The 70,676-nt window shown below is 53.9% G+C and overlaps 3 long non-coding RNA genes across 4 annotated transcripts; 1 reads left to right on the top strand and 2 right to left on the bottom strand.

The window, feature by feature from the left end:
• The first annotated feature begins 5,217 nt into the window (after window positions 1–5,217).
• LOC147917684 (uncharacterized) lies at window positions 5,218–10,715 on the top strand. The gene is made up of 3 exons (XR_015551752.1): window positions 5,218–5,434; window positions 6,003–6,170; window positions 7,966–10,715. It is a non-coding gene; the product is annotated as an uncharacterized LOC147917684 (long non-coding RNA).
• Window positions 10,716–24,731: 14,016 nt separating this feature from the next.
• On the bottom strand, window positions 24,732–40,931 carry LOC147917683 (uncharacterized). Of its 2 annotated transcripts, XR_015551629.1 has the most exons (4): window positions 40,344–40,931; window positions 38,507–38,562; window positions 28,097–28,259; window positions 24,732–25,443 (listed from the first exon to the last, which is right to left on the bottom strand). It is a non-coding gene; the product is annotated as an uncharacterized LOC147917683 (long non-coding RNA). The 2 variants fall into 2 exon arrangements; XR_015551630.1 differs by lacking the exon at window positions 28,097–28,259.
• A 2,980-nt stretch (window positions 40,932–43,911) lies between these two features.
• LOC147917682 (uncharacterized) lies at window positions 43,912–66,604 on the bottom strand. The gene is made up of 3 exons (XR_015551628.1): window positions 62,973–66,604; window positions 53,503–53,563; window positions 43,912–46,163 (listed from the first exon to the last, which is right to left on the bottom strand). It is a non-coding gene; the product is annotated as an uncharacterized LOC147917682 (long non-coding RNA).
• Window positions 66,605–70,676: the final 4,072 nt, after the last annotated feature.

Here is a 70,676-nt window from a genome sequence, read left to right as displayed (position 1 = left end):
GGGGGTGCCAGAGCAAGATCTTCTGTCCTTCTCTCTCCCCAGCTCGTGCCTGGCTGGAATCCCACCTGTGGGTGCCCCTGGAGGCCTCCTCCTGGGTGTGGCAGCTGGCGGTCAGCCCCTCCCCCCACCCCAGTGACCCCCCCCCAACCCCACCCTGCTGAGGAAGTGGGGTTAATTGCCAGGCCCTCCCCTCTGACCCCTCTGTCGGTTTTAGACTTGTCTGGTCTTTCAGCCCCCAGGGTGTACAAAGGGGACTGAGTGTGGAGGGGGAAGTGTTAGAAGTTGGAAAAAAACAACCAAGTCTCTTTAGTGGATTAATTTACTGATCCTCAGGGGGCTAAAAGATCAGGAGATCAAGCCCCCGCCCCACCCCCCACCGCTGCCTGGTGGCCTTAGAGGCTTCCCTGGCGACGGATCTGGACGTCTTCCCCGCCCTGGCCACCTAGAAGCCTGGGCGCCCGCACTCCCACCTCCGAGGGGGCGCTGCTACCCTGCCCCGCAGTACGGGTCTGCGGCTCCAGCCTCCTCCTAAGCCCTGGCTGGCAGCTCCCAGAAAACAGCCTCGACAACAAAGGGGCTCCCTCAGTGCAGGACCGGCCGGCCGCAGGAATGCCGGAAACCCAAATCCAGATGGCAGTGTGCCTGATGCTACAGGTGCCACCAAAGTTAATAACTCGGATGAGTCAAAAACAGTAAACGTGAGCTGGAACCAGGCCCCAAACTACCCTTATTCCTATAATACCATGTGCTTAAAACAAGCTTGCAAACAAGTCACAAAGTTTACCAGAGGAAAGGTTTATTCCCTGCCAAGCCTGCTTGATATTGCGAGTAAAAGAAATGAAATCACTTCTATAAACAGTCCCTCCTGCCAGACTGATTAAATGCCTCTGGGTGTGTGTGTGTGTTTGCGTGTGTATGTGTGTGTCCGTCAGCCTCATCTGTTCTAACATTTAGGCCCCCAGAGGGCAGGCTGCTAAATCAGATTGAATGATAATCCCAGAGATTTCTGGGGGAGGATGGGAGGAGACCCAAGCCACAGACTCACAATATGAGTTTGAATTCACAATAACCAAACTGGTTTCATGCTGATTCTGCCCTGCTCCTTGCCTCCTCCATCCTCAGCCACCACCACCTCCAGCCAGAGAGGGGAGGGTGTCTGTCCCTTTAATTGCCAGGTTCCCCACCTCCTGGGGGTGAGTGCACAGACCCTCCCCTATCTTCTCCTGGCCCCGCCCCGTCCCCACTCCAATGCTGATTAATTGCAGGGTTAAACACCCAAAACAGGCTGGACCACATTATTTCTGATGCTGGCTCTTTTCACTGGTCACTGCCATGAAATCAGCAGCTTTTAGCTTGTCACTCTCCTGACACTCTTTACTTAGACCAGGAAATGGCAAATGTGATGGAAGTAAGAACTTTATTATCCATTTCGTTCTTTCCAAAAGAGGGGGTTGGAGGATGGAGAGGAGGGCCTGGCATCCTGAAGCCACCTCTGTGAGTGATGCTCAGACCATGGGGTGGATCGTGGATCACAACCCAGGGCCTCCGGGCCGCACCTCCATACACGTCACCTACCCAGATTCCTCATGGGCTGCTGGGGATGTGGACCTTGCCCTGCGTGCCTCAGAGACCTGGTGAATGTCCATACTTGGAAAAGTGCGCAAACCTCAGGGAGGCCTGGAGGGCTTCGGGGCCTGCCACCTTCTCTCCTGACCAGGACTGCATCTGTCCCAGCTGCCTCCCAGACTAGTCTCATGTGTAAATTAGGAAAGGGCACCCCCTCCAGGCAGATGGGTCCCTTGCAGGGCACGCAGCTTAGGGGTTGGGTGCAGGCTAGATTTTAACTGCCCTTCCCCTCTCCGTCTTCCTGACAAGCCCTGAAACAGGCAGGTTGTTATCTTACATACGTGGGGAAACTATTGCTACAAGGGGCCTCCCAGGGCTCAGAGCCCCTTGTGCCACATCTCCTACTAGACATCCCGGTAGGCTCCAACCCACCCCACAAAGACCTAGGAGGGCGTCAGGACCCAACTAGGAAAGGGCACAGGTGACCCCCAAACAGCCCGAGTACCCCTATGTCCAGCAGTCTGGGGAGCTCCAGACCCTGGACAAGGGGGTGGCAAGAGCCAGGGAGGGCAGGTACTTTTTATTGATACTAAACACAGCTTTCTGTTTGTGTGAAGCTTTACCGTTTTCCAAGCACGTTCACATCTTTGAGCTCCTCAAACCAGCACGCAGGGTAGCCAGGACAGGACTACAGTGTCCGTTTCACAGATGCGCCCGAAGCTCGGAGAACGAGCCTCATACCCCTCCTGCCTGACGAAGCTGAGCGAGGACCCAGCGCTAGTGTCAGAAGGCCCTGGAGCCTCTTGGGCTGGGACACAGTCTCTGATGGCATCAGGGACCTGGTGCCACCCTCTGGTGAGAGAAGCACCCAGATTCCCCCGCCTACTGTGCAGATCCTGGCCGTTTATTCCCAGAGGCAGTACGTGTAACAGAAGTTGCAGACATATCCCTGAGCAGGAAACCTCCCTGGGTCTCAGTTTCTTCACCTGTGGAATAGGCTTAATGATAGCATTGACTATTAATTATTAGTATTTATTATTAATTAGTAATAGAATCCAAAGGGTCATTGTGTAGAGTCACTGAGGTGTTGTGTGCCATGCGTTTTGCACAGTATCTGACCACAGGAGACACCCGTGACACTCGTTACAGCATAACAACTCGTACTATGGACCTGGACCCGGGGATGTGGCTTGGAGGAGACATATGGGCTCCCTCCCTCCAGAAGCCTTGTGTCCACTGAGTGAGAGACAGCCATGTGGTGTGACAGTGCAGTGAGGCCAGGCGCACATAAGGGGAAGCCCAGTGGAGGGCCAGCTGACTCAGCCAATGGGGACTTGAAGGCCTTCTGGAAGAAGTGACGTCTAAGACCAGGTGCATGTTCCAGAGCAGTCCATGCATGTTCCAGAGCAGTCCAGGCAAAGAAGGAAGGAGCGTGTTCTGGCCAGAAGAAACAGCAGGTGTGGGGGCAGGTCTGCTCAGGGCTCTGCAGCAGCTGGGTGGTGTTGGAGCAGGGGGCGGGTGGAGGGAGGTGAAGGCCACTCCTAAGAGGCCTGGGTGAGCCCTGCTGGGGAGCGTGGATGTCTGGGGGCAGTGGGGATGTGGGCACAGCTGAGCTCAGAGCATAGTGGCGTAGAAGGAAAGAGAAGAAATGCTGTGGAGAGAGGTGATGGTCAGAAGGGAAGAGGGGAGTGGGGAGGGGCCAGGTTAGCAGGGACACCCAGCTCCAGGGTGCAGAAAGTCTGGGGTGGCAGCTCCCCAGCACAGGGAGGTAAGGTGTTAAGAGTGGTGGCCTCTTTTCTAATTCAAATGGAGGTGCCATGTGGGCTAGCGCTGGTGCTGCAGGGGCCCCCTGAGCACCCCCTCTGGGCCCCCGCCCCCATCCTGGGGAGGAGACGCCTCAGCCTCCCGGCAGGAGTCCTTTGGACTCAGAGCCCTCTCGGGCTGGTGACCCAGTATGGGACAAGAAGGGGATGCCCTGGTGGCCCTCCCTGAATCCTCTCCTCCAAGAGCCAAGAGCCCTGACTGCGTGTACTCTGCTGTGTGAACTCACAGAAGTCTCTGCCCATATCTGGGCCTCAGTTTCCTTGTTTGTCAAATGGACCAGTTTCCTTCCTCCTCTTGGGCCCTGGCGTTTGCACCCATTTAGTCTGGGGTGCTCAGCAGGCCAGCAACAGGAGCTCCGAGGTGCCTGGATCCCTTAATACCCCCACACCAAGGGGGCCTGTGACTTATGAATGCAGCAGACACGGGGTGAAGGGCAGAACCTGGTTGCTGGACCAAGCACCCCCAAACCTGCTGCTCTGCCCCAAACTGGCCCAGCCAGGTCAAGCCCTCTGTAGGGCTGGCAAGAGGCCAGATCTTGGTGCCTTCCCTCAGCGGGGGTGGCCTCTTGTCCTCCCACATCTGACAGGCCGCCTTCTGCTCCAAGGGGCAGCCAGGGGTTGGGGACGTCTCTGGCTGGCTGCCTCGCTCCCTCCTTCCCTGCCTCATTCCCACAGCTGTGGCTGCACTCCCACCTCTGCCCTGGGCTTTTGTCAATGCTGAATTCATGTGACATCTCAGAGGGAGGGCTCCCGGGTGGGTGGACAGATGGAAGGAGGAGATGCTCCAGGCCCCCTACCAGCCTTCTCCCAGGATGCTCCTCTGCCCTCATTTGCAGGGCCTGGGCAAGCAAGACAGAGTTCCTGTGCTGAGCTGATGACAGCTTCTCGGGCAGGAGCAACGTGTGTGCTGGGGCCACAGGACGGGGCTGGCAGAGCACAGTCTGATATAACAAAGAGGGCACTGTGGGGCCTCATGCAACCTCTGGGGGAGTCAGTGACCAACGAGTCCTGAGCAGGAGGGGCAGAAGCATGTGATCCTAGCCGATCTGGGGAACAGTCAGAGTCTGCGCAGCTCTGGCTCGATCTCTGCTCTTCCACTCCTCAGCTGTGTGACCTTGGACAAGTCACCGGCCTTCTCAGTGTTTCAGTTCTCTGGCACAAAATGAAAGGAAATAGTGACACTTTTTCTAAAGGGTTGCTATGACGAAATAGATACAAAGTACCTAGCACAGGATCAACATCTAGGTGCTCAGTAAATGGTGCAATGATTATTTTTATTCCTGTGGACAAATGGCCACATAGTACTTTAGTGCACTGGGCTTTGTGACCTTGACGAATTGCATCCCCTCTCTGGGCCATCTGTATAATGAGCGGCTTGCAGTAGAGGGTGCCCAAGGCCTCCCTCTGGTGTGAGCTTGATGATTTGGGGGCACTCTGGGGGTGATGGGGTGGGGGAGCTGTGCTCACTGCATCATCTTTGAATCCTGGGGCCCTGGAGAGATTTGGAGATGGGACGAGAGAGAGGAAGATGGAAAGAAGGAGGAAGGGAAAGAGGGGGAGGAGGGGATGAGGAAGATGGGGGTAAGGAAGGGGGAGAAGAAAGGAAGGGGATGAGAAGCAGGAGGAATCAAAGAAAGGGAGAGGAGTGGAAGGGAAGGTGGGGCGGGGGAAGGGGTGGGTGGAGTGGAAGGGAAGGTGGGGGCGGGGGAAGGGGTGGGTGGAGTGGAAGGGAAGGTGGGGGCGGGGGAAGGGGTGGGTGGAGAGGAAGGAAAGAGAGAGGGAGGAATGAGGAGGAAGTCCCTGTTAGGCTGCTTGGGTCTCTGCAGAGGAGACCAAGAATGGGTTAGCTCCCAGGGGACCTGAAGAGCTTCTGGCCTGTTGGAGCAGGGGGAAGGGTTGGCTCTCCCTAGAGGGCTGATGCCCAGAGCCTGGCCCCTGGGGCTGGGGACGCCCTTCTGGATTCCAGGGGTGGACCACTAGACCTTGAGTTGCTGCCTCCCCTGACCCAGAAGAAAACAGGTGGGACGAGAACCACTGGCCAGCGGGTGAGCCATGAGTTCCTCTGTGAGTGTCCCAGGGCCCTGTGGATGACCCAAGGGCAGTCCCTCTGTCCCTCTTTGGACGCAAGGGGTGGGCAGAGAGGCAAGAGATCCAACCAGGGCAAAGAGCTTTTCTGGCCCTTTCCTAGAAGGACCAGAACCTCCCACTGAGCAAAGGGGCCCCTGCCAGGGGATCACAGAGGGTGGGTGGTCTTGGCAGACAGGGGGTCGAAGCAGCCAGCCCCGGGGCAGCCTCTGTGGCCTTGGCCACGCGGTCTGCCCCCTGGTTGATGTCCTTGCTCTCTTTTCTGAAGAATGGTTGAAATTACCGTCTTAGGGGTCAGAGACTCATGGCCTTGAACTGCACTTATGACCTGTGAGACCTGAGAAAGTCACTTCCTTCCCTCAGCCTTGGTCCTCTATAGGAGGGGGGATACTGGGAGTGCTCACCACCATCATGTGGGTACAGGGCCTAGCACATCACAGCTCAAAGGGCTAGGGAGGAGGGAGAGGAGGAGGTAAGGATCTCCCTTCTTCCTCCACCCTTCTTCACTCTGCCTCTCCTTCTGCACAGGGTAGCTGTACGTGTGCCCATGGTGGGTACAAGGACACACAGACGTGCCCTCCAGCCACTTCCCCAGCCTTACCCCACTTTCCAGCTGCCTCTTGATGTGGCCCACACTCAGCCCACCCTGTCAGCTGCCTGCATGTCAGCAAACCCTCCAAATAGGCTTTGCAGCAGGTGAGTGGAGTGCACGGCCTCTTCCCAGAGTCTCCCTCAGCATTTAGTGTGGGAACTGCTTTCCGTGTGTGTCCAGGGATGGGCACTAGAGGAGAGAGCTGGTGTGTGACGGGCTGTGTGAATTGCTGGGTCCCCAGGGGGTGAGGAAGCCGATGTGGGCTAGATGAACAGGTCTTGGGCCCAGAAGTAGAAGGTCTAGGTCCCCTCTGCCTAGGAGGGGCGGGAGGCTGCCATCCCGGGAGCCTGGGAAACCCTCTCCCTGCGGGGCCACAGGCAGGGCTGGGAAGTCAGGGCCTGCAGGGCCTTTGTACCCACACAATTGAAGCCGCTCTTCTGGATAAAGGGGCAAACAAAGGGGCCTTCGGAAGTGGCTACGCTGCTCAGCACCCGGGGAGGCCCCAGGAAGCCGGCTCTCACTGGCTGCCCACCCAGGCATCCTCCCAACACCCCCACAGCGCCCTTCCACGGGGGGCCAGCTGGGCCCCAGCCACCCACAGCCTGGGCAGGTGTGCTTGGAGTCAATGAAAGCTGAGGCAACACCCCTCCACTGGCCAGGGGCCCTGGAAAGTACCAGAAGAACCCCCACGAGGGGCGGATGGGGGAGCTAAAATGCTGCTTTCTTACTCTCCAGGACCGCAAAAGGAACTGGTAACTGATGAGACTGGGCTTGAGAAAGGCCCTCAGGCCTCTGGTGAGGGATGGACCCCCTGAGGGGTCACTGGTTTGCAAACTGGGCACAACTGCAGGAGGCTTACCAACAGCGCCTCTTCTTTTTTTTTTTTTTTTTTTTGTGAGGAAGATCAGCCCTGAGCTAACATCCATGCTGAATCCTCCTCTCTTTTGCTGAGGAAGACTGGCTCTGAGCTAACATCTATTGCCAATCCTCCTCCTTTTTTTCTTTTTTTCCCCAAAGCCCCAGTAGATAGTTGTGTGTCATAGTTGCACATCCTTCTAGTTGCTGTATGCGGGACGCGGCCTCAGCACGGCTGGGGAAGTGGTGCGTTGGTGCGAGCCCAGGATCCGAACCCGGGCCGCCAGCAGCAGAGTGCGCGCACTCAACTGCTAAGCCACGGGGCCGGCCCCAGCTCTTCTTCTGAACCATCCCCCACTGGCCAATCCCATCGACAAGACCTGTGTCCTTAGCCAACTGCGTTGTCAGACAGGGATCTCGCCCTCGCAGGCTGGTGGTGTGGGAAGCACTCCGGAAGGACTGGACTCTGGAGCCAGCGTGCCTGGGCTCTGCGGCTCTGGCTGTGTGATCTCAGCACGCTTCCTCACCCACTGAGCCACAGTTTCTTCATCTCTAGATAGCACCTGGATAGAAATAGCGCCTGTGGGATGGGGTGTGCATTACCTGAGATGATGAGGATCAGGCCCCTGACACATAGGATAGGCTCTATAAATGGAACTCTATTTCTCAGGCCCTGCTTGAATGTGGAATGTTCATTAATTCTAAATTAGTTGTGTCCAACAGTAATGCTCAGACCAAGGCTTCCAGCAATCTTAGTAACACAGGGTGTGTGTTGGGGTGAAAGAAATGGGGCAACCAGGGCTCCTTCTGCAAGATCTACCCTGCCTTTTTAAAAGTCACTTTTTTATTTTGGAATAGCTTTAGACTGATGTTGCAGATAGCACAGAGTTCCCGTACACCCTCCATCCAGATCCCCCAACATTAACGTCTTATATAACCGTGGTTCATTGGTCAAAGTTAACTTAGCATTCCTACAATACCATGAACTAGACTCCAGGCTCATTTGGATTTCACCAGTTTTTCCACTAATATCCTTCGTTCCAGAGTCCAGTCCAGGGTACCGCGCCACCTTCAGCCACCTGTTTTTTCATGGATGAAAGAACAAAGGTGTCATTCTTCATCAGCTTCACTTACTCCCCAAAGGCAACGCTCTCAGCAAAGCTGGCTCCACCATGGGCACAGGACCCACAGAAGCCATCCTGTCGATGCTCCAGAGTCTTCCCCGCAGGAAGTGGATTTCCTGAGCTCATTAGTGCAGATAGGGGCTGCCTCAAGTAGAGCTCTGGATTAATGAGGGATTTTGGTGGCTTCTTGCTAGCTTAGAAGTCTGCAGGGGGAATTTCAGAGCTGTGTTGGACCACACGGATGGCAACTGGGACTCCCAAACACCTGAGAGGCCCTGTGTCTCTGCCACTTGGTGCATGCACACACCCTCAGCCCCAGGTCAGGCCTTCCTGTAGCTCAGAGGGTGGCTCTGAATCCAGAACTCTTCCCCCCACTGCCCAGGGGTCCCAGCCCATCCCCTGAGCCCACACCTGCAACCCCTCCCTCAGAGCCTGGTTGTAGCCCCTGACTGTGGGCATCTCTGGTTCCAGCCCACCCTGGGAGAAGGGACTCAGCTGGCCCCCCAGGAGCAGCAGAAGGAAGGCGCTGTTGGCTTGAGTGAGGGTGGACAATGCCTCCTTTTTCCGGCAGCTGGCAGAGCCTGCCAGGCCCTGAGCTTCTGAATGCCCATTGGAGACAGACACTGGACTCTGTCTCCCAGGCAGCCCCATGCCAGGCCCAGCACCACCCAGAGAGAAGGAGCCTTTCTTCTCTGCTGGCCAAAGCCAAGGCTTCCAAAAGAGCATCACTGGGAGGGAGGCCGACCTTTGTGCAGGAAACTGAGGCTTCCCACCGCTCCCACCCCCCTCCACTTGGGAACCTCAGAGCTGGAAGGGGAAGTATGTCACCCTCTTTGTGAGTCGGGCCTGCTCCTTCCTGACTCTGGAGGTGCAGGATTCCCAGCCCTGCTTGGCTCCCCGCCTCTGGCCCCACTCCACTCCCTACCTATTCATCCACGGCTCTGAAGACCTTTCACAAGGCTCATCCTGTTGGTCTGGAAAGGGGCTTGCGTTGAAGTCTGCATAGGGCTGTGTTTGGAGGGTGGGAGAGATTCCGGTCGGAGGTACTGTGCCTACTTTGAAGGTAGTGGAACTGAGACCCCGAGAGGTGACTGATGAGGAGGCTCGCCAGCCAGGGGAGGGCACAGAGCCGGCCTCCAGATGCCAGTTCAGGACTGCAGTCCTATGTGGCTCCCCAGCCATCTGCTCTAAGGACTCACGCCCTGAGCTCCATATAAGGTGTATGGAAGTGACCCCAAGAGGGCTTGGTCACTGCTGGGTTGTCCCAGTTTGGGGTCCGTGGATGAGCAAGTGCAGGGCTAGCTGGGACTTTTGGAAGGACTGGGAGTCACTAAGAAGACTGTTTCAGAGACATTCTGGTGTGGCTTTGGGAAAGCCAGGCTGTGGGGTGCCCTCCCCCATCAGGTCAGCTCTGGGGGAACCCTAAACCAGAAAATTAGGGGCAGCAACACCTCTTCCTGTGAGCCCATCCACTGCAGTGACCCCCAAGCCAGAGAGAGGGGGCAGGGGTGGAGATGGTCACTATGTGCCCACCATGCACATCAGAGACACACGCAGAAACATGCACACAGAGACACTCAGACCCCACCACCACCAGATCCCTGGAGACACAAAGACAAACACCCACAAACAAGCACCGGGCAGATAACAGTTGTTGGTTCTCATCACAGGCCCTGTGGTGGGTGCCTGACACAGATCATCTCGTTAATCCTCACACAACACACCGCAGATACACAGACTCACAAATATACACAAGGGATGTAAACAAAGAGACACACAGACACACAAAGACCCCACACACTCAGACACAGAAAAGGGACAAACACCCCACAGACACACAAAGATAGACACTCCAATGGTGCCCCAAGGGATCTGGGGGCAGGCAAGTGCTTATCTGTAGAGAACTTCAAAACAATAATAACCCTCCTTCAGTCTGCTTTTTTATTATCACCTGTACTGCCAGTTCTTTAATTATGTCAATGACAAGATATTCCTCCCCTTCTCCCCGTCTCTTGTTAATTCTAACTTGTTGAGTTTTTTCAGAATTTTTTTATTGTGGCAAAATATATATAACGTAAAATTTACCATTTTATCCATTTTTTCTATTTTTTTGTTGTGATATTTTAACCATTTTTAAGTGCACAGTTCCATGGCATTAAGGACATTCACAATGTCATCTAACCATCACCACTATCTATTTCCAGAACTTTTTCATCTTCCCGAACAGAAACTATGTTCCTATTAAACAATAACTTCCATTCCCCCTCCCCCAGCTCCCCCCAACCTCTTTCTACTTTCTGTTCCGTGAATTTGCCTATTCTAGGTTTCTCGTATAAGTGGAATCATACGATGTGTGTCCTTTTGTGTCTTAACCTGCTGGCTTTTAATAATAAATATGTAGACTTCAAATCGGCACAATCTGATTACTTATCCTTTAATTAACCCTATGTTCCACATGGACCTTAAGTCCAGCAACTCCTAGCTCCACAGTTGGCCTCTGCACCGGTTCCAGGGTCAGCTCCACTGAGTGGCTTCAGGTGCCATTTGTGTCTCCAAGCCCCAACTAGGTGACAGTGAAGCTGTCCAAACAGAACTTGAATTGCTTAGTGAATCAGCGAGTGAGCTATGAGGCCATAACAGTTTTGTTAGGAAAGTGCAAATTTTAGATTATACTGGAAACATTTTACTGAATTTGAACAATTTGTTTAAAATTGAAGTTTCTTCTTTTTAAATTGTTAGTCTTTTACTCTTATTTAATTCTAATGTAATTTTATTCATTACTGAGACAGACCAGTATGTAGATATATATTATTCCCCTTTTAAAAAATAATGTAATCTAAAAGTATGAATCCATTTTTTCCTTTTTTGTATTATAATGATTATTGTATGTTTAATTTTATTTATTTTTGAGATAGCATGAATTTACACAGAAAATTCAATAAAAGAAAATTTTGGCAGCCTGCCATTTATTTATTGTTATGTATTTCACGATTGTTACTACCAATAATTTTGTCTTATAGAAGAGGGATAGTGTTAAATATCTACTCAGGGTATATGCTAGCTACGCCCTGAAACACACAAGTACATCACACACACACACACACACACACACACACACACACACTGCTAAATTTCCAAAGCCACTGATCATGGGGTGGGTAGGTCTCCCCAGCAGACAGCAGTCCCGGTGATGGAAAAGTGGGTCACCGCCCAATGGGCTCTGCCCAGGTTGGGCACCGTTGGGCTAGGTGAGGTCTGGAGTGGTTAGGTAGGAGAGCGCCTCCTACTCAGACCCCAGGGGATGTCTGGAGCCAGGGGAAACCCGGCCCCTCGCCCCAAGGTCACTTCCCCGCTGCACTTCCAAAGTCTACCACGAGGTGCCGCTGTGGCAAAGTGAGCCCTGCCAACGGGCCCCTTCCGAACACACTGGGCGACATTTGCGGAGCGCCCTCGCTGTGCCAGGCACCGTGCCCGGCCCTGGGGATTACAGATGAGTAAGGTACAGCCTCTTGTCCCCGAGCACCGGACAGCCTGGCGGGGGGAGACTCGCAAGGAGGCAGACAGGGACAGTGGCCGGTGGCGGCGCTGTGTGCTCACAGGGGCAGGAGCGACCCTGTCAGCGCAGCTGCAGAGCCGGGCAAGCTGAGCCCTGAGGAAGGGCAGCAGGATCCAGAGCAGGGGAGGGTGCTCCGAGCGGAGAAGGTGTGCACGGGCCAGGAGGTGAGCGAGGACGTTGGGGAGCGGTCAGAAAGGGGACTGGTCAAGGAGGGCCTTTAGTCCTGGCCTAAAGACTTTCCCTTGCAGAGCACGAGCGAGCTGCGCAAAGGTCTGGGTGGGTGTGTGCTTAGAAAAGTACTCCGCTGTCATCTGTGTTCAAAAAAATGAAAGAGGCTCCCAAAATAAAGACTATGTACACGCACAGTCTTGAGTAGTCATAGACTATGTCCAGAGGGCACACAACAATGATGGACATTAGTTTTCTCTGGGGATAGGACTCATGGCTGGACACAGGGGTGAGAGGGAAACTTACACTGTGTGCATCTTGTTCGTTTTGAATTTTGAGCCAGGTGAATGAATCATCTTTCTGAAAAATGAACAAAAATTATTAAATTGAAAATTGCGAAGTCTTTATAATTAAAAAAAAAAAGGCAGAAATTCAGATCACTTTGGCTGTATTGTGTAGGAGGAATTGGGGAGACTCGCAGAGAACTGGGGCATTGGTCCCGGGGAGAGATGGAGGGGCGGAGGGCCAGGCAGGGAGGTGGGGGTGGGGGTGAGCACAGGACAGAGAGTCTCCAGCCTGGAAACAGCACCAGATTCAGCTTATGAGCTTTTCTGGAGCTACAAAAATATAAGGGGGATGAAAAACAAAAAGTACTGCTTCCAGATTTTTAAAAGAAAATGGCAAAATCCAAATGAACAAATATATTTGATGTCTACAGAACAGAACTCATGCCAACCAGCCAATTGCCACACAGCTCATAGAGTCAGTTATATTCAATGTGAGGGCATGTTAATAAGTTTTCTATATCGGGGAAGGGATGCCCAGTGGGAACCTTGTGGGACCTGCGTCCATTCTATACCTCCAGGGCTGAAGCCAGGCAATGGGGAGGCTCAGAAGTCACACCCCAGATCAGGAGCAAGTTTCTGAGGCTACAGATACTCCCAGACACCCTCACACTAAGGCCCCCTCCTGCCCCACGTGAGCAGTCTGAGCAGGTGCAGGATGAGGTGGCTCCCAGCAGTGGGGCTCTTTCAAGGAAGGGGTGTGTGGAGAAACAGTAGTGGGAGATCTGCACTGAAAGAGAACCTTGAGAACGTGATGGTCAACTCCTTTCTTTTGGACAGAAGAGGAAGCTGAGCCCAGAGAGGGGCAGAGACTGTCCCAAGGCCACACAGCCAGTTAGCTGCAGCGCAGAGACTCACCCCACCTCCTCTGCCTCCCAGCCCTCAGCAGCCTCCGTTTGGCCACATTGATGCCCTGAATGCCCCACTCCCAAAGCAGGAGATGACCTCCAAGGGACCCCTCCCCCAGCCTTCCTCAGGCAGAATCTGTCAGCCATTCATGGCTCCAGAAGGATTATTGGCAGGATTCGGGAGGAACTCCACACCCCAGGCCCTGCAAATGGCTGTACCTCCTGGGGAGAGGAGGGGAGGGGAGCCCTTAGGCTGGGCCTCTGGACATTTGCCTGGCCCAGGAAAGCTCAAGGTGACACCTGTGTCACAGGCCTGTGAGCTGGCCTTCCCATCGCACAGTTCCCTCGTCCACACAGGTCTCCTTCCCATCAACACATGAAAACCACCAGCTCATCCAGCCTCACAATCTTGATGTTCACAAACAAATGGATTTCCGGATTTGATTATATAAAAATTAAAAACTTACATGAGGCAAAAAATACCTTTTATTAAGTTAAAAGGAAAGTGACAATTGGAAGATAATGTCAGAAACATAAATAAAGAGGAATAGTATCTATAATACATAAAGAGTTCCTACAAATTAATTTCTTTAAGTGAGTAACATAATGAGAGGCAAGGGTCCAGTGAGATAACAGCAGGAAAGTGGTTTTATATGGTTAGAGGAGCTGGACAAATCTGAGTGTCAGTGTCCTGGAAAAAGTCATGGAGAGAGGGCTTGTTCTTTCTCAGTGGGCACAGGACCAGCCTACCCTGTCTCTGCCTCCTCTTTCTTCCTGGCTGAGAGATGTGAGTAATTTCTGTACCAGTCAGAAACACACACACACATAGCTAAGGAAACTTTCTCCTGAGAGTCCCTCTGTGTATCTTCTAAGAGTTTTCAATCCCAGGAAGGGACCCCAGGAGTAGACCATGAACCCTATGAGGAACAGCTGAGGTTGAGGCCCAGTGTGGACACTGTAAGTTACCTCTCCTACCTCCACTCCCTCCTCCTCCTTGCTAATAGAACCCCAGTTTTGTTTGGGAAGCCACCCCACTCCAGGCCCAACAAAGAATTCCTGATTAGACCAGACCAGAACGGCAGCAGTATCCCCAGGGGTGTGTATATTTCTGTGGGACATTTTGGTTGTCCTAACGATGGGGATGCTGCCGGTATTTGATGAGCAGGGGTGGGGGCTAGAATCCCTGACAGTCACACGTAATGAAGCTTTGGCCTGAATCCCACATGACTTTCAGATGTCCCACTGGACAGACACAGGTGAAAAATCTGAGCCTAGAACCTAACCCACTTTACGAATTAACAGAAAGGTTTCTTTGCACAGCTTTAATATACACATCAAATATATACCACACACGGCACAACCACCACTGTGTACAGTGAGGAAGCTTATGTTCTGTGTTGTTTAGAATCTTCCCCAGAGTCCATTTCAACACAATCACGTACCAGTGGCATTTTAGTCACAAATACAATTCCCCTGTGTCTGTGTGCATTCACCACTGCCATATTCGTGGAGAGTTTATATGCAGGGGAAGGCATCTGATTGTTTCATTATGTCCTCCAGAACACTTGTGCCTGAGCATGTATCTTGAAATACGTATTATTTTATTATACATTTCCTTATGTTTTTCCTTTATAGTTAGGACATTGTACTGGTATTTTTGGAATTATATGTGTAAGTGGGTTCTATTTTCTATGAATTTCATTAGGATATCAACATTTGTTATGGAAGGGGGGCGCTGGGTCTGATGGGATTGGGAGTGGCTGGTCTGAGCCAGTCAGTGCCATCCGCCCTGGTGATGAGTATGGTCTGTGGAGTGGGTGAAGCATTTTCTCTCATCTTCTCTCTTTGGCAGGAACAAGCAGGCAATCGTGTGGCCTGAAGGCTACTGGCAGCCATCTTGTGATCATGAAGGAGGAATGTTCCTGAGGATAAAGCCAACGTGGAGAACAGAGATGGAGGATTGGGTCCTTGGAGACCTCACCAAGCCCTCATGCTACCATGTCCAGGGACACCCTTCCTCTGAACCTCCAGCTCTGTGAGATAAGTGTCCCTATTGGGAAGGCAGCATCAGCCAACTTTTGGGTACAATGGCATGAGGGGTTTCGGTTAAAATAGCACTACAACTTCAGTTTCCCTTTCAGAAAGAGGGAACTTCTTCAGAAAGAGCAAGGATACACCCTCCTCTTACTGCTGATACTGACACGCTGCTGATGTTTCTGACCCTTTAAAGGCCACCAGGAGCCATATCTCAGGAGAGACACAGCTGCTGCAGACCTCTGCCATAGGTTCTCCCCACCTCTGAGAAATGTTCATGCAGTTCAAAGTGGGTCTAGCAGAAAGGTCATAAGTCTAGGTCTCTATAAGAACTTGAGGTTGAGTATCCCTGGGTAAACCAAGAGTAGGCTCAGGCCCAGCCACAGAAAAGCCTGCTTGGTGGAATCATGACCTGTTACGCACATCTGGAAGGGCTGGGGAATTATCCAGTTCAGTTCCCTTGTGTATCAGTCAGGATAGCCATTGTTATGCCACAGTAACAAACAACCTCCTCAATCTTAGTGGCTTAAACCAACATTGTTTATTTTTCACTCATGTTTACATGTCTACTGCAAGTTGGCGAGGGGACTCTGCTCATCATGGTCACTCAGGGATGCAGGCTGAAGGAGCTCCATATTGACCCATACTTCCACACTTGCCAAGAGAGAGAAATGAGAACATGGCAAACCCCAAACTATATGTCCCTTAAAGCTGCTGCTGGAAAATGTCACATATCTCTTCCACTCATATTTCACTGGCCAAAACAAGCCACGTGGCCATGCCTGCATCCACCAGGGTTGGGATGTGTAATCCTGATGGGAGGACCAGTGAGTGTGGGAGGGACACTAAGATAGGGGAACAGCACTGCAGTCTCCCACAGCTGGTCTGCAGTCCAGGTGGCCACCCTTCTACCTGGGCTCCCAGAGGAACCTCTCCATGACAGCAGATCTGACTGTGCCTGCTCTCATGTGAGGGCCTTCATGGGGACCCCATCCCTGACCAGACGACGTTCAAACCCTCAGGCTAGCTGTCAAAGTCATGGCCCCTGCCCACTTCTCCAGCTCCTCTCCCTGCATCCCCCACTTATTCATTCATCCATAAACACTCACCCAGTGCTATGTATGACCACTATGCCGAATGTTGGGCATAAAAGCATATCCAAGACCACCCCTCTGAGCCCCTTAAGGGCCAGGACCACCTCTCATTCATACCTAAAGGCTCCCAGCTCCAGCAGCCCGCCGAGCGTTTCCCGCCTCAGGGCCTTGGTCTAAAGCTCTGCAACCCTCCCTCCTCCCACTTCCAGCCTTGTTCCTCTTGGACTTCTGCAAGCTGGGCTGTGCCATTCCTGGACACGCCACCATCACAGCAGCTCTGCAATGTTTTATTACATGGGCTTGTTCACTTATCTGTCTCTGCCAGCAGACTGTGGTCTCCTCAAAGATGATCACGGGGAATCCACTGTGAAAAATGGCAACAATTTAAATATTCAACCATAAGGAATTGTTAAATATGTCATGGCCATTCATATTCTGGAATATTACAAAACCATTAAAAATGATGGGGTAATATTCTTTGAATTAGCAAGTCTCCTTTAGAACTTCAACCTCAGACACAGCTGTGCAGTCTTATCTGTGGCAGTAACCTGAGTGTCCACCAACAGCGTGCTGGTTAAATGCATTAGAGTCCGGAATTGTACAGAATGCAGTTGTTAAAAAAAGAATGAGACAGCTCTATACATCAGCCTGTGGGACCATCTCTGAGATATACTGTCAAGTGGGAAAAGCAACACACAGAACAGGGTGCGTAGTTTGCTTTGTTGCACCAAATGGATACATGGAGGAGCGCTTGAGCCTGCAACACATAGACTGTCTCTGGGCAGATACAGAAAAACCTGGTGTTTGCTGCTGTGTCTGGGGTGGGGAACCAAGGGTGGGGGACCCAGGCAGGAGACACCTTTTCTGTCTACCCTTTGTACAGATGGGACATTTTACAATGTGCTTCAAAAAAAAAAAAAAAAGTCAGGAAGAAAATGTAACATCCTGGAAAAGCATTCAAGATATCTTGTTATCTTGGGCCGGCCCCGTGGCTTAGCGGTTGAGTGCGCGGGCTCCAATGCTGGCGACCTGGGTTCGGATCCCGGGTGCACACTGACGCACAGCTTCTCCAGCCATGCTGAGGCCGCGTCCCACATACAGCAACTAGAAGGATGTGCAGCTATGACATACAACTATCTACTGGGGCTTTGGGGGAAAAAATAAATAAATAAAAAAGATATCTTGTTATCTTGAAGTGATAAAATCAGATTTCAAAATCGTAGGTACAATATGACCCCTCTTTTTGTAGAGAAAAATGTATACTGCATCTCAATGTATACAAAAATTTTGCATTATGTGCTATTTTAACTTGGTTTTATTTGACATTCTTCTGATAAAAATTCAAACAGTAGAAAAGGATATAAATGAAAAAATATACATTCCTCTTCCCCTTCCCTCAATTCAGCTCCCTGTAGCCTCTGCTCAGCTTCTATCTCACCAAAAATGTTCACAGTCGTTAAGTCTGGGGGCGGGACTGCGGGGGATATTTTCTTTTTGTGCTTTTCTGAAATTTCTAATTTTTTCAATAAGCATATATTACTATGGAAATAGAAAATACATACATTTTTAAGTGCTCAGAATTAAGAAGGGCCTCGAACCTCCTTCCTTCCTTCCTCCCACTCTGCAGGAACAGGCTTGGCATTCCCCCGCCACCACTGCCATCCACACCATCCACACTCAGTTTAGGAAGCAGATTGGGCAGCAGAAGCGACATTTCTGAGTTCCAGGAAAGGCCTCCATTTCCATTTTTAATAAAATCCTCCTTCCTCACCTCCTGCTCTGACCTCATCGCCTCCTCCCTCTCCTCCCTCTCTGAATCTCTGCCGCCCAGGCCTCCTTTCAAAGGCCAGAGTAGCACCAGAGGGAAGAAACCTGTTACCCTGTTGATTCTTCAGAGGGACGGGACCCAGGAGTTCTCCTCTGTCTCCTTCCTCAGGGACTCTAGAAATGAATCCGAAACACAGAAAGGGAGAAAGGGAGGCAACCTGAAGAATTCCTCTGTCACAAGATCTCAGGTTAAAAACAACAGGCCTTGTTAAAACCACACCTTAATGAGGCTCCTTCCCAGCCTAATTGTCACCATGGCAATGACCCCTCATGGCCATCTTTAATTAACTTGGAGTCAGAATCACCAAATGAGCTCTTCCAGTAAATTGCCCGTCAGCCCAGGCAGTCACGCGGCCCCTCCTTGTCCTCTGGCCTCCAGTACAGGTGACGGGGCAGAAAATTCTCAGCCCAGGCTTTCCTCTCTACCTCCTGATTCTCCCTGCCAGAGCAGGGGTGGGGCTGAGACCCATGGTAATGATAACAATAACGTTAATAGTAATAACAATAGCTGCTATGCTAAGCGCTTTACATGCATTAGCTCTTTTAATCTTCACAGCAATCCTGTGAGGGACGCACCAGCACTACCCACCTCTTTCAGATTGGGAAACTGAGGCGCAGAGAGACTAAGCCAGTAAGTGGCAGAGCTGGGGTTAAACATAGGCACTCTGGCTCCAGAGCCACCCTCATAATCCCTCCACTAGAGATGAAATTCACAGGGTTGCCTGCTTTTCTTGAGCACAATAAAGACCTGGAGTTTCCCATTTGCTACTTTCTAGCTGTGTGACTTTGGGCCATTTACTTCACATCTCTGAGCCTGGTTCCTCATCTAGAACAGGGAGGGTGATTAAAGTGGGGCAGGGGCCTGAACAGCCTCATCAGTTCTGTTCAATAATGACTCCTGATTCCACCAGAACTCTCCTGTTGTCTTCACTCTGGTGTGGTTTCAGAGGCAAGATGGTATGAAGGTTAAGAGATAATAAATGTGATCATCCTTGCAAAGCCCTGAGCACAGTGCCTGCCCATAGTAAGTGTTCAGTGAATATTAGCTGTTATTATTTTCACCAAGTGGCTATAAATGGTCCCAGCTGTCCAAATGTACAGACGCCCCTGAGAAAGACCTCCTCCGGGACAGAGCTACCAGTTGGGAACATAGGGAAAAGGAAGCAGTGGAGATGGCCCAATTGCCACCAGTTTTAGAATAGGTGGGAAATGGACTCGGGCTCCTGTGGGAGAATGCACTGGAATGGCAGAGCACTGCTGCAGACCAAAGATGGCAGCCACCATCTTGCCCTCCCTAGCCTTGCCCACTGAACATGCTCACATCAGCCTAACCAGATCAGATCAGGAAGTCCTGGTGCCGGCCACCAAGGCTCATTCCAGCCAGAAGGAAGCAAGAAAGGATAATAGGCACTTCGCCTATTGCTGGGGACATTCCCTGGGAGGTGCATGAGATACTTCTGCTTACATTCAATTGGCCAGAGCTTAGCCACATGTCCACACCCAGCTCCAAGAGAGGTTGGAAATACAGCCTTCATTTGGGGCAGCCATGGAGAAAGGGAGACAATCTGCAGGCTCTGCCACATCCTTCACGTCCTTCTCCACACCACCCTGGAGTAATATTTCTAAACTGCAACTTCTGACCATGTCCAAATCCTTTAGTGGCTCTCCACTGCCTTCAGCATGAGCTCCAAATTTATGGCATGGATTACAAGGCTCTGCAGATCTGTCCCCATAGCTTTCCCACTTACCCTTTATTCTAGCCACACCAGGCCACTAGCCATTCTCTAAATCAGCCATACTTCCACGACCCTATGCCTTTGCCCATGCTTGGAATGCCATTTTATCTCTTCTCCATTTAGTTAGAATATCACCTCCTCTCTAGAGCCCTCCCAGGAACAGAGAGGTAGGTAGGGGTGACCAGGACGGACAGGAAAGGGTGTGCATGCAGACTTGGGCTGGGGAAGGAGAAGGCATTCTGCCGTCCAGGGCTAAAGAAAGGCCTGAGGTGGAGATGTGCCAGCCTTAAATGTGCCAGCAGGAGGCAAGCTGGGGCTATCTTTGGGCCTTTGAGATGGGCAAGAATCATGGATTCCGATTTGTCCTTCCACCCCCATTGACAGATGAGGAAACTGAGACCTGGAGGCAGGCAGTAACTTACCCAAGATCACACAGTGGCAGAGTAGGAATTTCTGGTCCCCCATCGGTGCTTACACTACATTGCATTAATAGGCTGTAGCCTGTATACAGATGTTTTATGTGGCGAGGGGTAGTCCTGGGGGCATCACACCAGGAGATGTGGTTTATCCAGGTGCAGGATCAGTAGGGGGTGCTCACAGGCCTCAGTCTCTCAGTAGCTCCCTTGGAAGCCCCAGGAAAACACACACGTGCACGCACATGCACACACACGTACTCCTTGGGGCCTGGGAGCTGCACTTGGCTCTGCTCTGCAGTTCCCCCATGACGTCAGGAGGGGGCGCACAGAGCACCTCAACAGAGGCCAAAGAGGCGGAGGAGAATCCAAGGGGACCACTTGAATCCATCTCCTGCCCTCAATCTACTTCATTTCTAGGCCCTGGGGTGGGGTGGCAAGGTTCGCCTTTGTCCTCGCCCTCGGTGCTTGAGACTGGGGGCACGTGCTCCCTCACTAGACAGTGAACTCATGGCCATCGTTCCAAAGGCAAGCACAGAGGGAGACAGGCCATCTCTGCTTCTCAGGGCTGTTCATCAGGGCTACTCGGGGATCACCGTGGTCCCAGGGTCCCTGCTGGCTGTCAGAGGACATGGCCCTCTCACTGAGCCCAGGGTCCCTGACAGGACAGCCCACTGCCATCTGCATAAACCACTGGCCAAGCAGAGTCAGGCTACATTTGGGGGTTATTACATCTTTCCCAACTTGAAAAATAAGGTGAAAAGAGGTGTTCAGTGCACTCCCAAGGGCAGGCTGGGCAAGGAAGGTCGCTCTGAAGGGCCTTGAGTCCGGGCGTGTGGTCTGCCAAAGGGTATGTGGTCCAAAGCCACTCAGACCCAGACTCACCAGTTGCCAGGAGGCAAGAATGTGTCCTGGGTGCTTCCCAGTTCAGGAGATAGAAACTCCATCCTTCCAGGAGCTCAAATCAAAACCGCCACGATCATCCTTGACATCACTATTCCTCTCACACCTACCTCCAGTCCCTCAGCAAACCACAGCACTTCTGTCTTCAAAATATATGAGAAATAAGTCAGTTCTCACCCATCACTCCCATCCTGATAGGTGTTTAAGGTGGGAGAAGTAGGCAGGGGCTAGGTCATTAAGGAGAAGAGGTCTCTTGGCTGTGGCAAGAACTTTAAGTTTTACTCTGAAGTATACGGGAAACCATAGGAAGGCTTTAAATATGAGGAGATTTGCCTCTTGAAAAAACCACTCCAGGTGCTGAGTGGGGAATGGATCGAGGGGGCATGACTGGAAGTGGTGAGACCAGTTGGGTAGCTATTGAGGCTTGGGGGTGGGATGATGATGGCTTGGACTATTTTCCTTCCTTGAAGAATCCCCCTTCTCGACGCCCCGGAGGAGCCAGTCTCAGGCGGGAAGGCGGGCTCGGAGTGTGGCTGAGCGAGGCTCTGGGTCCATGGCCCCAGAAGAGCCGGTCCGCGTTTCAGCACCACTGGGTGGACAGCTCCCGCCCCACCTCGGAGCTGGTAGCCTGGAGGCTCAGCCGGCGCCCAGTGGCACCCCCCCACCCCGCCCCAGGCGAATACCCTTCCTTCGGAAACCTCCGTTTTCTACGCTCTAAAATGGAGATAATGCCGCCGCGCCGCTTCACAAGGCCACTGTGAATGTGGACGAGCTAGACACTCACGGACTTCGTTCGGGAACACCAATAACAGCAAGGCCTCTTAAAATAGTTTCTGTCACAGACTCCGGAGTTTATTTCCCCTACTTTGGAGAACTAAAAATGAAACTGAGTCTGCAGCGGGTTGGGGCAATGAGCTGTTTGCAACCTAATCTCGGGCCGTTTCCTTCCCAGCCCCCGGTCGCTGACACCCCTGTGTGTCACGTCCTGCTGACAAAGCTCTGGAAAACTAAGCTACTTCTCTGGGAGTTGGACAATCAATCAGAATCGTTCCAGATCCCGCGCAGATTCTCTTCCTCCAATAGCAGTTTCTTCGGGTGGGGTGGGAGAGCCCCGCACTCTCTCCCCCCTGCCCCCTGCGCCAACGCGCTACCCAGATCTAGCTTCTCCTGACGCATTCCAACTGGTTTGATTTTCTTATCTGGAGCGCGGCAGGATTCTTTTTCCTGGAGCTGGGGAGCACCACTTGGAATCTGCAGACTGAAGGGACATTGCTGTGCTGACTCAGGCTTCTGAAGGCGCAGTCTTGCCGGGTCAGGGAAGACCGGAGAGGCCTCGGGATTTCTCTCTCTGAAATGACCTCTGGGTTTCAAGTCTCCAGAGAAGAACTTCGCTCAGCTTCCCTGAGGGAAAAGAGAGTGGAGAGTCGGACCCCAGTCTTAGGGACACCAGCAAACCACAGCGGGAACCTGCTCGGGCATCCCAGGCAGCTCCATAACACTAAACCCTACAGCGACCCCCGCTCTCCACCCTCTCCTCCACTACCCAGGTCCATGTGGCCACCTTTCCGCCCACCCACCCCTCTCTCCTTCCCTTGCCTTCATGGTGGAGGCCCAGAAGTCCTCTGGGAGCATTCCCACACTGGGAGGGGGCTTGGTCCCTAGGCCTGCTTCTCTCTGAAATGGGGCAGGAGGCCAGGGTCCAGCAGGCCCTGGGCTCATGGTCCCCAACCTCGGAACCACTCTGCCCTCAAGGGACAAGGAGGTGGATACAGAAGTCGGGGAGTGTCTGGGACTGGGTTTCTGGGTGTGAAGGGGAGGGGTGGCCAAACTCAGACCTCAATTCAAACCCCAGCTCCTCCTCTTTCTCCTCACTCACTTGGTGACCTTGGGCAAGTCACTTTTTCTGCTCTCAGCCTTAGTTTCTCCACCTGGGAAATGGGGAGAAAGTAGTTCCTCCCAGAGCGTTTCTATCAGGAGTCACTGAGGCAAAAGTAAACCTCTTATCACAACCCCAGTAAGTGTCACTCTGTCATTAAAATGTGGTGCCCTCCAGGAAAGGGGGTGCCTGAGGAGACCTTTCCCAGAATTAAGGGAGACTTCCCCACTGCCAACCAGCCCTTTTCCTGGTGTCTCTCTAGACCTCTGTGACCTCTGTGGAAGCAGACATGTTCACACCCATTTTACAGATGGAAAAAGAAGCCCTGGAGGTGACCTGCCCTGCCCAGGATTCTGCTTCGGTTCCTCAGACCAAGACCCAGGTGAAGGCGACATCGGCCCTCAGCCAGAGTTACCTTAGGTGCCTCTCCTTCATCTCCAGGCCCCAGCACCCCAGTTTAGAAACTTCTAAAGAGGCCTAGAGAACAACGCCTGCCCCAGGAACAAGAGCATCCATCTCCCCATATATCAAGACCTCAGCCGCTTCACCCATAAAACCAGGAGAAGGCGACTCCTAGGTGAGTGGAGGATGACGTGAGATGGAAATCCAGCAGTGCGGCAGCACTCAGTCCTGAGAGATGTCCATTGGGGGGATCTACAGACAGTCTCTCCAAAGGAGCCTACATTCCCCTGAGGGGCTGATATTTTGGATCCAACTTGTTCAGAGAAGTTAATTGACCCGACAAACGTCACACAGCAGGAAATGTGGCACTCTACCCCAAGTTCTCTGGGAGCACCTGGGAGGGCAGGAGCCAGGCTCAGGACAAGTCTGCCGGGACAAAAGCCATGGGCGAAGAGCCGGCAGGGCCGGCCAAAGGTGCCCGGCCCTGCGCTGGAGTCGCTGGCTCCGACCGTGTTCCTTGGGCCCCTCTGGCGCGCGCGCACGGAACGGAGCGGACACATCCCAGACCGCTCCCACCCTCTCCAGATCCTGCCGCACCCCCCGCACCCTCTGTGGGAAGTGGGGGTAGAGGAACCTCCTGCCGTGGGGCTGGGAGGAAACCGTCTTTGGTCGTTCTGCTCCTCAACGCCTTTCTGATTCCTGCCTCTTCAAGCCCAGATGCGAACTGGTTTAATTAGCCACAACGATTGACTGTCGTCAGCTCTGATATTTTAAAATACCTATGAAAACAACAACTATGTACATACATATACACTCATACGTACCAGGGCTCCCGAATTAGCTCTTCTCTCAACTGCGGACCCGCCACCGCAGGGTAGTGGCGGAAGAAACGTAGCGCGGCAGGAAGCGGTATCAGGAATGTCAAGGCCAGGGCCAGATTCCAAGGGCACCGCCTCGTGCAAAGGCGGGGTCGGGGTTTTGCCTTGTCCCAGGCCCGCGCAGGGGTAGCGCGAAGGGCTGGGGGAGGGGTACGGTTTTCACTTCCAAACTGCCATGAAGGAGGTCCTTGTGCCCACGCCTCCAGGCCACAGAGTCTCCCCGCGTCTCTAAGCGAGAAGTGCTGGGTGCGGAGGGTGCAGCGGCGAAGCGGTGCACAGGGCAGCGCTCCACCAGCGCAGGTCACCACTAACTGGGCTTCCGTTCCAGGGCATCTCACTGCTCCACCCGCACCCCCAACTTCCCTGCCATCCTGCGGGTGCAGCGCCGCCCAGCGCCTGAGCGGTGCACTGCACACAGTAGGTGCTCTGTCAAGTGTAATTACTTCCTGCTCTGCTTGTAGGAACAGGCCACGCTGCGGCGACTCGGGCTCCCCCTGCTGGCGCCCGCGGTAACGACCTGAGCAAGCACCAGCTGGGAAAGCTGGAAAGCTTATTTTTTAAGCTGTAAGGGACCCCTCCAACCACCCTCTGCCCACTCCCACCCCATCCCCGCCTCCCGCCAAAGTTACACGCGAGAAGTTTCCAGGAAGATCTTCTTTTCCTATAACTTTATCCTAATTGAAAACAAAATGAAAAAATTTTGTTTTACCCAACATTTACCCAACAAATGTTTACTGAGCACGCTCATATTAATCCCCTTAGCTAACACGCATTGAGCACTTACTGCATGGAAGGCATTGTCCGGCTCTTCTGCATGTATCAGCTAATTTAAACCTCACAACAACCCTAGCAGGGTGGTTCAGTTATTATCTCCACTTTACCATTGAAGACATTCAGGCCCCAAGAGACATGCCCAAGGTCACATATAGCAGGTAAGTGGCTTTGAACCTGGGTTGTCTCCAGCGCCCAGGCCCCTAACCACTGTATTACACCACGGAACACTGGGGTTAAAAAAAAGAAAAATACATTGGAACTGCTTCAAAGCATCCCTTGTTCTCTAATTTCCCTGGGGAATTTCTCCCAGAAAGAGAAACAGATAAACATTTTATCTAGAAAGAGATGTTAAGGTTTTCTTGGTCATTTCCTGGGTATGTGTTCCCTTGTGGTACCAGCAGTTATAAGAATAAGATGGTTTCGGGACTGGCCTGGTGGCGTAGTGGTTTAATTCGCTTGCTCCACTTCCGTGGCCTGTGGTTCGCAGGTTTGGATCCTGGGCACAGACCTACACACCACTCATCAAGCCATGCTGTGACAGCATCCTACAGACAAATAGAGGAAGATTGGCACAGATGTTAGCTCGGTGACAATCTTCCTTATCAAAAAAGAAAAAAAGAATAAGATGGTTTCCTCACATTTTGAAAGAGAGGTAAGGTTAAAAAAAAATAAAAGCATGCAAATCACTAGCAGTTTTGAGATCCCTGCCCCTATCCCTTCAAAATTGTACTTCCTCCCAGAAAAGAAGAGAATGAGTCTTAATAAGAATCAGTGTCGGGCTGGCCGCGTGGCTTAGCGGTTAAGTGCTCGTGCTCCGCTGCTGGCGGCCTGGGTTCGGATCCCGGGCTCGCACCAATGCACCGCTTCTCCGGCCATGCTGAGGCCGCGTCCCACATACAGCAACTAGAAGGATATGTGACCAGCTATGACATACAACTATCTACTGGGGCTCTGGGGGAAAAAAAAAATAAACAAATAAAATTATTAAAAAAAAAAAAGAATCAGTGGGCTGTTCTTCACTTCTAAGAAGCCAGGAACCATGAATGAACCTGATCTACCGCTCTTTGACTGCCCCCCTCCCCCAACTACCACCTCAAAGAGGATTCTTCACACTCTTTATGAGCCTCTCCCTTCTTTCTGGAGAGCTGGAATGGGCTGCAGCCCTGCCCTCACCATGGGCCTGGGCACAGCTTTGGTGCAGGGTGATAAGTGCTGTGACAAAGGTACACTGTGCAGAGTGAGTTACAGAGCAACAACCTATCTTGAAAAGAGTGCTACAGTGAGAAAGCCATGGATCCAGACCAGGAGTCCAAGAATCTTAAGAGGAGAGAGAGGCCTTGGAGACCAGCTAACCCATCATTTATCCAACACGGGGACTTCCAAGGTGCCACAACTGTGTCTCAGGCACAGGACATTAAATGAGCCACTCCAGTCCCTGATATTGATATTCCCACGTGGAAACTAGAAGCCCATCACGCGACTTTCCACTCTGCCCCAGCCCCATCCCTGTACCCTACCCCCGGCCCATGTATGGTGTGTGTCTGGTCGCCCCTTTTAAGACTCTAGGTTCCTTTGAAGACAGGTTTGTATGTTACTTATCACTGTACTCCAAGCTCCGGGGACAGGATCTGACACAGAGGAGGGGCTGAATTAAACAAATTCGCCCATAGCATCCCTGACTGGTGATCATTCTGCCTTTATTTGAATCCTTCCAGAAGCGAGGCACTCACTACTTCTCCATGGGACTGCTTCCCCTGTGGGTCAGTTGGTAGGTTGAGTTCTTCCTTATGCCACCTCCCAGACCTAGTATCACCCTCTGAGCCTTTCCTGAGACCTGCAGATTGTACCAGAGAGCGAGGTACCTGCCTTCTGTCTTTGGAGTCCAGTCCAAAGGGGAAATCTGGAAAAGGGAGATTTCTCTTTCCGAAGGGCATGGGGAGACCCCCCTGTGCCCCAGAGGAGAATCCAGCTAGTCTGGGGCTGAGTCCACAGCACAGTGTGTAGTCAGATGGGGGCTGACCCTTGAAACCCTCCTGTGTGTCTGGTCCTGAGTGTCTGGGAGAGGCTGACCTGGAGATGCTGAAACACTGCGATGGCATTTCAGTTTCATAGTATTCTTCCGGGTTTTCATGTGTAGTGTGAGCTGGGGGACGTGCCTGTGTCCATGCATGTGTGTGCATGTCAGTCTCTGTATTTGAACTCAGGTTAGGCATGGATCCAAGAATGTGACCAGAAGCAAGCCTATATCCTGGGGCAGAGGCATGGCATCACCACAGTGTGCACAAGCTGGTAAATGTCCTATAGCCACAGAAGAAATGGGACCCTAGAGGTGTATACATACATATATATGAGTATGTAGGTGTCTGTGTGTGTCCACAAGCAAACTGCAGTTTGGGTGACTTGTGTGTGTGTGTATACACAAATACAAAGACAAATGAGCTCTATGTCTGGGTGAAAGTGTGTATGGTATGTGTGTATATTTACAAGCATTTCCCAACCTGGTTCAGTGACACTGTGATCTTGTGGCCGAGCGTGCATGTATGCATGAATGTATGTGTGTATGTGTGTTCACAATGCAATCCCAAGCCTATATGTGTGGGTGTGTGTTTAGATATGAAGCCATATCTAAGTCATGGTCTGGATGACTCCGTGTGTGTGTGTGTTTACACATGGGATATAGGTTCCATATCCCCCAATCCTATGGATATATGCAGGTGCTCTGAGCACAGAGGCCGAGTGCAGGTAGATCCTGAGGCTGGCTGAGTGCGTCGGGGAGTGGATATAGGGGACTGGTGTTTATGGGCAACTTCACCCAGGCTTTGTCTGACACCCACTCCCTGTGGCCTCTAAATTCCTCACCCTGGCGGGACCTCACCGTCCTTGCTCCCAGACTGCCTTCCCCAAGGAGTCCCTTTAACTCGAAGCCCCTTTCCAGGCCAGGGGGCTGGGAGTTGGGGGAAATTCATCTCTGAGAGTTTTTGTTCTACCTCATGAAAGGCCTCAATGGCTGGGAATACCATTCTAATTACAGGGAAGCCCAGCTTATGTGGGGGACACAAAGGGCTGTGGTCTCATAGCAGCTCCTTCCATCCGTCAAATAAGGCTGTCTAATGACGGGGTGAGAGCTGTGAATGCCTAAAACAAACTCGAAAAGGAGGGAAAATAAAGCCGCTGGGGGCTTCAAATATATTAAATTACCCTGATTAGGAGTCGTGGCTTTGCAGGAGCTGGTTGGAGAGGCTGGGGAGGCTGCTGAGTCCCGCTATTCACGTGGGGGGAGGGGTCCGCAGGTCGGGAGGGGTTCACAGAGCCCTGGCGCATTCTCATGCTAACGCCAGGGACACACTGCAGGCTTAGTGGGCTGGAAAATAGAAATGAATTTGCCATAATCCTCCTCCTCCTCCCAGCAAGCCCAAGAGAAGTGTTGCCTCATTGCGGCTCCTTAGAGCCTGCTGGGCGTCAGGGCAGGGCCACACCCCAGAGCCAGTGACTCGGCCTTTTCACCTCCTCACTCCTTTCTCCTCTGGGGCAGGCTCCAAGCCTGGCAGCCGGTTCCAGTGCACCGGGGGCCGGGGAGGGGGTGAGGGTGCCATGTGCATGAATGTGCACACACACTCACACTCACCCCTTTTGAGGGTGCAATTATTCACAATTACCCCTTTATACATACACACACCATTCACAGACACAAATATCCCCTCCTCACACACACCCCTTCACAAACACACTTCTGTAGGCACAAATACATCTGCACAGAATCTGCAGACACACACACTCCTTCAAGGGCGAATGCACACAGGCCCTCGCGCTTTCACAGGCACCGTGCATGGACACACACTCCTTCTCAGGTGGCCGCATGCTGCTTCCCAGACATGAATACACGCACGCACATGTCCCTCCAGATGCACCCCAGAACCCCAGATCTAGTACAATTTCAATGTTTTACAGCAGAGGAAACAGGCTCAGGAGACAGCCAAGGGACAGCCCTTCCCCAGGGTCCCCTGAGCCAGCCCCGCCTCTCCCCCGCCCAGGCCTCAGTTTCCTACCATTAAAATGAGATGCTTGGACTACATGTTTTGTTTTTTGTTTTTTGTTTTTTGTTTGTGAGGAAGATCAGCCCTGAGCTAACATCCATGCCAATCCTCCTCTTTTTGCTGAGGAAGACTGGCCCTGAGCTAACATCCGTGTCAATCTTCCTCCACTTTATGTGGGACCCAGCCACAGCATGGCCTGACAAGCCGTGCGTCGGTTCGCGCCGGGGATCCGAATCCGGAGCCGCCAGCAGCGGAGCACGCGCACTTAACCGCTATGCCACGGGGCCAGCTCCTGGACTACGTGTTTTAGCAAACCGCCTCCAGCTCAGAAATTGAGAGGCCAAATGCCAGGGGCTTCTCCTGCGGCCCATCCCTGCCTCTACACACTCAGGTATGTACACACACACACACACACACACACACTCCACGGTGCATCTAACAATGCTTTTCTCGAGTGTTCACATGGCTACAAACTAAAGGGGTGGCCTGGAAGCCAGTGACCTGCATCCCCGCAGGTCCTGCACGCAGCCTGGGGCGCCGCCGCCCCGCCCACCCTCCGTCAGCCGCTCGCATCTGTGGCTCTGTCCGTGTTACTTTGCCGGTTTGGGACACGGGGGAGTCAGGTGTGGGTCTGAACCACAGAGTCCCACAGTGTGGCGCCCGGAACCCAGGAGAGGCATCCAAACGCCCTCCTCCCCGGCACGCGGCTCCCTCTGCCGGCGGATCCGGAACAGGCGCACCGGGAGGAGGCCAGAGGAATGCACGTGACTCTCAGACCAAACTGGAGGAGTCGACGCAGTGAAATCTACTCCCGGGGGTCCTCGGCTCAGGGGTAGGAGTCAGGGAACCGCTGGCAAGACTGGAATGGAGACTGCGAGAGTAAACTGGGCAGAAGGAGCGTGGGAACGGCAAGGCCCGACTTCGCCGCCCCCTTCCCCTCGCGGTTTCTAGGAACATCCCTCTTCTTACAGCGTCCTGCAGAGAGCTAGCAGCTGCGGGTGTGGAGGGGACCAGGGCGGGCACACCCAAGGTCCGTCGCCGCCTGCTGGCCAACCTGAGCCAAATGGCCTCAGCGTTTCCGTCTATGCCATGGGAGAGGGAGGGTCCTGGACAGCCAAAGATGGCCAGGGAAAAGCCCTAGGAAGGGCAGGAACCCACCTCATGCAGAGAAGGCGGGGACTTCCACACCCCAAAAGACCGCCCTCGGTGGCCCCGGGGGTCAACCGAGGCCGCTGCCGCCCCTCGTCCCTGGAGGGCAGCCCAAAGCTAGTTTGCTGAGAATAGGGGCACGACCCCCCGGGTGCAGTGGGGAAAGGGCATGCAACCGAGATCCTCCAGGTTTGGGCACCCAGACGCGCTAAGTGGTGGCCGGGCATCAGGGGGCCAGAGCAGGGGGCGCGGGGGCTGAAGGCAAGCGGCTTTAAGATGGAGGCACGTCGTGTAGGCTGGGTTGTTTCAATGAACCGAGCGGTTTCAGAAGGCAAGACAGTACAGGGACCGCAGATCCCTCCCCACCCCCTCCAAGGGGTCCACGATATCTGCAACGTGTGATATCCAGGGGCCACCTGTACTCCCGAGGTGAGATGGGAGAGCATGTCTGCTGAAGCCTAGCCGTGAGGTCAGATAGGCTTTGGGGGCCCTCAGCGCTCCCTTCTGAGCCCTCTGAGTTCACGCTGCGCCCTCCCAGTCCTGGACCTGCTCTGCTTCGCCAGAGCTGTCTTGTGGGGGTTTATCTAGGCCAAACCCCAGAAGCCTTCTCCAGGCTTTCCAGCTGCAGGCCAGGCGGCCCCACGCACTTCTGTCATCGGGAGGGAGAAACTCCCGCGGGGCCACTCGTCCAGGAGAACCGCGATGAAATGGGGCGAGGGGAGAGGGGGAGATTTGGGGAGGGTGGGCTGTTCGAGGACAGGCCACGTTGTGTGGGGAGGGCGGGCCTCACGCCCTTCGCCACCGCCCATGTCTAGCCTTGAGGGCCTCGTTCGGGTCCCCAGCGTTTCCCAAACGGCTGCCCAGGCCTCGGGCCTGGCTGCGCCCTGCAGGTGAGAGAACCAGCCCCGGAGCTGCCATACCCTGCTCCGGTTGGAGTCCACTGCTCCCTGGTCTTTAGGGGAAGTCGAGTTGCAGCTCGGAGGGACAGCCTGAACCAAGGGCGTGGCTGAGAAGAGTGAAAATGGTGGCGCCGACAGGAGAAAATTGAAGCCTGTATTGCTCCCGCCACCCTCTAGCCTCGCCTAGGTGGCCAATCCCGGTGTTTGAGGAGGCCGCGCAGGAGCCCTCTTCTCCCTGTCCCCCAAGCCCTTCGCCGCAGCCAACTGCCCTGAAATCCGTAGATTCCTGCGGAAGCACATACACCCAGGCCATATAAGCATTCCACACAAACGTACGAGAGCAACGAATTCCAATTCCAGAATTTTCTCCAAATAAAATACAGCTTCAGGAGGCCAGGCTCAGCCTCCAGATCCTGAGGTGGGGAGGAGGCGCCAGAGAAGAAGGGGTTTGTTGGATGCCCTGCGGGGCTGCAAGGGGGACTCCGCGGCCACAAAACGAGCCTGCGTGGGCTGCAGACGGCCCACGCGCCGAGACGCAGAAATGCCAGGGTTCTCCCAACATAGGAGCCGCCGGAGTCCGATATGTAGCGGGAAGGCCGGAGACACGGGAATTTCGAGCCATTTCTAGTTTAAAGTCCATCTCCCGAAGTCACCCTCACCGTTCCAGCGTCTGCCCTCATGCAAATGGCCGACTCCATCAGTTACCTCCCTTTAATCATAAAGAGAAACGGGATTTTTCCCCCTAGAATATTCCAAAAATGAGCGGCTGTGTTTGGGCGAATTCTAGCGGGGCCAACCTTGTTTTCTCCGGCTTGATAGCACTGCCAGGGCTCAGGAAGGATCTCCGCGGGCCTGGCGCCGGCATGGTGGTCTCGGGATGCGGAGGCGGGGCTCGAGGCCACCGGCGTTTCTGCGGAGAACTGCAGCCCAGAATTCCCGAGGCCCGCCCCGAGACAGTCTTCGGTCCTCGCGCTCAGACCCGGCGCGCCCACCCGCCGCTGGAGGAGAACCCAGTGCCCCCTGCAGGCGTCCCCCGAACGGAGCTGAGCGCACCCACCAGCACGACAAGAGAGCAGGACCCCAAGGGTCCTACCCAGTCGTTGGTAAGAGACTGGAGGCTGGAATTTCAGAGGCTGCTTGCGTTTAGCGTAAAGGGAACGGGCTAGGAAACCCCAAAATGCAGCGATTTTCTGAACATTCCGGATTCCCGAACCTCGCTTGGCCACCGCCAGGAGCCATGCAAGGGCTGGGCGGCAGAGCCGGGCGTTCGGAAGTGGCTCCGGGCCTCTATTTGTAAATCATAGAATGAAATCAAGAGAGCAGAAAGAAGACAAAGCCATTTTAAAACGTTCGATTGGCGAAATCTCCACATTTAGCAAACACTTTCATTTTCAGAGCTGTCTGTGGCCGAACGCAGGGCCGGAAAATCAGTTGTGCGAATTCCATCCGGGGAACAGAGCCCTGAGAACGTGCGCCCGTGTACATGCTTGGACGCACATATGTTGGAAGCAATGCTGCGTGAGCCCTCAAACAAGCGAGCCCTCAGGACGCAAACGCGTTTATAAACTCACTGGTGCAACTTTGTGGACGTCTACAAATTTATGCCTGTTGACCCAGCTTTTTTTACCCTCCGTGAGGCTGCCACGGTTTGTGGACTAGGCTGGTCACCCCTTCTCTGGCTCTGCACACACAGAAACCTTATCTGCGTTGACTGGCTGGAAGCTACCATTCGGCCCAGCCGGGCTGGAAGAGCCACTTTCCCTTGTGCTGGCCAGGGTTTTTGCAAATTGAGTTGTCCGGATTCTTGTGTCCTCTGTCCTGCCTGCCCAAGCCCCAACAGCCAGACCCACTCGTGGGGCCCTAGTGAAGAGAGAGGGGAGCCGAGGATAGGGAAGGACTGGGAAGGAGGGTGCAGCCGGAGCCCACCCGGCCGAGGTTGACAGGCATCACGGACACCTTAGGCCACCATTTCCAACATTTTGCCCAATGTTTGGGGGATCCATGGGGCTTTATGCAAGTGTGTCCACAGGCCCCTGTAGCCAGAGCACAGAACAAGGCTTTCCCAAGACCGTGCATTCCGCATGCTGACTTTTCCTATCAATGGGAGAGACGTGGGCTATTGACCCAGCGGCCTCCTCCTCTCCGTCTATTGTCGCGGCTCAATCACGCACTTACCGGAAGAAAAGCGAGTTTATCTTAGCCTGGAGGAGCCTCGCGTTACGAGTGTGTGTGTGTGAGACTGAAGGGTGGGGGAAATTCTGCAGCCACGACTGTGCAGATGGGTTGAGGATAGACACTTTCAGAAAAGGGCCAATTTCCCCTTCACAATGAGCGCTAAGTACCTGATAAATGGGGCTGGTGTTTATTCATGAGCAGGTACTTTGGAGATGGCGATTAGAAAAGCCGCCCGCGCCGCCTCGCCAAGGTACTTAAAGCCGGGCAGGTGCAGCGCTGCGCGCAGCACAAGCGCACAAAGCCCGCGGCCGCAGCGGCTCGGGAGGGGCGTGAATGCCGGCCGCGCGGGCCCCGAGGGTGTGCGGCGCGCAGACACCTTAGCCCTTTGTTCCCCATCCGAAGCCAAGGCCACTTCACCGAGGGGCGTCCCGGGAAAACCTCCCCTCTAATTACCAAGAATTCCCCTTCGTCCCTCCTCCCGGAGGCCAGCCGGGCAACTGTCGGTCTGGTGGACGCGGGGACTCAGCGTGAGACCAGGCTCGGAGTTTGCGTAAATGCTACTGTGAGCTTGCTATTAGCTAACCAGCTAAATAACTAACTCAATGACTAGGAAAGAAACAGAACCCGGGCGTGGGAACCGCACGGGCACGCGGGCTCTGGCCGCCCCCGCCGCCGAGGCGCCACCTCTGGCCGTGCGGGTAACCTAGGGCTTTCAGGTTTTGTTTCCACTCCAAGGGGAGAAAATTGGGGTCTGTCTCTTTCTACAGCTTCCTGGCGCCAAGGTCGTGGGACAAACCCGATCTTGCCCTCAGAGTGGCTCCGGGATAAGAACCCCCAGTTTTTGCCCACGATCGGCGGCCGTGTCTGGGCGCGCGCGACGGAGGGCAGCTGGCGGGCGCCCGGGGCCTTGGGGGACCGAGTGCAGGGTCCTCTGAGCGTATGGACGTGGAGCGGCCGAGAGGTTCCCCTAGGGCCCGGCCGGACAACCTGTATCTGACACCCCCTCCCCTCCGCAGCTTCGTGGGTGTTTCGAGGGTGCTTCGTGTACGTAACGTCTGGAGGTCTGAGGCGCTCATGGCATGGCGTGGGCACTCTCGGCCTGATTCCTGGGACCTACCTGGGTTGCTTTTTTTCTTTTTTTGTAATCGTTTCGAAAAACAGACCTGGATCATTTCTCTCCAGTCTGCAGAATCAGAGAGGAGAAATCTGTTTCAAACAAGTTGGATTCCCCTTGGGGAGAAAAGTCTTTCAGAATGACCGTAACCAAGGGGCGGAGACCTGACGTGACCCACCACGAGGCAGTTTTTTCATTTTCCTCCACGAAGAACCCGACTCTCACCTACTCAGTTGGCCAGGAAATTGTAGATATTAACGTTCATTATAGATTTTCTTGGAACCTTGGGGTTAGAATAAATGGCAGATATAATAATCCCGATTCCCGGGGAAATCCGACATCCGGAATGTGAACGCAAATCAAAAGTGGTAACCCAGAGGCGAGGCAGGGAGCCGGCGGAGGTCAGCCCAGTCCCCACGGCCCGGACCGAGCTGCCACCAGCCAGCTAGCAGCCGAGAGGGACAGGGGCCAGACGTGGGGGAGGACGAGATTAGTTAAAAAGGGATCGCAAGAGAAGCAAGGCTTCTCCTCCTGCCTTCTGCCGGGACCCGAGTTAGGGTTCCAGGCTGAAGCGTTCTCTCTGGCTATAGCGGGCGCCCGCCGCTCCAAGGAGACACTGAGGGATTGCGGGACCCACCCCCATACCGCCAAGGGCCGGAGACGCCAGATGCGGGCCCCTCCCGCGCGCTGCAGCGTTGCCAACGCCATGCAAACCGCCTCCTTGCACGACGGCCTTGGATAGATGTACGGCGGTTGAAGAGCGCAGGACAGGCTCCCTATGCCCGAAAGGCGCGGAGCCGGGACCGCCGGGTGCTGGAGGCGAACCGTGGTCCTGGGCCTGGGACAGGCCGAGTGCGGCCCGCCCTGTTCCCATGGCCAGATGGCTGCAAGCCCGGCATGGAGCCCCAAATTTGAGCAGGAAGCGAAACACAAACTGGAACGGACGGGGGAGGGGTAGGCAAGGGACTAAAGATGATGCACGGCAAACTGTTTCCTATTTTCCATTCCTAAGACCTTTAAGGCGCACCCAGAAGATGCAGGTGTGGTCAGAAGAGGGCTGTCAGTACTACCGCCCACGATTGATTTTCTTCCCGTTACAGATTTAGAATAAATCAATATGATGAATATGCTTCCTGGGAGGCAGATAAACCCAAATGTAATCTTTGGCCCTGGACTCCTCAGGTCGGCTTCCCTGAGGTGGAAGTTTGTTTTGTTTTTCTAAGAAAGCCGTTTGAACAAAAGCATTTTGGGCTTGCGTAGGCATCCCGGCTTCTCATTTGTGCATCTGGCTCTGGCAAAGCCCCACTAACCGCGGGTATGCCTCAGGCGGTCTAGTGAGTTAGGCCAGGAGGCCTGCCAGGCAGGAGCCCTGGGTGGAGCTGCTCAATACTGTGTCCCAATTCCTGCCTCAGACCCACCAGCGGCAGAAGCCTTTCACCCATGAAGAGCCTTATCTGGTTTTGGAGTGAGTTAGGACAGGAACCTCCAAAGGGTTTTGTTACTCCAGCTATTACATCACAAATGCCTTATATTTCAGGGGGTTGGTGATGGACTCTACCTCCCAGAAAAGCCAAGAATATCTTATTAACCTGGTATCCTCCTCATGGCCAGCCAGCTCAGGGACTAATGTCAAGTTCAGACAAGAAGGCATCAGGCTACAAAAGACTCCTTGACCTGTCGAGCTTGGCGTGTGTTGGCCCACCTCCCACCCCAGCTTCCTCCTCACTGCAGCAAGCCCCTCCATGGGGTAGGACAAAGGCATCCCTCAGGATGGAGCCTTCATGTGGGAACTCAGAGGAAGCCCACCCCTCCCTGATCATCTCTGATCCTCTCTCTGGGTTTGTGGTGCAAGGACTGAGGTTTTCTGACCCAGGACATTGGAAGAGTCTCCAGTAAGGGAAGCAGCTCTTCACCCCAAGACCTCGACATGCAGCCCCAGCGTGGCAGTGACTGGACTGAGCTCTGCCAGGAGACTACGGTTCTGGCATCCACTTGGACAATGACCTCCAGGCAAGTCCCTCTTCATCTTCAGTTTCCTCATCTGCCAAGGGAGGAGGGTTGTAAAAGAAGGCTCCTAACACCTCTAACCTGAGGCTCCAAGAAGTGTGAGGGAGGGCAGGACAAGGAAAGTCCTGCAGACCCTGGGAGACTTGGTTTCACCCCGAAGGAAGTGCATCTTTCTTTCTGAAACATAGTCCTTTGATAAGCAGTTCGGTAGTGGAGTTACGCACACAGACCCTGGAGCCAGACTGCCTGGGTTCTAATAGGCCCCAGATCTGCCGTTTACTAGCTAAGTGGCCTTGGGCCATTTTGCTCAGCCTCTCTGTGCCTCAATTTCCTCATCTCTGAAACAGAGATTAATAACAGTATTTCATAGGCTCCTGGGGAAGATTAACCCAGCTGATCTGAACACAAGTGAAGCACTTAGCAGCCCTGCACCGGTTAGCTGTTAACATGATTTGCCCAGACCCCAGGATGAAGCCTCATCCCCGCCCGGTCTTCTTGGTTTCCTCCACTGACTGTCTCTATTTCTGTCCCTGCGTCACTGCCAAGATCTCTTTCTCTGGGTCCCAGCATCCCAGGAATGGGATGGAGGAGGGCAGAATGCCTGTGTATTGCTGCTTGATGAGCATTTTGCCTGAGGAATCTCTTTCCCTCTGTCCTTTACTTATTTTCTGATATGGAAGGAAGTTGAGTCAATCTCTCTCTCCCTTTTTCTCTCCTCACTTCCACCCATAGGCAGAAACAGCTGTATGAAAACATGTGCCCTTGGCTTTAGGGGTGAGAGAGTGAGGGAGGCCCAGCTGATCCATCTCCACCACGAGGGATCCCGCTTGGAGACAGAGAGAGCTATACTGCGCAGAACTATTGATGTTTTCTCTTTACACACACACAAAGACACACGCACACGTCAGCTCTCTGAGGACAGGGGCTTTTCTGTTTTGTTCCCTGCGGTATCCCCAAGGCCTAAAAAACAATGCCTGGCACAGAACAAGCACTCAATAAATAACTATTAACTCAACGAAAGGAAGAAGTGTCTATTGACCAGATCTGCTTCTGTAGCAGGATCTAGTCTTAATTTATTTTCTTCATCGAGTGGTGATGGTCAGATTTTATAGCTAAGAAAGAAAAAAGAACACATCTCTGATTTCCCTCCTTAATAGTCTTCTGTCTCAGCGTCTAATTCTCTCAATTACCTACAAGGTCCTTCTTCCAACACTCCGCATCTCCCTCTCCCTCTCCCTCTCGCTCTCGCTCTCCCTCTCCCCCTCTCCCTCTCTCCCTCTCTCCCTCTCTCCCTCTCTCTCTCGCTCTCTCTCGCTCTCTCTCGCTCTCTCTCTCTCTCACACACACACACACACACACACACACACACACACACACACATCCCTCTAAGTGGTTAGGCTCCAAGAGAGGCAACATTTCAAGGGTCTGTATTTAATTCAGCACCTTCAAAGACATTGGGGGTCCGTGTGACCTCCTGGGGGCTGGGTTATCTGCCTACAGAAAGGAGCTGCTGCCCTTCTACAGTCCCAGCACTTCCTTGGATGCTTGGTTAAAGCACATGGAGCCCAACTAGTGTCAGATTTTTCTTTTCTGAGGGGGCAGGTGTGTTGTTTTTAAAATGCAAAGTGACAGTAACATTGTCATTTAAGGTGATTGCTGTTAAAATAATAATAGCTGTCTTTCATGGATACATACACAATGTCTCAGGCAGTGGGCCAAGCATAACAGCTTATTTTATCCTCACAACAAGCCCTTGAGATCAATTTACAAGCCCATTTTACAGATGAGGAAATGGAGATTTGTCAAAAGTCATATGGTCTATAAGGGAGAGAGCCAGGTTTGGACACAAGACTCCAAAGGCTGGGCTGTTTACCCCCATCCTCCAACTCCTTTCTGTCTCTGGGTGATAAAGGAAAGCAAGAGAATCCATGCGAAATGTGATTTAGGAGGCATTTTCAGCAACTAGTTTAGGAACAAAGCTAGAACGTTGGTATTATAGTCAAGCACACTTGAGTCTAAATCACCCTGCCAGAGTTCAGAGCCCACCTGGACCTCTTCCTATCTTTGACACTGAAGGCAATTTACTTAACCCTTCACACCTCAGTTTCCTCTTCCATAAAAGGGGGCTAATAACAAGACCTATCTCCTTTAGTTGGGAGTACTGAATGAGTTCATATAAATAATAAATTATTATTCCCTTGGTCTACTATAGGGTAGTATTTACACTGACCTTTACAAACTGCTGCCCTAAATTTCTTCATTTTCACCATCCATGAGTTGGGAACCCTGGATATTGGGACAAAAAATAGTGGTTTGTCGAAGATGTCACAATAACCCAAGGAGAATCAGATTAGAGCTCGGATCAGAAGTTCCTATGATGAAGAGGAAGGGTCTAGAACAGTCTTGGCAGATGGTTTTGCAGAAAAACGTTTTGGTTTCCCTTTTTAAAAACATGTAAACATCTTCCCAGGCTCCTCTGACATCAGCGTGTCAGTGATGAATCATTGGGAGCATAAAGACGTGCACTAGTTAGGTCACAGTCTCCATTTTTAGTCAACTTCCTGGTGGCCCTGCTGAGCCTTGCAGGAAGGTCCAAGGTTTGAGGCAGTGCTTGAAACCTCAGCCCCTCCAGGCCCTCAGAGGACCCAGTCAGATGGAGAGCAGAGCCTTCCAGAGGCCGGAGGGACTCCCTTCTGGCATTTCTTCTTTTTTAAATTTTAAAGCAATTTGCATAGAATTTTTCTTCTTTCTTTTTAACAGAGTACATGGAACCAGCCTTTTCCTGCTGGTTCTTGCTTGTGAATGAGACCTTGTATGTACTGGAACAGAGGGGAGGAGGCACTGGGAGATGTTATCTCAGTTTGAGCCAATGTTTAAAAAAAAATACTCAATACTTTTTAAATTTATGTATGTGTATTTGATTTTTTAATTAATTCATCCAGAAACTATTTCATTTATTGTCTACTAAACATTTATGCAGCTGAAGGTGTTAAGAGAGGGTGAGATGTGGGGGAAATTTGGGCAGATCTCCTGGAGGAGGATACACTTGCTAAAGTTTGGCTAAGTGGAGGTGGAAGGAGTGTACTCTTGGAGGCAGAGACTTCATCATGAGTAAAATCCCAGAAATGAGAAGTTTGGGGACTTCACAGAGAAGAAGAGGGGAAGGAACACAGAAGGGGAGCAGTGTGGCTTCAGTGAAAAAGCCATCTCCTCCTTTTTAATTTGCTACTTCTAATTTGCTGAGAATTTAGAAACCAAATATCATGGATGTTAGAACTGTGTGTAAAGCACAAGTACATAAACGACCTCAGAGTGAGCATCTGAGAGTGAAAGGCAGGCATGGGGAACAAGATTTGGGCCACTCAGAAGCCCTGTATGCCCTTTCAGCTTGGCAGTGTACTGGCTGGGTGAGGTACAAGCCAACACCTGTCCCCACACAGAATCCAGGAACTAGGCACTCGGGAACAGCAAGAGGTCCTACCTGCAGAAACAGGACCCGTTATGGCCCCTGCACTGCCACTAAATCACAGCCTGCTCCACCCCACCCCAGATACCACCATTTGGACCAGGACCTTAACTGAGGTGCTAGAGATGGATGGGAGGGGAATGCACACAGCTGATCCGTCTTTGAGCTATGCCACACACACCCCTCCAGCTCTCCAGGAGGAGCCCCAGGGCCTGGGGAGCTAGATACTAACTGGGGACCCCTCCAGCCAGAATCTGAGACGAGGTGAGGAAGAGCCAGAGCCAGAACTAGAGACACAAAAGTGGAGACCAAGCGGCTAACGGAGAAGAGATGGATAAGCTAGACGCCCTTGTGAAAGACTGCGACCTCACCGGGCCATCACAGGGTGCTCTTGCTTTCTTACCCCCGTCCCCAGGCCTGGTACCCCTCAGAGCCCTGGAGCGGCAGCGCGCCCCCCGGAGGCCCGGAGGCCCGGCGGGGCTGCCCAGCATCCCAGTCGCTTTGCAGCACACCGCCCTCCGCCCTGTTCCTCCCGGTCGCGTAGTCCGGGGCGGGGGGCGGGGCACAAGGGGTGCGGGAGAACCCCGCCAAGAGTTCTTACCTCAGCGCGAGCATCCGTCCGACCAAGCTTGGTTTGCTGCTGGGACTGCGGGGTTGGGGAGGCTCCCACGGACTCGGATCGCGCCTCCCCCCGCCCTGAGCCCCCAGACCCTTCGGTGGCCCCGACCGGGGACGCCGGGACCAGGGGACAGGCGCCGCGCCGGCGGGCGGGAGGAGGCGGCTCCTGCGGGGCGCGGCGGGGCGGGGCGGGGGCGTCTGCCGGGCCCCGCCCGGAGGGGACTCGGGAGCGATTATCTGGAAGAACAAAGGAGGCCGGGAAAGGCTCGGCGCCCCCCGGGCCTGGCCCTGAACTTGAACTTGTACTTGACACTTAGTCCGGAAGGTGGCGAGGGAACCCGTCTGAGCTCGGACGGGGGCACCTCCGTCCACCTCCTGTCCTGGGTAGGGGCGAGCCCACCCTCCTCTGCGCCTCGAGGGAGCCAGGCATCCCCAGGTGCCCCGGGCCCCGGCGCTCCCCGACCTGCCTTGGACTCGAGGGTTCTGGGGTCCCCGTGTCCCCTCGGAGAGTCAGGGTGCGGACGAGGCCGCAGGGTCTCCGGCCCCGAGGAGTCAGCCGGGGCCCTGCGCCCCCACCCCGCGTCCAGCCCCACCGTGGGCCCGGCCCGCAGCCGGAGCTGTGCGGGGCCAGCCGGATTCTCGGCACGTCGCGTCGGCGGCCGCTATTCAGTCGCTAATTGAACGTTAATGGCAGGTGCGGATGAGGTCACCGGAGCTGGCTTTTCTCACACATTTTTCATGCAAATTCTCGAAACTCTAAACAAATTTAAATAAAAAGCTCTTTGTGCCGCGCGCCCCTCAGTCCTCTCCCTCCCGCCCGGGGTCCCGGCTCCTCCCGGGGCCCTGGGGCCCGAGCCTGCTGCCCGGTGGAGCGCGGCCCGCGGGGGGAGCCGGGGGCCCTGGGCAGCGCCGCCTGCCGGCATGGGTGCAAACCCCGCCGCTCCGCCGGTGGCCAAAGGCGGCCCCGGCTGCTGTGGGGCAAGTGGGAGAGGCGTTCCACTGGAGTCGTGGGGCAGGGGAAGCTGGGGCGCCAGTCCCTTAGGGAGGAAGTGCGGGCAGTGGTAAGTGTCCGGCATCTGGACAGGCCTGCCTGTGCTGGCATCCTGGCTGCACCTGCACCAGCACCCACACCCACCGACTGGCCACCTTGGTCGGCTGACTAGGCCTGACTCTCTCCGTTGGTTAAACAGGAATAAAGATAGTGCCCAGTTATGCATACGGTTGTCTGAGAATTCAACCATGATTTAGGACATGAACGAGCACTCAGGACAGTGCCTGGCGCAAGCAAGTGTTGACTATTATCTGGGGTCCAAGGGCCTTGTGAGGACAGATGCCAGGATGTTGCACATAGATGAAAAAGCTTGGTGGGGGCTTTCAGGAGATTAGGTCTCCCTGCATCCCATTTTGGTCACAGAGTTGAGATCTGGAGCCCAGCTGTGGGGCTTTGCACATTTCTTAGTCTCTCAGAGACTCCATTTCATAGTCTGTAAAATGGGATGAAGTCTTATGGGGTCGTTGTGAGGATTAAATGAGAAGACACTGATGGAGGTTTAGGAGGAGTCTGGAGGCCGCCCCACAATCCAGACGCTCTAGAGTCCCTCTCCCGAGGGCAGTACACCTAAGATTGCCACTCTCAAGGCTAGAGGTGGGCCGAGGGCTGGCCGGCGACCTTCATCCTCTTACCCAAAGGGCCCCAGCCCAGGTCAGGGAGACAGACTGTCCAGGGCCTTGGGAGGTTTCTTCCTCCACCCCTTCCATGTCCATTCCAGGGTCCCCACCATGCCCTGACACACCATGACCTCTTTGCTGGTGGCTAGGTCTTACTTTCCTCCCCCACGTCTTCCCAGAAACACTGACACAGACATGGAAGGCTTTGCAAGGAAACTTCATTTGTTGTGGGTTGGGGAGAGAGAAGCAGGGGTCCACAGGAAAGGAAGAGGCCTGTCTCCCAGAACTTGCCCCAGTCCTCCCTCAGGAACATCCAGGGGACACACCAGCCCCGGAAGAGTCCTAGTGATTCGAGCTGCCTGGTGAGATCTCTGCTCTCCCACTTCTGTTTCTGCAGCTTTGCCTTCTCAGAGCCCTCATCAGGCCATCCTCTGGGAAGCACTAGGGCAGGCCCGGGGGTAATACGCATCTTCCTGCCAGGTCCCCTTCAGGTCAGGAATCCCAAAGCAGCAGCAGAGGCTGCAGGAGTGCAGAGGATTAGCAGCCATGGTACCGGGAGGCTATAGCACCTAGAGACCCTCAGACCCCACCCACTCCCACCTCCCACCAAGTGGTGACCCTGGATCTTCTCTAGGACCCAGCCCCCACTCTCTAGTGCTCACTCAGGCTTGTCTTGACCACCTGGGCTGCATCCTTGCCTCCAGGCCACCACCACCAGGAAGCCCATCTGGACAACCCTACTGCCCCTGGACGACTCTGGAGGAGAAGCTGTACTACTCAAAGGCCCCAGCCACTTCGAGGTTCTATAACCCTCCTCCCCCCACTCTACTGTCCAGTCCAGGGCTGGGCACACTGCAAGGATATAGATGGCATTAGGTGAAATTGGGGGAGGACCCTAGGCAAGGTGACCTTGCAGAGGAGGGGTTAATGTCTCTTCTGTATGGAGTTGGTGAGGAGGGGTTGCAACCTCTTTTAAGTGACCAAGCCAAACAGGATATCCTTGGGGTTAGGAGTGTAGACTTTAGAGTCAGAGACTGAATCTCAGTTCTGGCACTTACTAGCTGTGTGATTTGGGACCTATAACTTAACTTTTCTGGGCCTCAGTTTCCTCATCTCTAAAATGGGTGTACCAATGGTACCCACAGCCCATAAAGTTGTGAGGAGTCACTGCACTAAAACATCTGCCTGGCAGCCTGGCAGCCCTCCACATGTGGTAGTTCTTGATGCTTCTTTCCTCCCCTCTCCACCGTCCCCACAGCCGATTACAGTGACTGTAGCTCCGCCCAGGCCCACGGATTCCCCAGGCCCCTCTGGGTAGCCGCTGGATCCAGTCGATGACGGCACCTCTTTCCCCCACCTCGCCCGGGCCTTGGGGGCCCAGTGGAGAGCTCCGCTGTGGGCTGCGGCTCCCTCTGGCCTGCCTCGGAGTAGCCGGACCCCACACCTCCCTACTCCTATGGCCCCACGTCGCCCACTCAGAGACACTGGCCGGGCCATTTACTTTTCCCGAGGGTGAAGCAGGCAGGGGAGGAGACTGGCGCTGGGTGCCACCCTTTCAGCACAGTGATGTCTCTCTCAGGACAGGCACTGCTTATGCAAATAGGGCCTTTCACAGCCCTGTCCACTCCTCCCGCAGGCCCGAGGCCCACCAGCCTCCCACACAAGGACACCTCTCTAGTGTGGTGGCGGATGGGGGCACCTCCCTGCCCACCCGGCCCACAGACTAGTGCACTGGAGTGGGGTGGGGTGCAGCTGGAGCTTCCAAGGGCCCCTCCCTAAAACAGACAGCTCCTGAAGGCAGAGGGGCAGTCTACTTATCTACTGTAGTAAAACAGGGAGCCCCCCAAGCCTTCTCTGTGCTGAGGAGCTCTGAGAACCAATCGACTACTCTTCAGCATGGGTGAAATTGGAATAACGATACCCATCTCAGCGAGACCCAGAGAGACTAAGCCTGGCACTTAGTAGGCATTTAATTAACAATAGCAGCCATGATGATAATATGTGATTATTAGGCCCCAAAATGGCCAATGGCCAATGGGATATTTTTCGGCAACATCAGCACCATCCTCTTAGAACTCCTACTCCAAGTTGGTTAACAGAAGTTAAGCGTATTATATTAAACAGCCTCTTTAAATTTTTCAGTAGAAGTATTCCACAAGCGTGGAAAGAAAACATAAGAGCACAGAAGAGTGCATCCATCCATCCCTACTCCCAGAAGTAGCTTTCCAACACATATTCCCAGAAACTCTTCATATAGAAGCCTCCTTAAGACTGACACACAAATCAGATCATACTCTATTGCCTGTTCTACAGTTTATTCTATTCATCCAATATACACTGGCCAACCTTCCATATCAGCTTATATCGAGAGATCTACCACATTAATTTTTGCAGCTGCATAGTATTCTACAATATGGATGAACCATAAGTTCCTTTCCATTTCTTTACACTCTGAAAAAGAAATGCTCTGGGGCTGAACTGGTGGCATAGCGATTAAGCATGCGCGCTCTGCTTCGGCGGCCAGGGGTTCACAGGTTCAGGGCGCACATTGATGCACTGCGTGTCAAGCCATGCTGTGGCAGCATCCCATGTAAAGGAAAGGAAGATGGGTACGGATGTTAGCCCAGGGCCAATCTTCCTCGGCAAAAAAAAAAAGTGGGGGGGAGGATTGGCATTGGATATTAGCTCAGGGCTAATCTTCCTCACAGAGAAAAAAAAAAAGAAATGTTCTGATGAACATCCTTGTATATATGTATATACTTCTTTGGGAACTTTTACAAATATGACCACAGAGTAAATTCCTAGCTGTGCAATTTGTTTGTGACCAAGTATATGTACCTTTTACATTGTGATATTGCCACATTTCAAAAAGTATTGTATGATTTACACTCTCCAACCAACAGTGTTTGAGAGTGTCTGAAAATAGACACATGATGGTAAGAGAAAGGCACCAAGATCACCAGCTGTGTGAGATACAGGCCATGGAAGCATCCGAAGAGCCCACTAAGAATGGCATTGCACTGGTCTGTTGCCCTGAGGGCAGTGCCCAGTAGTTTCCTCCTGTCTAGGTCCGCGCAGGCTGGTGACCCAGGGTGCCCTGAGTCAGAGGGGAGTGGGGCCAACACGGGTGTTGGGAGTGGAGGGCAGGCTAGCACAGCTGGGGTCCCGCCTGAATGGTTTCCTGTAGCCATTGTCTCTGCCTTGCCTGGTCTCCTTGGGGGGATTTTATTCAGGGGTCTTTGGAGAGAGGGTTGGGCAGGAGGAGGAGGAGGAGGGTGTGCAGTTCTCACCAAAGGCACCCAGGAATGCGTCACAGGAAGGAAAGAGGAAGGGGGGACCCATCCCTGGGAGAGACGGGACATCAAGAACCCCTGACTAATGAATAGTGAGTCTGCCCTTGAACCTCACTGGGCTTCGCCATTCTCAGGCACAGAAAAAGAGCCGAGACACGTCTGAGCCCAGCTGCACGGGGACGGTGGCGGTTCATCTCAGACACTTTGACAGGCCGGGCCTTTTCCCTGCATAGCTCAGATCTGCCTCCCGGCTCCCCTGGCAACAGCACAGCAGCATGGCTCCCAGGTCCAGGCCCTGCCTGCTGTGAGCAGGAGGAGGGAGGAAGAAGAGCACCAAGGGGAGGACAGCTGGGGAGAGGGAGTCATTAACTCCTAGAAGGCTGGAGCCCCTGGCTTTGGCAACCTCCCAGCATGCTGCCCTGGGTCCTCTGGGGTGGAAATATGGATGGTGGAGAGCTTCTGTTTGCAGGAGACCTGGCCAGAGCACCTTGGACCCAGAACAGGCACAAGGTATGACAAGGGCAGAAATGGTGGCCAACAGGCCAAAGGCAAAGGCCTCCATGTTCCCCAGTCCCCCCGCCAAGTCCCAGATGGGCAGGACTGGGAGTGGACCCTGCACGGTGCCCTCTGCCTAGGTCCTCCTCCTCCATCCTGGCCCCTGATTGCTGCGGCCTCAGGACAGCGGCCACTGCATCTTCCCTTCCTGCTCGGCTTTTCCCCTTCTCATGATCTCGAGTGTCCTGGCGTGGCTCTGTATCCAATCCTGTGACCTTGGCAAGATCCGCAGTTCCATTTTAAGAGAAGCTGAAAAGAGGCTGTCCCATCGCACTTCACAGGACAATCTAAAGATAAGAGAAATAATATGTGAGAAGGAGCTTTGCACTCTGGGGAGGAAGGTGTCCTATAAATCTCATTCAGGTATTATTAGGGCTGAAAGTAGGTATTTCTGCTCCCTGGGGCTCGGAGGAGGAGCTTGCCAGAGGCTGTCTCAGAACCTCCCCAGCAGAGCAGGCCTGAAACTCAAAGGCAAGACGTCAGGAAAGATAACGGTTTATGATCGTGGCCTTTGGAGCATCTGGGTTCAGCTGGGACTAGAAGATAGAGAGAGAGAGAATTTTAAGGTATTATCCTGTATTATTTCCATGCCTCACGGCAACTTTATGAAAAAGGTGTGGTTATCCTCATTTTAGAAATAAGGAAATAAAGGCTCAGAGAGGTTAAGGGCCAGTCCCAGGTCACAATGGTCATACAAGGACCTGAGCCCATATCTGCCTGACTCCAAGGCCCGCACTTGTGTCAGCTGTCCCGGTGGCAGAGCCACCCGCCTGCGGGTGCTGGGAGAGGGGCCATGCACCGAGAAGTAGCACTCCCCCATGGATTGATTCTCAGGCTTGGAGCGTCTGAGTCTGAAGGCCCCAGCCAGGGAAGTGAACCCACACTGCAAACCCACCCCGAGGGCCACACCGTGCAAACAGAGCCACCAGGGCGAACACTGGTCAGAGCAGATGGAAATAGAAGAGAAAGTTCCAGATCAGAGGCTGGGGTCAAACTCAGCTAGGACTTATGCTCTCCAACCCAAGTCTTGCTCTGGGCAGATTTCTTCCCAGCCTCATGTGACTTGTGAGCTGGGACTTCATTGTTCAGCCTCTGGGTGAAGGTGCCTCCCTGCACCCCAGGGCAGCCTGAAAGGGGAAAGCTGGTTGGGTTTCCCGTGAGCCAGGACCTGGGTGTGAGCCTGGGACTGGGGGTTACTGGCAGCTAACAGAGGAGAAAAAGTAGGAAGAACTTCCAGATTATAAAACGTCAGAGCTAAAAGGGACCTTAGACGCCATCCTATCTGATCCTCCTTTTCCAGGTCCAGAAATGGAGGGCGTTTGCCCAAGACCACTCAGCAGGAAGACAGGCTGGAGTCCAACTCCCTGACTTCCAGATAGGTTGGGCTGTGAATTCCGATACCTTGTCACTCTACTAGGACACCTTGGGCCCTCAAAGATAGGGCCCACCCAACAAGGCAAAGAGAAGAGCCACGTAAAAGAAGCTACTGTTGGCAAAGCACACCAAGTGTCAAGGGGTGGCTTCAGGAAGCCTGGGGCTGAGGGCAGATGCGGCCTTGAGGCCAGAAGCCTTCCTGGATGACAGCACACGGCTCCACGCCACTGCCCACACCACCTCTTGTACCCCACAGCCAGACAGTAGGAACCACGAACCTTCTCTGGATGATAACAAAACAGAGGCACGAGGAGGTGGATCAGAACATGGACAGGCCCCAAGCCTGACCCACAATGCTTTTGAGGAGAAGGGACAGGAAGGAGGGGCAACTTCAGGGGACATGGGGAAGGTGAGAGCCCCCAGGAAAAGCTTGTCCCCACAGAGCCTGGGGGCAGAGCTGCAGCCAGGGCAGGGCCTGGAGCTGGGAAGGACCTCAGCTCACTGCCCTCTGCTGCTGGGTCCTCTGCCAGGTGCCAGGCAGACCTGACCTGCTCAGAATGGAAAGGAGATCCGGGGATCCCGCATCCTGCAACCTCGGCAGGAACTGCCCTGGAGGGAAGTCTGTGTGCTTGCTGATGCACAAACATGTGATGGAGCAGAAATACGCAAAGACAGATGAACCCATCTCAGCCCAGCTGTGCCCTCCTTCCTGGGCTGATGATTTGGGCCAGCTGCCATTCTGACTGGCCAGAGCCCATGGCTAAAGATTTCTGTATATCGTTGCTGTCCTCATCCCCTAATTCACAGCTACACTAACAGACCTGCCCATACCTACGGGAAAGGGAGGAGGAAAATTAACCCTATTTCGTGTTTCCCACGTGCTTGACACTTCTCACAGCAACTCCAAAGGAAGGATAATCACTCCCATTTTACAGACGAGGGTTTAGAGGCTCCAAGACATTCAGGGGGCTGCTGCAGAGTGACACCAGAGGTAGAGCTCCTCCTCTGTCCCTCCTCTCCAGCCAAGGTCCCGGGCCTGGGGCCACCCCCTCCTGGAGGGCCAGAAGCCTGTGAACCAGCCCGGCTCATGCTCAGCATTCCTGCCTCAATCTCCTAACTCCCGGGGTGTCTCGGGCTTCTCAGTCTAAGCAGGGCGGGGCACACTGCCCTGCACATTCGCTTAGTTCTAGAACAAATCCCACCCCCTGACTAGCCCTGACAGCATCTTCCTGGCTGACTGCAGGAAGGAATACCTGCACCTCACAGAGGGCGGCGGCTTCTAACCGGGATGGGGAGCCAGAGGAGTTGGGGGCTGGGGAAAGGGTGGGGGCAGCTACCAAACAATAACAACTTAGCCATGCGGAAAGGGCTGGAAAGCTTTAATCTGGGTTCCTCCTGAGGAACAAAGAGCAAGGTGACACTGGCTGCATGCAGGGCCTATGCCCTAGCCCTCCACTGGGCACCACCCCGTGCCGGGGGTCCAGCCTCGGGAGGGGGAGCTGCACTTGGAATGTGATTCTCCGGCTTTGCTTGACGCTCCGTTAGCAGAGTGCGACTCCCCAGATCCCCTGTCACCTCCTAAAGCCTCCACCAGCCCGCCCCCCAGAACCAGGCTGATCACCAGATTAAGGAGCTCAGGGCTACAGTGAGGCAGCTAAAACCCGGGAGGGAGGAGTGGGGAGGGGCAGGCAGTGGGCAGCTCTCCCAAGGCCCTGCCCACCCTGCTGCTCTCCCCCACCCCTCCTTTGGGCCCCTGCCCTGAGCTCTAACCTCTGTACTCTTCTCCAGATACCCAGCTGGAGTGAGGAGCAGAACAGGAAACAGGGAAAGGGGTAGGAAAAGAGAGGGGGAGGGGGAGAGGCAGCCAGGATGGCAGAAGGGGTGTACTGGGGTGGGCACTGGCTGGGGCGTTCAGTCAGGGGAGGAAGGTGAGCACTGGAGAAAGGCCCAGGGCCTCCCCTGCCTGGACTGAGCACCACCTGAGGTCCATCCCAGAGGCTCCCTGTGGGTTTCTCCAGGCAGTTACCCGACTCCAGAGCAAGGTGCATCCCACAACACCTGAGAAGAGAGCGGGAAGGAGCACCAGAGAGGGGGAGGCTGGCACAGAAGGGACAAGAGAAGGAATTTGGGCATTCAAGGCTGGTGGCCCCAGCATTTCCTGAGACAAAGTCATCCCAAATCATTTACAATACAAACACAGGAAAAAAAGTTCCCTTCTGTCTGCGTGGAGTCACCAGATCTGTAGGAAATGAGACAGGAAGCGTCCATCCAGGATAAAGACCCAACGGGAAGGGACTGGAGACTTCGGCACAGGGCTTTTTGGACTGAGTGTCCCAGGCTTGGACTGTCAACGACCCAGAAGCTGTGCCGAGAGGGCAGCGCCAGTGGTGCTGAGCGGGGGAAAGGCCAGGGAAGGGCCTCGGAGCCAGACCCCTGGTCACTGGATCCTAAGACCCCTGCACCTGAACAAGAGGGGCCATGCTCCATGCCCCCACATCCCCCCACTTCCCGGGGTTACTGTGAGGGGCTGTGGAGAGCTGGAAACTCTGAAGGCAAGACCCAGAAAGTTGCCTGGAGGCCCAGCCCGACAGGCATCCAGCCCCTCCTCGGCCCTGTCCCCCACACTGGGGCCTGCAGGGGGCGATGGGGACACACCCAGGGCCCGGCCCACAGCTGCTCTCATGCCAGCTTCTCCTTTGCCGCCACCGCCAAGCTCCCTTCTGCTGGGCTGGGGCCTGCTTCCCACCCCTGCAGGGTAGGGACAGGAGGAGAAGGGCTGTGGCTGCAAGGGGGGCTCTGTGAGGACCTGGGAAGAGAGGCCCTGCCAGCTTCTGATCCTCTACTTGCTCCAAAAACAGAGGCCCCCACTCCGGTGTCAACAGGAATGAAATCCCTCCTATAACACCCCTCTACCCCAACCAGAATTCACTGGTCCTCTTCCTGGCATTGTGCTCCAACAGTGAGTGCTAAAACACGGGTCTGAAACGCTCACCACCATCAGACTCTCTGAGCTAGAAGGAACCAGGAGATGCCTGAAGTGAACTCATTCATTTTGCCAGCGAGAACACCGAGATTCAGGGTGTAGGGGAGACCTGGCCTAACCGAGGTCACACAGTGAGCTGGTGGCAAGGACATGCCTCGTGCCCTGTCTACCAGACCCTTTTCCTGTTCAGGGCCAGGCCTCGGCAAGGGCCTAAAAGAAAGCTTCTCCATCATATCCCAAACAAGATCCTGGCCCCACGGTGGGCGGCGAGGGTCTGGGGCCAGGGGAGGCCGTAATGCGATAAGCAGACTGGCCATCTGGCTCAGGGACAGAGGAGAGCCCAGACTGGCCGCTTCTGCTGCCCGATCCCAGGGGGCCCTGTGTCGCAAGAGACAGACTGCCAGATGGACAGGCACTGGCCTGGGTCTGGGTGGAAGCCAGTGAGTTCCCTGTAGTCAGAGCTAACTTTTCAGATGCGGTGGGGTAGGAGTAGAGGGGGCATAGGGAGCAAAGCCAGGCCCTCCAAAGGGCAGAGAGACAGAAAAGCAGGATGGGGGAGCTGAGATTCCCACCCAGGCTCAGAGCCTGGCCCCCCAGGTAGGCCCAGCCCGGCTTAGCTCCACAGCCACAAACAGGTCCCCCTCCCAGGAAAGGCAAACACATCTCCCCTGGCACTTTCTCAGACATGCATGCAAAACTAATTAACATGGGGAGACATGCGAGCAGCCGGCCAGCTCCACACCCTCGAGTCCACGCAAACAAGGCGAGCCCTTGTCCGGGGACGTGCACAAAGCTTTGTTGCTAATTTAGGCATCTGTCTCTGTCTGGTCTGGTCCTCCTGCCTGTGCTGGGGTTTTTCCCAGCCCCTCGGACAATGCTGGGAACAGGCCCGCCAATCCCTTATTCAAATCACACCCAGGACAATGAGCTCATTGTGCAGGCCACAGAAAAGGGGATGCGGGGGGGTGGGTAACGGGGCATTGGGACTGGAGAAGGATGGGGGGGGTGAAGAAAATGGGAACCCAGGAAAGTGTTTACTAACACAGGCCCTGCAGCTGCCTTGGGCCCCTCTCCCTGTCTCCGCCTGGCTGGCAGCCGGGGAAAAGTCCCAGGACTCCGAGGTGGGGGTCCCAGAGTGGATGAGGGTCCTTGTGTCTACTAGGCCAGCAGATGCAAAGTCTGTCTCAAACCTTTGCCTTGTTGCCCTCTCCCACCTTCAACAGTCTACAGTTTCCCCCGTATGTCCACCGCCAGACATGTTTTTAACAGACTGGTTTGGGGGTTCTTTTTTTCCTTCCTTCGGACTGAGCCGTGTAATGTACAGATCCTGACAGCAGAGGAGGAGACGGGGCTGGGGGGAGAGGTGCTGGCGGCTGGGCGGGGGTGGGGGGACCTGCTGTCTCAGCCATTGTCTTCAGGCAACGTTTCATTTTCTCCTCCTTCCCAGCTAATAAATTAGAGAGGAGACCATGAGTTGCGAAGGGACAGGCTCCCCACGGACGGCGGGCGGGCAGGCAAGTCTGTGAGCTCACGGCAGATGGGGCTCACCAGCCCTCGGCTGCTCACACACCTGGTCAGACACTCACATGCAGCCCCATGCAATGAGCAGCATAAAAAAAAATCTATATATCTACACACACACATATATACATATATAAATCTATACATAAACATATATATAAATCAACCAAGATACCTGAGGGGGGATCTGGGGCTTTGAAATGCCCTCCCTCCTACCAACACCCCCCCAGCTCCTTGTCGCACTGAGCGCGCCTAGACAGGCCGACGTAAACAGACACAGACAGCCTGACACTGACACGCAGACACAAAAAGAAACACACACACCCAGAGGTAGCCCCAGACATACACTGACAATGGTGTAATGCATGCAGGACGTGAGTGCATTCAGTCAAAAGCCCACACTGCTGGCCACTGGCCGCCCCGCACTGGGGAAGCTGAAAGGTTATGGAGAGGCTGCAAGGACCCCAGCAACCTCCTCCCCTGCTCTGTCCCGGACCGCAGCGGCAGTGGGAGACTGGGACGGGAAGAGGGAAAGGGAAACACCATGTCAGGCATCCAGATGGAAGCAAATGCCTCCTGAGACAGAAAAGTTTGGAACTGGTCTCAGCCCTTAGTCAGGGTTGTTTGAACTATCCTGGAGAATTTTTTGTGTGTGTGTGAGGAAGATTAGCCCTGAGCTAACATCTGTCGCCAATCCTCCTCTTTTTGCTAAGGAAGACTGGACCTGGGCTAACATCTGTGCCCATCTTCCTCCACTTTATATGGGACGCTGCCACAGCATGGCTTGAGAAACGGTGTGTTGGTGCGCGCCCGGGATCCGAACCCCTGGCCGCCGCAGCAGAGCGCGCGCACTTAACCGCTATGCCACGGGGCTGGCCCCAGAATTTTTTTTTTTAATACTGAAAGAAAAGGTGTTTAAAAGTCATCTTAATTGTCATGCATTTCGAGACATATCTTGAAGTTGGGGCAAAGTGGAACCTTGCTGGGTAGTTTTCCCCTGCAGGAGAATACACAGGTTGAAGGGATTTCTTCCTGCAGTTAAAATACTTTTAAGAAGGGTATATGAGGATGAAGAGGAACACAGGTGGTAAAGATCTCAGAGGCTCTTTAAAATGTGCTTCTGGGGATAAAGGAGAAGGGACAGCTCCCTCTCCACCGGCCCAGAGCAGTGGAAATATGCTAGGTTGAGCCATACAAAATTACCAATATTTGACTGTTTTAATCTACAAAAAAGAAATTTCAAGACTGGCCCAGTGGCACAGTGGTTAAGTTCGTGTGCTCCACTTTGGCAGCCCGGGGTTCGTGGGTTCAGATTCCAGGTGCGGTCCTACACACCACTCATCAGCCATACTGTGGCGGCATCCCACATACAAAATAGAGGAAGAGGGGCACAGATGTTAGCTCAGCAACAATCTTCCTCACCAAAAAACAAAAAGAAAAGAAAGAAAGAAAAAATAAATTTCATATGGGTCAACCTAATAGGCAGCTAGCTCCAAGAACCTCTGGGAGTATTTTCCCTTTTTGTATTTCCTCCCCAAACTGGGTTATTTTATTCCCAAAGAAGAAAAAAATAACAGTAATCTAAGACCCAATCTACCTTGTACCATCCGTCTACAGCCACATAACTACATCTTGCAGAGAGGTCAGTGCAGCCGCTGGAATAAACTATGAATATGCACGCACGCACGCACACGTGCACGCGCGCGCACACACACACAGCCCAGGGCCTGTGTCAGGACAGGACCCACCTTCAGACTCCTCCACCAGGCTCCTGCTTCTCCTTTCTGTCTGCTGACCCTGGAGCGTGTCCTGGAGACGACAGAAGGAATATGAGAGGAGAACAGTATGGGAAATGGGACAATCATGCTCCTGGGTTCTCCTCTGGAGGAGCATCAAGGGCCAGCACAGGAGTCTGTGCATGCACTTTGTCCTGGAGGAAACGTCAACCGCGCAGCTTCATGGCTAAAGCATGTGCTGTCAACTGGCCACCAAATTAAACCCAAGGCCAGCCTCTGTGCATATGACATTCATTCAAATGACTTCTAGCAGGGTCATGCAAGGGAAGCCAGAAGGGTGCCGATGTCACTCAGTGTAGGGAAGGCTCACCCTTTGCCAGCATCTGGACATCCATTTGTCCCATCGCTCACTGTCACAGAACGAAGAGCACACTGCACCTTCCTGGGAAATCACTCTCACCAACCTCTCTGGGGTTTCCCAGGGAAGGAAAGAGGAAGGTTTTGGAAGCAGAGTCCAGCACGGCTCTGCATCTCACTACCTGCTTCTTCCTTGTCCACAGAGGACAGCCTGTTTCACATACGCTCATCTTGCCTGCCAGCAGCAGATGGCCGGTCCACACAGAAGCTGACGGGAGGATACTTCCCCTGAGAGTCTCCTAGTGGCCAAGGACCTGGCGCTCCAGTCAAAGATCTGGAACCACTTTCCATGCAGCTGGAAGTGGCCAGTCCCTCCCACATCTTTGAGAAGTACTTTAACCACAAATGCCATGTAACTTCTGGAGTTTTATCTTTCTAAACACATACAGACACCCAGACCTCAACAACAAAACCACCAAAGTAGTAATAATAATAAGATGAAACGTGTCGGGCTTTCTCGCTCCTGGGAGGCAAGTGAGACAGTGACAGAGCCTGCAGTCCGGGCTTTAGGGCTGAGGTGATCGTTTGCAGGGCAGACCCCAACCTGGGGGCTACATGGGTGACTCTTCCAAACCCCAGATGTGTTGAGAGAAGGCAGATGGGTGCCCAGTGTTGTTAGCTTATATGTGGGCTCACCTGCCAACCACTGCACTCAGGATCCAGTCTGAGCAGAACCAGGATAGAATTCTAAACTTGATGCCCCAAACAGCATCTGATTTCTTCCAAGGAGGAGAAAGCCTCTGTACATGAATTCATCCAGATGTAATTCATAATTTGATTGCATTTAAGATGTTCCCTACCAATCTTACATGCAAATCTCAACAGGTTACTGCTATGCTGATTCCTAAGACAAAAGTTGTTTTTTAAATGAAGAAAAGTCTATTGAGATGGCACAGTTCTGTACAGAACCAATGGAATCTCGAAGTTCTAGCCCAAGCTAAAAGGCAGCTTAAGGTCATCATGGACAAAGCATGGCCTCTGACCAATGGCCTCTGACCTGCTCTCCCAGGCTCTTGGGGTGGGGAGAGGGGCAGGTGAGCCAGGAAGCCCCAAACTGGTGTGAACTGTCACACCTCCAGTGCCTACTTATCCAGCACCTCCCTCCCGCAGCCTAGCCTTCCATCCTGGACAGATGGATGAAATTCTGTATTACACAAGCTTCAAGTGCTGGGCAAGGGACTGTGGTTTTCTTCTCTATATCCCCAAGGCCTTGCCCAGAGCTCGACACAGTGCACAGTCAATAAACATTGAACGAATAAATGAATGTGGAAGAAAAAATACAGTCTGGCACAGGAAGCCTTCCAATACCTGAGCTCCACAGTTCCCTTGCAAACTGGGATACGACTGCATCCGTATCTGGTGCTAAAGCCCAGGCCAAGAGCCATCAAAGGTGAGAGGTCCAGCGTGAGTGTGTCTGCTCGGCTCAGGCTGGCTTGGCAGCCCCCACACACATCTTGCACATGGTGACGAGACCAGTTCCCTTAGCCTGCCCTCCACCCCAGTCGTTCTTGGCCTCCAACATCTGACCTGCTCTTCCTTACCCAAATCTCTGGCCCAGTCCTGCAGGACTCTGCCCTGCCACTCCATCCCCATTTCTCAACCTGTTCAGAGAGTCCTTCCCTCTCCTCGGCCAAGAAGACCTGTTTGGGTAAAGTGAGACTTCTCTGACGGCTCCACCCAAACGAATTCCTCCTCTCTTAACTCCCACAGCCTGAGTCCAGCTATCTACCCCCTGCATGTTTGCCTCCTTAGGCTGGTTTCTGCTCCGAGGGGTCTGGGAGCAGGTCAGGGGTTCTCCCGGGGTTCTCTCTGCAGCACGGAGCTTGGAGCTTATGCATGGTCAATAAATGCTACGGCTTATTGTAGACTGACTGACAGAGCTGAGCCCAAGCCCTTGCTCACTGCCTTCCCTGCACCTTCACTGAGTATAGACGTGCGGCCCACCAGTGAGAGGGTCCCTGCAGCAGAGCCTTGCTGCTTCATGCATGCCCAGCCCTCCCCCTCTCCCCAACACACACACCCATTCTAGAGCAGCAGATGGGGGCCACAGACCGACATTTCTCGTGTACCATAAGTATCACTACCCCCAATTTTACAGATGAGAACGCTGGCTCAGAGAGAGAGAGGTGAGATAGTGTGCCTGAGGGGTCTGAATTGGTCAGACAGACCCCAGACACCCACTGAGCCATAGGCGCCACCTCACACCACCATGATCTTGAAGCCTGCAATCCAATAGACGAGAAAAGTGCAGACTAGAAACAACTGAAATGGGGTAAAGAAAGCTGCAGGCTCAAAGGGAAGGGGTGGCTGTAAACGTGAGACCTCCCTCTCTTTACTCCCCCTCTCCCCAGCACTCCCCCCAAAATGACACGTCCTCAGAGGCATTCACCACCTCTTCTGTCCTTGGGGGGTGGCTATGATGCCAAACTGGACTATTAGGAAGGTCTAACATTCTCTGCTTAAGGATCAGACAAGACTGGATAGACGACGTGGCTCCCTTTCCCTCCTCCAGAAGACAGCGCTCTCTCAGGGGATGGGACACTGCAGGAAGCAGAGGCTCAACCTCCCCCAGGCATGTGCAATCCCTCGGCACCAGGGGCTGACTGGTGGGCTTGGGCCCACCCCGGATCTTACAGACTGAGGCACAGCCAGGCTACGGGTCACACTGACAGTGAGGAGAAAGCCAGGACCAGGTGGGATGCTTCTCACCCCTCCTAGCCCCTCGCCAAGGCTCCCAGGGGCCCAGCACTGAGCCTTCCTACTCGGATTCTCCAGGTGTGCTGTCAGTCGGAAGCAAGAGACACTACAGAGTCATCCTCCAGCAACCCAAACAAGCTCATGCTGCTTCTCAAAGCTCAGGCCAACTCCCTCGGAGACGAGGGCCCACAGGGGACTCAGACTTCCACCTATCCAAGGGCTGCAGCTTCTGAGACATACCCCAAGCAATCACCCCAATGGCGTCTGGCTTAGAAAAGAAGGGCAGACCCTAGATTACATTTACCACTTTTTCTGCTCCCCAAGAGATGGGCCTTAAAGAAGATAAAGTATGCCAAGCATTAGCACAGAACTCGGCACAGCATAAATGCTCAATAAATGGTTCCTATCCGTTATCATGATTCATTATGACTTCCTGCCACTCCTCACCTCCCAGGCTTATGCAATGAGCCTTCTTTTCATAAACTCAAGGCTTACTGGAGCTGGGAGGCCCTTAACCCAGGCCAGAGTTTCCATGGCAGGAAACTGGAGTTTCTGAGAGGAGAAGGGGGCTGGAAGCAAGGCTGGACCCACAGCCAGGAATCCTCCAAGGTGAGAAGGCCCCTCTGCCCTCTGACAGCAGGATGAGCCCAGCGCCTCCCCAGGAAATCTCTCTGAAGACCCGAGGCTCGGCAGAGAGCCAGGGTGGAAGACTCGCCAAGAAGATGCTGGCTCTGAGCCAAGGTGATCCCAGAAGCCTCAGCTCCCAGAGAGCAGCAGAGACTGAGGGAGGAGGGCAGCCAGGAAAGGGGCAACCAGGAGCCCTCAGGCCAAAGGAAACCGGAGTACAGTGGGTTTGGAGGAACCCGGGATGCACGGCTGCCTTCCCACGCCCCATGGTTTCCACACATCTGGGAGACTATGAAATCACTTTGAGGACAGGGATGGGGGGTGTTCCACCCCGGGACAACGCTGCTGTCACCTACATCTGTGCCCCTTTCTCCACAGGGCACTGCTAAACCTCCAACCTAACACTCTTCTGGAGTTGGCTCTTCTCTCTCCACCCTAAAAGCTGAAAAACAGAATGCTGCCTGTAGATTTAGGCTTCTGCCTGGATGGACTGAGGGGTAACCCCCATTTAAGGGGCTGTACTAGGCACCCCTAAAAGCCTCATAAGGCCTGAGTCTCTCTACCCACCTCCAGCCTGGCTTTTCCAGGCTGGAGCTCTCTGTGGCCAGAGGCCTTCCAGGGGTGGATCAGCCTTAGTTACTGAGCATCACGGCTGGAGAAGGTCTTGAGGATTCAAGACTAGTAGGATGGCTAGAGGATTCGCTAGTCCAGACCAATGAAAATATGAGCTATGTGGATAATTTTAAATTTTCCAGAAGCCAGATTAAAAAGTAAGAAGAAAGGTAAAGCTAATTTTAACAGTATATTTTATTTAACCCAATGTTATCATTTCAGCATGTTGCACTGACCACATCTCATGAGATCAGTAGTGGTCAGCATACCAGACAGCACAACTCGTGACTCCAGTAACCTCCCCCATTTTCCGATGAGGATGTGGCCCAAGTATCTAAGGAGAGGGCACCAGGGTAGAAAGGGAAGCCCCAGACTCCATCCCTACAGCTGGGCCCATCAGCCTTTCCTTTCAGCCTCCCAGTAAATACTCGTGGCCTCTGAAATAGACCGTTTTACAATAAATCAAATTCATGGGGACTGCAACGTGAACCTATTTGAAACAGACAACCTGGAGAGGAGTAGAAATGGACAACCTTGACGTCACAAGCTCGGAACAAAGACCAAAAGAAGGGAACAGGAGGGAGGTTCTGGGAGACCTCTGCATTGGGGGCAAGTCTGGATGAGGACCTCGTGGGTCCCACCCCGATCAGAGCCACCTGGCTCCTTTGGGTTGTAAATACCCATGCTCCAGCCCTGGGTCTGGTGAATTTTCTACCACATCTCCTTGGAAGAACTACCCACAAAAGCTCCTCTCTGCTTTAGAAGGCAAGAACAAGTCGTGCATTTACCCAGTGCCTCTAGTCTTCTTACTCCGAGTCGCCATGCCAACACACAGTCATAATTACCAAGGAACGCGCCAATAGTGGCAGCATTGACAAAGACACTATATCAGGGCCTGTGAGCTAAGCAAGGTCAGGCTCCTCGCGGCCCCCCAGCTTCCTGCCCACTTCCTTTATTCCACTCAGATCCCTCTCTCTCCGTTCATTCTTTCTCTCCCACCCAGATGGTCTCTGATTACAGTTTCTCTGCAAAGGAAGGCACTATAGCTCAGTGTATAAAACACTTTTATAGCAATAGGAGACAGGTTCTTCTTTGAGTCCCAATTTTAACTTGTGGGAAAAGTCACTTTAACATCCAGGCCTCAGTTATTTTGCCGTGAATGGGGAGAATATTCTGGACAGCGCCTATTCAGCAAGTGGGCGCCTGCATTTAATTCACCTACTAAATTCAGAGGCTGATGTGTGTCCAGTCAACTCTAAGATCTTCTTTATGATCAGCACCAGAGATACCAGAAGCTCAGGGAAACAAAAGAAGGTTCAGATCAGAGAGGGAGTTGGTTCTAATACCCTGAGAACAGCCGGGCTTACATCTCCTCCCAGGAAGGGTGAAAATCTCAGAAAAGGAGCCAAGAGCAGCTGAATGATGGGCTCTATCAGATTATAAAAAGATGAGTGGGATGGATGAGAACTATCAGGCTAAGTGACAAGCATCCTGAGGCCCCCAGTGAGGATGAGGACATGCACCCGCTTAAAATGAGAGGTCAGAAAAAGAAGGCAGACAGCCATCACCCGGGGCCCTACACAAGAGCGCCCCAATTTCAGAACACCCAGTGCACCAACATCTGAACTTACAAAGGAGATAAATTGGAGGCTGATGATTAGCATCACAAAATGATTATTCCCTTTGTAAAAGGCTTCACTGCAGGACTGCTTTAAATAGTGCATTTAAACCATGATCTGATTTGCTAAATTCGATTTATACACATCTACTGCCTAAGCTGGCGTGCGGCTGTATTTACATGTCTTCCCTTGGCACGGAGGAGGGGAGAGGCCAGCCATTATTTGGGGCCTTTAATCCTCGGAGATAGTATCTAATCTGGGGAGCTGAACCCTGTTTTTCTTCCACACCTGGGGCTTTAGATGTAAACTGGCCTCAGCTCTCCACCCTGCTTTGCCTGGGCAGAGCCACCCAAAGACAACAGTCAGGACTTGGCCAGGATCTGACGGAGCCTTTCTGCCAAAAGGGGCTCCTCACCAAGCGGATCCTCTCCCCACACACAGGGGTGACAACTTTCCGGTACAAATTTCCAGAGAAGCTGGTCTGTGGCAGGCTCACTAAATTGATTCAGCACCTACAGTTATCATGCCAAGGCTTCAAAGGCTGCCTTTGGGAGCCAAGGAAATTGACTAATCTGTGTAAGTTGTGGGGATCTGATGAGCCACATTCTGCAACGTATACTCAAGCCACAGGAACCAAACCTGGGTGGGCACGGAACAGCTGGCCCTCCACCCAAAGAGGACAAAAGAATGGGTCCACCAGGTCTCATGGCAACGGTGCTGGTGCAACAGGGAAACCCCCCTTAGTTCACATGAAGGGGCTCGCAGGTCTCACTGGCAACAGGTCCCTCCAGGGAGAAATGACCTCTTCCAGGGAGGGCCAACCATGTGATGGGGCAGTTAGGAGCCAGACCACGGTCAAAAGGGGAAATACACCACCCAGCTCACACCATTTGCCCAAAGAGAGAGGTCTAGGGAATTCACCGGCTCAGGAATGCAACATTCAAAACACAAAGTCCCCCCAGAGAACTGAAGCCAGAACCCCTTTCCAGCACCACCCCTATCTCCTCAGTTTAGCCTTTAAGAGAGAACTGTTCACTCATTTATCAAATATTTACAGACACCTACAATGAGGAGCCCCGCCCAGCACGAGGAACTGAAGGCCAAGAAAGGCACAGGACAGCGTGCAGGTCTGAAGAGTTTATACTGTGGGATAGAGGGATCACTAAGAACAACTAAACCATTGTTGAGAAGCCCACTAGAGCCAGCTCACAAGAGGACGGAACCTGGACTAGGAATCAGGACCCCTGGGTCCCAGGCCTTGCTCTGCTAGCTAACTTCATGACCTTGTGGAAAATCACTTGACCTCTCTGGGCCTGGTTCCTCATCTGTGACATGAGCAGTTGACCTACATAATCACCAAGCTTTAAATTTTCTATAAAGCTTGTGGCAGAAAAAATGTTCATATCTCTAAAACTCCTGATAAACTTTCTTTTTTGAACAAGGTATAAACCATCATATTTTCATCTTTGTGTTGGCTGCCAGAAGGCTCAGGACAACCACAGTTTTAAATCCTAACATCTATTTTAGGCCAGGAGGTTGGCAGGGAGGGGTGACAGGACAGCCCTCACCTGTGAGGTCAGGCTGTATGGGGACAGGCTTGAATTCAGGACAGGCTTGGTGCTTGTTCAATAGAGGAGACCACAGTGGTGACCAATCCCAGTGTTTCTGCGTATGTGTGCATGTTCCGAGCCTGTGGTGAAGAACTCAAGCTTTGGGGCAGACAGCCCCGAATCCACATCCTGGCTCTGCCAGATCCTCGCTATGACCAAAGTCACAAAGAAAGAATCATCACCCTCCCTGTCAGGCTGAGGCTCGAACGCATCTGAAGCGCCAGGCAGAAAGCCGCACTCAATAAACAGAACGAACATAACCAGAATTTTTTGGTCAGTCTGTACAAATGCGTACGTGTGGGACCAGCCTTGGGGTAGCGGTGGGTCAACTGGAGCAACCAGAACAACAGCGACAGGGCTTAAAGTATCCACCCAGGTGGGAGGGGGGAGCAGAAGAGCCACATCTCTACCCCCGGGGCTGTGGCCTGGAGGGGCGAGCTCAAGCTGCTGTCCCACGGTACTGGCCTGCTTCCTCCGCTACTGACCACAGCAGCCCTGGAGGATGCGAGTGGAGCCTCCAGGCCCGTCGTAAGCCCCGACCACACCAACCAGACCCCTGCCCCACGCGCCGGCCCCCCGCTCCCTGCGCTCCCGCTATCCTTGCGCTCGGGAAGGGTGGCCTCGGCCTGCTCGCCACTCAGGCCTCGCGGTTTTAAGAAAAAGCGGGGTTACCATGCGCCTGACATTCCTCGGCAATAATGCAAACGTGCAGTGCCTGCGATTCAAGATGACGAAACAACGCCAGCGCTGCGCCCGGCCCGAGGGCAGGCCGTCTGCGCCCCGGCCTGGTGCGGCGGGCGGGCTCGGGCCACACGCCCCTAACTCCGCGGCTCCTGCCGGGAGCGCACGCAGCGGCCTGGGGCGGGCAGCCGACGGAGGGTCGTGGCGGGCGGTGGGCAGAGGACGGCGGCGTTCAGTCGCGAGGCCTCCCGGGCAATTACTCCCTGGAGGGCCGCCGGGACGAGCGGCGGCAGGGACACGGCGGGGCCGGCGCGCTCGACGCGCGTTCCGCTCCCGTGGGCCGCGGCGCGCCGGGCGCGAGGAGGGGCTCGGGGGCCCGGCGGCGCCCCCACCTACCTCGTGCCCACGCAGCCATCTTGCGGCCGTTCCTCGCCCGCTCAAAATGGCCTCCCGGGCCCGCAGCGCGCCCGCCCGAGCCGCGGCGCAGGGCAGGGGGCCACGGCCGCGGGCTGCCGGCGCCCTGGCCTCCCCCTCGGCCAGCCCCGGCGCCCCGTTTGCGCGCCCGCGCCCACGCTCTCTCGCCCGCGGGCACCTCTGGTTCCGAAGGCCGTAAGGCCGGGCAGGGTGTGGATGCTGAAAAAGGATTCTTGTCTTGCTTAGGCTCGCGCGGCCCCCCACCACGCCTCCCGCACCCCCGAGTCTGGCCCGGTTACTCCATTTGCCTTAGTCCGGAGAGTGGAGGCGCGGGCCCAGGCCAGGAGCCCTCCTGGGGCAGCTGCGCCAGTGGACGGGTAAGGCTCTGGCCACTGCGCGCCTCGGGCTCCCCTGGACGCGGATGGGGAGAGCCGGGTGTCCAAGAAGCCGCGTCGGAGACCAGAACCATCAGAGCTGCCATTTACTTGGCGCCTACTGTGTGCTACACGCTGCGCTCCGCGCCAGCTCTGCCAGATTGTATCACAAAGCACGACAAGCCAGTAGGTGTATTATTAACGCCATTTCACAGGGCTCTGGGGGTAGCATGACACTGGATCCGGGCCTGGGGAGAAGGGGGCGCCTTTCTGAAGACCCAGGTAAAAACGGAGCCACTCCACCGACCTGATCCTGGAATCTCCCGACCTCCGGGCTGCTGGCCCGTGAGCGCGCTCTTTGAGACACCTCAGGGCAGAGTCGGGGTGCAGTAGACGGCTCCTCCTCCCACACCCTGGTTCTGACCACTCACCTTTCCTCCGGCACGCCCTTCTACGAACGAACGGGTGCGGATGGCGAGCTCGTGCCCGAGAAGAGAGCACCGAGGAGGGAGCCGCCTGCAAGGGAGTAGCTGTAAAACAGAAGAGAGACATCAGGCGCCCCCCACGCCCGCCCAGATGCGTGCCGCTATCCACTAGAAGGTGGGGATGGGGGCACACGCGTCCTCCACGTCCACGACCATAGCCGGTGAGGCTGGTGGGCGCTCTCCCGCGTCAGTCTTGCCCGCCCAGGATGCTAGAGGGAAGCCCGGTGGGGTACTGGCTAAGGGGGGTTCCATCCCGCCCGGAGCTCCTTGCCCACCAATGGGCCATGCATCTAGCCACCCGTGAGGTGGGGACCGATGCGCCTAGGACCCAGCGCATCGTGGAGAGTCTGCCAGCGACCTCCCCAGGACGACCCTAGCTTCCCCGGCAGCGCTGCTCGGGAGTCGTGAGACTCGGAACCTGCCAAGCCGGGACCCCAGGCTATTTTCCCGCAGCCTGTTAGAAATCCCGAACCCGAGCTCACATGGGCCTCCTGGCGGCGCCCTCTTTACAGCGCAAGTCAGTCCGGATCCAGCTCCCTTCCAGTCGCTAAAGACACTTACATGTCTCCCTCCCAGCCAGCCAAGCTTGGAACTTTACACCCTCTCCGACTCTCCACCCCACAGGGTGCACCTTGGGGTCCTGAGTCGTCTCTCAGTTCCGGGCCCAGCGGGCATGGCAGGCACTGGGGAAGGAAGGCGGCTGGTCAGTTCTTCCATGACACTCTAGCCTTTTATTGTCGCTTTCACCCTGTCTCCAGCGGATGGAGGTTTGAACCTCAGATCCAGGCATTTCTGTGCACCCCTGCCCCAACCTGGAGACAGAGCTATCATTTGCTCAGCGCCCACTGTATGCTAGGCACTTATTTGTATATTTTACTTAATTCTCACATGACCCCTGGAGGTGCGGGTACTATTATCCCCATTTCACAGATGGGGAAACAGAAGCTCAGAGAGGTGATGTGACTTGTTAAGGATGCTCTGAGTTGTAACAGCCAAAGCATGCCAAGATAGCCCACCTCACAGGCGTGGGCATCCCTCCCCTGCCCCCAGCTGCTGCCCTTCTGGGACTTGGATTGCTGGCTTATTAACCCAGTCCAGGATGGTCCTGGGCCTTCCACTCTAGTGCCTCCACTCAGGAATTGTCACCCCTAGGGGCAGAAAAGGCCACAGAGGCAAGCCAGTCCTCCTGCTTTCTCTCTGACCAGTGATGGGGAATTTCTGCAGCCCTTCTGGGCACCCCAGAGGCATTTCCACCCTCTTTAGCCTGGGTCCAGAACCTTGGGGGACCTGGCGAAGCCTCACACTGGCCAGTAATCCACTCCTGATTTTTAAGATCCCAGTCTACATAGTTACAGAAGTGGGTGACCTGTTTTATTATCAGGATAATTCAAGCAGGAGAAAATGAGCTGAAGGGGCAGGGATGGCATGATATTTTTACACACAACCCCCAATGGAGACCCGAGGGGATTCAGGAGCTAAAAAGAGGAACATTTCGAGGAAAAGCCCCTCTCTCTGGTTCCCTGCAAGAGATTTCATCCCAACTGATAATCAGACAGGAAGCTGTTAACTCTCCCAACCTCCAAGCTGAGAGGTGCTTTTTCTTTAAATGACGTTAATGTGACGTCAATATTTCTTTTTTTTTTAATGAAACCTCTATAAGAGACAGCCTCCACTTAAAAAAATTATGTTCCTTGGGCCTGAGGTGAAAGAAATAAAAAGCAAAATGAAAAAAAAATGTTTGGGCTTTTCAGAAGAGGGCCAGGAAGACAGCCCCCACCCCGAAGATGCCTGAGACGGCAAAGATGGCAGCTGAATGTTGAGATGGGGTGGGTACAGCTAGACTTGGGAGGCACCAGGAATGGGGGTGATGGAGGGGACAAGGGTCTGAAGCCACACTCTCCAGAGGACAGAGGAGAGAGGTCCTTTTCAAAATAAACCCAAGTCAGTGGTGTGAGACCAGCATAGCCCAGAGGATGCTGTGGTGTCCAATCCCTTTCCAACTTGCAGTCCATCTCCCCCCTAACAAGACAGAGAAGGCTCGAGAAATACCACCCCTGTACCTTCCTGCAACACACAAAGAACTGGGGTTTGGCCAGAGACAGAGGAGAGCAGCTCCATTCAGCGCCCACTAATTCACAGGGGGAACAGAAACGGGGTTGCAAGCTGATGTGGGGGTGAGGCTGACCAGCAAGGGGCTCAGTGCCTATGCAGATGGAAGCCAAAAGGAAGTTATAATTAGCACAAAGCCAGTACCTTCCATTATTAGCTCCCCATTGGCTCCCGGGTGCCTCTGAAGGGAGGCAAGTTGGAATGTGTGAGGCTCACCTGTCCCCGGCTCATTAACAGGACTCAGGTGAGAACAGGGCTGTCCTGGTGGAAGACCAGTCCAAACCAGCCTCCTCCCCAAATATCTAATTACAGGTCTGAATTCTGGGCCCATCCGAGGGGAAAGTGTTTAACACAAGTCCAATTCGACCATAAACACGAAATCTCCTGGACACTGGCTCAGCCAAGCCTCCGAGGACGATGCTCCCTCCAGACTTGAAATAAATTCTTAAAAAAAAAAGTCCTGATGTATATTCCATGTATATGAAACTCTAGATAGGTCAAAATAATCCACAGTAAGAGACATCAGAAGAGGAGTAGGCGGGGACTGACTGGGAAGAGGCAGGAAGGATGTTTCTGGAGTGAGGGAAATGCTATCTTGAGTGTTGGTTACACGGGCGTAAATGTATTGGTAAGAACCCATAGACTGTACACCTATGACGTGTTTCTATATGTAAATTATACTTCTAGTAATATATATGTACGTGTTATGTATGTGTCTATATATAACACACACATGTGTACAAAGGTCTTGTCCTCTGACTGATTTCTCCATAGCCTGTGATCTCCTTGATGGGAAGGTTCACACCCTTTTTAAGGGTCACAGTGGAGAAAGGGGCCAGAGCAGATGGGGAAATGGGGCTGTGCACATCTCACAAATACACGGACTTGGCTGGCTGGGTAGGGAGGAGGAATGTCTGAATTGAATCAATTAGCTGCAGAAAACTTCAGAAAAGAAGTAAGGCCCTTCATAAAAACAAAGCCCACTCCTTAATCCCCAAAGGCAATCCTCTCCCCCATTCCCATGGCCATTCCTCAGTAAACAAAGAAATCCTCCTTCCACATCCACACCTCAATATTCATTATGAGCTGACGTTAGGGCCTGCATTCCAGCCTCCCAGAGAGCCCTAATGACTGGAAACCCAAGGGCAGATGACCGAGAGGGTTTCCCCTCTCTCTCCTTTCTCTCGACATCTCTCCCCTTCCCACGGCCGTCTGTTCTTTCTTTCCTCCTCTTTCTTCTTTTCTTCAAATTAGTGAATAAGCAAACCCAAGGCAAGCAAATCAAGGCAAAGACATCAGTAACTCTACTTTGTTCATTTATTTTGACAAGCGCAGTTTAATTTTAATTATTTATGATAATACTTCATAGTAGACGAGTAAATGTGCTGGGGTATATTTGGTAACATTAATGAAGTCTGCCTAACAGGAACCTTCACTCCAGCACCCCACCTGGAGAGCTGCCTGCCGGAGATGTGGGGTGAGACCACTGGTCTGTGGTAGAGTTGGCAATTTTTTGTGGGGGTGGGGGTGGGGGTGGGGGTGGGGGTGGGTAGGGATCTTAATGGGTTTGAGGATTATTGAAGGGAAAATTAAGCCGATTCTGGAGAACAGGCAAATACTCAAGGCCATAATAGTGTATCGACGTGGACTGTGTGTATTTAAACACCAAGAGAGCACACTTTGTGATAAGGGGGCCCAGGCGTGCACACGTGCCACATGCATATTTACACATGAATCTCGAATATGCAGATCAGCAGAGGCCCAAAGAAATTAGGCTTTGGGCAATTAAAAATTGAAATGAAAATGGAAAATGTGATACACAGAGTTCTGTATCTCTTCAAAGTACCTTTCTCCTACTTATCCTATGCATCAAGTGGGCAAACACGGTGAAAAACGTGGGAGATGATAAAAAGGGTGGGGGTTCTCTGGCTGGTGATTACTTAGGAACGCTCCCTTCCACACACAAGGAACCATGAAAAACAGGTCTCAGTCAATGTAACGTCATTTTAAATGGGACTGATTTCTTTATAGCTCCCCCTCAATCCTGCTGCCATCCTTAACAAAACTGATTGTCACATAAGTATATGATTCAGTACAGAGACCACATATATACAAGAATGCATATATTACATATATGAATGTGTGATCATTTGGTCCAAACACATACATATCTGGCATACCTCAAGATATATGCTCCAAAGCATTTACATTAATATTATCTACAATAATGATAGACTTATAATACAACTAATACTTAATTTTGGAATATAAAGAAATCATTGACCCTTTATTTTAAAATAAAAAGTACACTTGAGGCTGCCTGTTTCTCATCTCTACCTGGGTTGCCCATGCCCGGGGTGGTTTAGGGACATTTCAGGAGACAGAAGTGGGTTATCTTGAGACCAACTGCACTGCCTGTCTCAGGATAGAGTCTAAAAGCCCAGGTTTGGTCCAGCTTGGGGTGTGGGGGAAGAACTAGTCACTCGGCAATTGCTAGTTTCTCTTACTGGATGATTCCAGTGGGGAGAAGCAAGGCTGCTCCACAACTAAGGTGCACCAAAGGCTCAGAAGAGGGGGGCCCCTTTCTTGGCATAGTCACATATGTGGGTGAGAGGGTTAGCAGAACCTGCCTGCACCCATGAGGTGCCTCATAACAACATCCCACCCTCCCAGCAGAGGAATGTCTTGCCCATTAGAACAGGATCACCAGCTGGAGGCACCTGGCTCCCAGCTTTCTTGCCTGGCCCCAAGCTCCTCAAACTCTTCTCCTTAAAGCCGTGGCCTGGCTCTGGCGTGGGAAAGGCAGTTTGGAGCTTTTCACAAATCCAGTACCCCCTTGAACCAAAACCAATTAGCCTGGCCCAAGGTCCTGTCATTGAGGCCCTGGCCCTCTTTTCAAACCCCTGCAGCTCAATTGCGGTGAGGGGCCAGCCAGTGAATGCCGGGACCACTTAAAGTGGTGCTTAAGCCGGACTGGCCTGGAAGGAAGGAGCCAGTGCTATGGGAGCCGCAGCAGCCCATTCTCAGAGCCACTGACCAAGGTTTTGTTCCAGCCACAGCCCCCACCCTGGCTCTATTTTTGAAAACCCTCCCCTCCTCTCCGGTTCCCAGCTGTCTGGAGGCAAGATGAAAAGCTGGCTCTAGGAAGCCATGAGACACCCAAACTTGGCTGCCCCAGACAGAAGGGACATCCCCAGGTTCTGAGTTCTGCCCCCAATAGTCTGCCCTCCTTGCTATGGGAAAAGGAGCTCTAACATTCATAGAGCACCCACTGTGCACTTGATGCTTTCCACGATGAGCCTGCACACCAGGCTCATGGACACCCATCTTATGGTAGAGAAAACGAAGACTCAGAGCAGGGAAGCGACTTGCCCCAAATCACAGCACTTAAGAGCAAGGCAGTTTGGGGGAAACCTCTAAGAGCTCCTGAACACCACTCTCGGGAAGAAAGAGAGAAGAGGGTGAGAGAAACCAAGATGGACCTTTGGACCAAGATGAGAAAGACCAAGAGGCATAAGACCTCGGGAAATGCGAAAACTCCTGCAAGAGCAACTCCTCCTGCAGGAAGAACTCAGGTCTCTGCGAAGGCCCTGCCCACGTCATCCATTCTCCCCCTGCCTGACCTAGGCTGAACTGACCCTAGGCAGAAGGGAGTGGGAGCGCGGATGACATGCCACAGCCTCCTCCAAACCCCCACCGGCCGCCACCTCCCCTTCACACCCGTCCAGGCAGAGTGAAGACTTGCCCTCTGTGATGGGCGGCACTGCCAGGGCGCCCTGGCCGTCGCCATGGTGATGCGCATCCCACCCTAGGCCAGAGTTGATTGGTCACTCTATCTAGGCTGACGGAGGGGGGCTAAAGTCAAGGCGGGACGGGGGACAGAGACACCCTGACACACAAGCGGGAGAGACAGGTGCCAAGGGGGAAATGAAGGCTATTAAAATGGCGCCTGCGGCCTCCAAGAGGCCGCTGCTATGGGTGCGCATACCCGGGTTGGAGAAATCCGGGCGGTTTTCTTCGCCGCGCCGCCGCACAAATCCCGCTGAGGCTGCCCCGGGGCTCAGGGCTGACCTCTCCCCGCCTCTCCCGGACCTGGGCGTACCGGCCGGCACACCCCAGCTGCCTGGACCCGCCCCGCGGCACGATCGGGCAGGGCGGGGGCGGCGCGGCGGGTTAGCCCGGAGCCCGCAGACCCCAGGGCGCGGGGCGGGCGATTTGGGGGTGTGAGGGCGGGGCGGGGCGGGGCGGCGGCCGCGCCTCTAATCCCGGCGCTGCGTGTGGGAGCGGCCGGATCAGGGAATTAGCGCTGTAACTTCGGATTAGTGACGCTCGCTAAATGAGCGCCTAATTCCGAGCCTTCATGCTTTTCAGCGTCGCGGCTGGGCCCTGGGAGGCCTCCTGGCCTCGCTCCCTCAGCTCTCTGGTCCCTTTTCTCGGGAGGTCGGACTGCGGCCGCAGAGAGCTCCCTGACTGGCCTAGATCAGGCCTCCGGCCGCGCGCAGCCGGATTTTCGGCGGCGCCTGGGGATACCAGCTTTCCATTCGCCGGGGCAGAGGCCCGCCTGGTCCTACAGTCGTTCAGGGTGGGGAGTTCGTGGACCAATGAGAAAGAGGCCCTTGGTGCCTCACTCGCCACGGTGGCTGCCCTGATCTCTGCCCCACCAGTGGCTTGCTGTGCGACCTTTGGCGAGTCACTGGGCCTTACTGAGCTCGCTATGTCTAGATGTCATATGAAAGGGGTTGAGTGAAGACCATCTTTGAGATCCCAACCAATTCTGGCTTCCAAGCCGCAGCCTCAATTGCGTTCTCAGGCTCCCCAAAGCCTTTTTGGATGGGGGGGGGCCCGAAGGAGGGGGAGGTAAGGCAAACTTGCGGCAAAAGAGAAGCCCAAACATGGGGAGCCGAGCGGCCAGAGGAGGCTCGGGAAGGCCTCCCTGGGTACGGGAAGAAGCGCTGAGGAGGCCCAAGGCCAGGCCAGCTCCTCTAGGCCCAAGCCAGCCAGAAGGGGTTTGATGAAAGGAGGCACCGATTTTGAGCGTGGGCCTCGCGCTTCAAGCGTCCAGGGGGGATTTGAATATGGCTCAATCAGGGGCGGGGATTCATGCCCCGAGGCCGAAATCGGGCGGGTTGGCCTCTCTCCGAGGGCCAGTTCTGGTAGGTGTAAGGTGGGGTCTGGGAGATTAGGTTTCCGGCGCTCTCTGCCCTCCGAAGCCCAGCCGCCGCGATCCTTCTCTGACCGGGCGGTTTGCATCAACGGATTTTCGTAGAAAGCGGAAAGAAAACCGAATTCTCCGCCGCGCAGACTCCTCCTCCCCCGGACCCAGGTTTTAGGACTGCCCAGAAGGTTTGGGAACCCTACTGTTTAAAACAAAAACAAAAAAACCCAAGAACTCATTTGAACTGTGTAGACACAGTTGTGAGGCTGCAAAGCAACCGGGCTACTAGAAGGACTAGTTTTTGCAAACTAGCAAAGGGATAGGGATGCTGGGAAGGTTAGACGGAAGCCCCAGGCCCACGGCCAGCTGGCTAGGAAGGGAGAACA

The sequence above is a fragment of the Ceratotherium simum genome, chromosome 3 (genome assembly GCF_057802395.1).
Source record: "Ceratotherium simum simum isolate JZ-2026a chromosome 3, ASM5780239v1, whole genome shotgun sequence".
Classification (NCBI taxonomy): domain Eukaryota; kingdom Metazoa; phylum Chordata; class Mammalia; order Perissodactyla; family Rhinocerotidae; genus Ceratotherium; species Ceratotherium simum.
The sequence above is the reverse complement of the archived record's forward strand: the minus strand, read 5'-3'. Positions and strand labels throughout refer to the sequence as shown.